At 36.0% G+C, this 72,089-nt stretch overlaps 3 protein-coding genes across 11 annotated transcripts; 1 reads left to right on the forward strand and 2 right to left on the reverse strand.

The window, feature by feature from the left end:
- Positions 1-10,300: 10,300 nt before the first annotated feature.
- LOC120067564 (small ribosomal subunit protein mL104 (rPPR9)-like) lies at positions 10,301-14,008 on the forward strand. Of its 9 annotated transcripts, none has more exons than XR_016524138.1 (5): positions 10,301-12,177; positions 12,832-12,921; positions 13,021-13,237; positions 13,333-13,536; positions 13,633-14,008. XR_016524138.1 is itself a non-coding variant. In XM_090306399.1 (2 exons), exon 1 carries the CDS (start codon positions 10,400-10,402, stop codon positions 12,143-12,145), a length of 1,746 nt encoding a protein of 581 aa, XP_090162525.1. In that variant the 5' UTR covers positions 10,301-10,399; the 3' UTR covers positions 12,146-12,177; positions 12,822-12,921. The 9 variants fall into 9 exon arrangements, 1 of the variants encoding a protein (XP_090162525.1); XR_016524137.1 differs by having other exon boundaries at positions 13,338-13,536; XR_016524132.1 differs by having other exon boundaries at positions 10,302-12,177; positions 12,803-12,921.
- A 1,247-nt stretch (positions 14,009-15,255) lies between these two features.
- LOC120088031 (putative phospholipid hydroperoxide glutathione peroxidase) lies at positions 15,256-17,897 on the reverse strand. The gene is made up of 6 exons (XM_039045055.2): positions 17,623-17,897; positions 16,929-17,005; positions 16,570-16,631; positions 16,363-16,481; positions 15,624-15,797; positions 15,256-15,542 (listed from the first exon to the last, which is right to left on the reverse strand). The coding sequence occupies exons 1-6, from the start codon at positions 17,770-17,772 to the stop codon at positions 15,510-15,512; spliced, it is 615 nt and encodes a 204-aa protein (XP_038900983.1). The 5' UTR covers positions 17,773-17,897; the 3' UTR covers positions 15,256-15,509.
- Positions 17,898-61,909: 44,012 nt separating this feature from the next.
- LOC150038714 (uncharacterized) lies at positions 61,910-62,824 on the reverse strand. Its single transcript, XM_090314226.1, has 2 exons — positions 62,363-62,824; positions 61,910-61,990 (listed from the first exon to the last, which is right to left on the reverse strand). The coding sequence occupies exons 1-2, from the start codon at positions 62,822-62,824 to the stop codon at positions 61,910-61,912; spliced, it is 543 nt and encodes a 180-aa protein (XP_090170352.1).
- Between the last annotated feature and the right edge of the window lie 9,265 nt (positions 62,825-72,089).

Consider the following 72,089-nt stretch of genomic DNA (forward strand, 5'->3'; position numbering starts at 1 on the left):
TATGAAAGTCTAATCTTGCTCTTTCGAGTCTAGATTCTAACCTAGCTCTCTCGATACATTAGGTTCTTTCTTTAGACTCTCTCTCGAGTAACTCTAAAGGGTATTTTGCACAGCATAAAACAAGACAATTGCAAGTAGTAAACTTCCTAGGTCATGTTAGCTTAGTTCTTCTCAACCCATTTGACTAGTTTAGTTACTCATGTGTATTAAGAGAGTGAGCAGATGTAGAAATAGAACTTCCATTGAATAGATATGAAGATGAAGTACAAAATAACAATGCAAGTATAATAAAGAGCTTGGTAGCAATTTCTTGCTGCCAAGCGTTTACACTGATTCTACTCGTCCTTAAAATATAATCTCGTACTCGCGAGAGTCGGCCCGCTTTCTGCTCTTACGCCCCAAGATTTTCTCTCGAGTTGCCCTGGGAGATCTCCGGCGCCACCACTCTTCTCTTGCTCCGCCTTAAAGTGGAAAGGAAATTATGAACAGAAGCAACTGGTTAACTCGTCAACCCCTTCTCTGAAGAATGCCCTTGGTATTTATAGAGCATCCATGGTGAAAGACGGCTTCTCACTCTTGGTTGTACAGATGGGACAACTTTAATTCCTGACTGATGCGCCGGATAATTGTTACCGATAAAGCTGAATGTTTTTTATGACCGTTATCGGCTGTCAACTTAATTTGGATTCGACTGTCATCAGTTTTCTGTCCCATCGCTCTTAATTATCCTTTCACCCAGATGTGCCCACCATGTTGCGCTGACCAAGTTGCGGCGATTCTTCTTGGGTGAATGTTTGCGAGCACGATCAATGCAAAGTCTTGCGGTAAAGTTGCACTCGAATAGTGGATTCCTATGATCGCAATCTCTGCATTGCGTTAACGCATATTTTGCACAAAAATATAAAGATCAACTGCTCTAATGCGTTGGACGCATACGACCGCAATATTATAGAATTTATGCTTAATGGACGCAATTTAACATATTTCATCAATGCAATCCAATATTGTTTAAGAACTTAGTACTATGATAATATGCATTTCTGCCCGTTTTCATCCACCTCCAATCCATCCCAGGAGACTTCATGTCCCAACACTATACCTTCCTTGACCATGAAATGACATTTTTCCTAGTTGAGCACCAAATTCGTCTCTTCACATCTTTTCAGAAACTTCTTCAAGTTGGCTAAGTAGACTTCATAAGTGTTCCCATAAACGGAGAAGTCATCCATAAATATTTCCACAGAATCTTCGAGATAATCTAAAAAGATCGTCATCATGCACCTTTGGAACGTGCTTGGCGTATTGCAGAGGCCAAACAACATGCGGCGAAAAGCAAACGTCCCATATGAGCAGGTGAATGTGGTCTTATCTTGATCTTCAGGAGCTATAATGATTTGATTGTATCCGGCATACCCATCCAAGAAGCAGTAAAAATCATTCCCTGCTAGTTTATCTAACATTTGATCAATAAAAGGCAGAGGGAAGTGATCTTTCTTTGTGGCCGCATTCAGTTTGCGGTAGTTCATGCATATGCGCCATCTAGTGATGGTTCTTTGCGGTATTAATTCATTGTTCTCATTTGGGACTCCCGTCATTCCGCCCTTCTTCGGCACACATTGCACGGGGCTGACCCACGTGCTATCTGCTATGGGGTAGATAATGCCCGCATCTAGCCATTTGATAATCTTCTTTTTTACGACCTCCTTCATCGCAGGGTTGAGTCTGCATTGATGTTCAATTGTTGCTTTATGGTCATCTTCAAGACGTGTGGTGCATGCAGTACGAGGGGCTAATTCCTCTGATGTCAACGAGCGTCCAGCCAATTGCTCGCACATGTTTCTTGAGAATACTCATCAACACATTCTCCTGCTCTTTATTGGGCGCAGAGGAAATTATCACTGGCAGCTTTTCATTCTGCCCTAGAAATGCGTACTTCAAATGGGTTGGTAGGGTCTTCAATTCAAGTGTTGGTGGTTCTACTAGGGAAGATTGCGTTGTTTTTCGTTCTTCTTTTGGCTCTACTTCTTTGAGATCATTTCTTCTTCTTTGTTTGTTTTTGCTACGATCGCATTACAGGCAGCAACGGGTGCGTTGGCATCCTCTTCTTCACACTCTTCATCAGACTTTTCTTCGTCAATCAAATTCAGGTCATCATCAGAATCTTACAGGTCTTCTTCATCCGGGATTTTCATGGCACAAATTATATTAAATTTGAACTTCTGTCCATTTATATTTAAAGTGATTTCTCCCTTGTACGCATCAATTTGAGCACGACCCGTTGATAGAAAAGGTTGCCCCAAAATGATGGGCACATTTTTGTCGGCCTCATAGTCTAAAATGATGAAGTCAACTGGCAAAATAAATTTATCAATCATGATCAACACATCCTTCACCTTACCTTCTGGATGAACAAGAGATCTGTCAGCCAATTGGAGAGTCACTGATGTGGGCACAAATTACCCCACATTTAACTGTCTAAAAATTGACAGCGACATCAAATTTATGCTGGCTCCCCAAGTCACACAGGGCTTGCCCAATATAGAGTCCTCCTATGGAGCAAGGAATAGTGAAGCTCCCAGGATCGCTCATCTTCGGTGGGATAATTGATTTGAAACTTTGCGTTAATGCTACCAAGGCAAATTTCCCAACAACCCTTTTCTTAGTTACCATGTCCTTCAGAAACTTGACATAGGCAGACATTTCCTCAATTGCTTCACTGAAAGGAATGTTAACATGTAATTTCTTTAACAGAGATAAGAAGTGTTGGTACTGTACCTCTTCATTTTTCTACTTCCTTAGTCTCTGTGGGAAGGGTGGTAACTGGACTTTCACGGTTCCCGTTTCATTTTCTCTTTCTTCTTTTTGCGTTACCGCAATCTCAGGTTCAGTTGCAATGGAAGTTGTTCTACTATGCTCCTTCTTTTCTCCCTCCACAGTCTTCTCACTGCACAATGTCACAACCTGACATTGCTCCTTACCTAATCCCCCCGAGTTGCGTGGAAGTTCGGTTGAACTTGGCAACGCCCCTTGCGGTTGACTTTTCAGCTCACTCGCAATCTGGCTCATTTGCAATTCGAGATTGCGGATGGACGTGGCCTAACTTTAAAGCACTGTCTCGTTTTTCTCTATATATTGCTTCCATAGGCTCTCCAAAGAAGAGGATTGCGGTGATTGTTGTGAGTTACTTCTTTGACTACTCGGTTGACCATTGTTGCGTTGAAAGAATCCTGGTGGCCCTTTTTTTGCCGCCACATGTTGAAAATTTTGTTGTTGATTCCTCCAAGAAAAATTGGGGTGGTTTCTCCACTCAAGGTTGTAAGTGTTTGAAAAGGGATTATTTTTCACAAAGTAGACAGATTGTAGGTTTTGTAGGCAATCTTCCATCGCATGCTCATCACTGCAAGTCGCACACCTTGCGGTGTTCTGACTGATTACGTTGATTTGCCTCCCTTGCGATGTTGGGCTGCTGATCGCCATTCCTTGGATCAAATTCATCATTGCGGTCATTTGGTTTTGTAATGAAGTAATAGCACTGTTGTTTGCATCAGAATCTTTAAGTCTCAATCTCTGGTCACTCTCTCTCCAGTCTTCATGGTTCTTGGAGATGCGATCCAGGATATTCTTCGCCTCATCATAAGTTTTGTCGAGCAGACCACCAGCGATTGCTGCATTGGCAGCAATCTACGAAGCGGGATTCAAACCATGATAGAAAATCTCCATTGAAGGCAGTCTGGTAACCCATTATGCGGACAATCTCGAACTAACCTTTTAAACCTCGTCCAAGCATCACTGAGCGATTCGTCCAAGTCTTGTTCAAAATTAGTAATAAGCTTCCTTCGTCTTGCATTCTCGGTAGGTGGAAAATACTTCTTCATAAATTTCTCCACTACCTGCTCGCAAGAAGTGATCTCTCCTGGTTCGAGCGAATATGTCGATTTCCTGGCCTGATCACAGAGAGAAAATGGAAACAACGTTAGTCGAACTTCTTCAGCAGAGATGTTCGGGAACACAAAAGTATTGCAGATTTCAATAAAACTTCGGAGGTGGGTGATAACGGGCAGAAATGCACGTTATCATAGTGCTAAATTCTTAAACAATGTTGGATTGCATTGATGAAATATTTTAAATTACGTCCATTAAGCAAAATTCGATAATATTACGGTCGCATGCTTCCAACACATTAGAGTAGTTGATCTTTACATTTTTGTGCAAAATATGCGTTAACAAAATGCAGAGATTGTGATCATAGGAATACTTTGATCGAGCGCAACTTCACTGCAAGACTTTGTGTTGATCATGTTCGCAAACATTTGTCCAAGAAGAATCACTGCAACTTGGTCAGCGCAACATGGTGGGCGCATCCGGGTGATAGGATAATTAAAAGCGATGGGATAGAAAGCTAATGACAGTCAGATCTAAATTAAGTTAACAACCGATAACGATCACAAAGTACATTCAGCTTTATCGATAACAATCATCTGACGCGTCAATCAGGAATTAAAGTTGTCCCATCTGTACAACCGAGGAGAGAAGCCGCCTTTCACCTTTGATGCCTATAAATACCAAGTGCAATCTTCAGAAAAAGGGTTGATCAGTTAACAAATTCATCAGTGCTTTGTTCATAGTTTTCTTTTCCATTTTACGGCGGAGCAAGAGAAGAGTGGTGATGCTGGAGATTGCCCAAGGCAGCTCAAGAGAGAACCTTAGGGTGTAAGAGTAGAGAGCAGGCCGACTCTCGCGAGAGCGAGATATCTTTAGAGCACGAGTAGAAATAGTGTAAACGCCTGGCAGCAAGAAATTGCTACCAGGCTCTTTACTATACTTACATTGTTATTTGTACTTCATCTCATATCTATTCAATGGAAGTTCTAGTTCTACATCTGCCCACTCTCTTAATACGCATGAGTACCCAAACTAGTTGAATGGGTTAAGAAGATCTAAGCTAACATGACCTAGGAAGTTCATTGCTTGCGATTGTCCTGTTTTATGACATACCCTTTAGAATTACTCGAGAGAGAATCTAAAGAAAGAACCTAATGTCTCGAGAGAGCTAGGTTAGAAACCCGAAAGATACCATTCAAGTAAATTTATTGGTTTCCCTCCTATATCCATATACTACAGACCATTTTGGTTATCACTTAAGACATGTTCCATTTGTATGTCTCCACATACATGTTTAAGTTATAGATGACAACTAGCGATATTAGTTTATTGGTTTGTAGTAAAGAAATTAAAACATCCAATGTTCCATAGACAAAATTAAAGAAAATATCATATATCGTTACATCACAAGCGTTTGTTCAAAACTGTGTTTACGAACTATAGGATCCAACTAGGGTTTAGGGCATCAACCGCAACATTCTGAAGCTGCCAAGAAGGCTGAATGGCTCAGAAAATTATTAACTAATCTGGAAGTTATTCCAGACATGTCAAAACGCATCACCCTTTATTGTGATAATAACTCTCTGTTGTGGTTAATTCCAAAGAGCTCGGGAGCCACAAGCGTGGAAAGAATATTGAGCGCAAGTATCACCTGATATGAGAGATTGTGCATTGCAGGAAGGTGATCGTCACGAAGATCACTTTGGAGCACAATGTTGCTCATCCATTTACAAAGGCCCTCACGACAAAGGTGTTTGAGGGTTACCTGGAGAGTCTCGGTCTAAGAGATAGGCCCTATCTAGTCTAGGGCAAGTGGGAGATTATACTGAGCGCTTATTGTATGCCTTAGTTTCTTGTTTTTGTGTACTGTTATCCTCGTTTGTACTTTTATGATGTACACCCCACTAACTTTAGGACAAGTGGGAGATTGTTGGGTTTGATGCCCTAAATCTCATTGTCTTGTAGTTTGTTATTGTATATGTACAAACAATTTATCTATCTAATAAAATAAGAGGTATTTTATTTGACATTTAGTTGCATTAACCCAAAAACAAATAAACTAAGATCAAAGGTTATCTGGTATAACTTCAACATGTATGTGGAGACATATAGGGGATCATGTTTAAGTGATAACCTAAACGGTCTGTAGTAGATAGATAAGAATGGGTACCTTATCCTAGTGACACTATGAATACGACCCGCTTTATAGTTGTTACATTTTTTGTAAACTGCTATAAATGATCTATTTCTAATCATTCATGTGGAGACATGTGAGCGAGGGTATTTTGTAGAAAGAGATTGTATAAAACCAGATCACAAAATGAATAGTCTCTCTGTATATAATATCATTGTTAGAAGAGACTTACATTTCACTAGGATGACCATAAGTGACTTGACCTGAATCCTATGTGAGTTGTGAACTCCTACCTACGAAGGTGGTCCTTTGATCTACATGGGTGAGAGTGGCTAGTTTCATTGACTCAATATGCCTACCATTTTGGGGACTCGTCTTATTGGGAGTTGTGGACACAACTACACAAGAAGGAATCCACTCATTCCTTAGTGTTAAGGTAAGTAGAGAGATTTCTCCCTTAAGGCTGATTTTGGGGTTTGAACAATGTGGCGCCATACTCTCTCTTAGCCTGAAAAGCTTTGGTCGTAGTTGGACTATACCTAATTGTTCGTTAGAGGGACCAGTGATACTTACAGAGTTAGATGTAACTATAGAGACAAAATGGTAATTTTGGCCCAGCTATACTTACGAGCAATTTGTGAAGGGCGAATTCGCTGTTGATTGGTTACATTCAATGGACATAGAAACATATCTATACTATGAAGAGTGCGACTATTAGTCTTTAGTGGAGTGACCGGTAGTTAATGAAAGTTGATTAATTTAATTAACGAGTTTAATGGATTAATCAAGTACCATTGGAGCTTCAATCTATAGGCCTATAAGGTCCCATCGTTAGCTTAACTGGGGTTAATGAGAATCTAATTAATTTTGCATTAATTTGAATTGTTCAAATTAATTGAAGGGAACTAATTGATATAATGTATGTGATACATTATAATATAAAATTTATTATATGAGATATAATTAATATAACGTACATGATGTTTGTTTTTTGGCCCTATGTCTCAAATTAATTAATTTTAATTAATTAATCAATTAATATTTTGATGATAAAAAATCTGCTTTTATTAACAATTTGAGTGTTTTGAAGTTTCTATTGCGTAGAGCTCGGAATAACGGTTCCAACACAATTTGAATCGTTCAAATCGAAGTTCAACGAAGAAGATATAGTTAAAACACGCTTCAGGGAAAAATTCCAAGCTGATGACGTGGCATAATTTTTCTCATCAAAGTGGATCAATTGAAATGTGCAACTTGGAGCAATGGAGAAGTGACACAGAGTTGGCTTTTGATTTTTGGATTGATTTTAAAGCAAATAAATGTAATATTATTTTATGCTTGTGTCCAACAACTAGTTTTGGACATATCGTAGACATTTGCTTTTTGATGGGTTTGAAAAGAAATAATTTTAAAAGATATATATTATTATATTATAGTTTGTTTGTGTTTAAGGACTAGTTGAATTTAAATATCTACCATTCAATTAACTTTTTGAACAATTTGCCCAAATTAAAATCCATTTTTTACCCCAATTCCCTCTCTTTTTATACTTCATCTTCTCCAAAATTATTTCAACTTTTTCACATTTTACAATTATCAAAATTAGCAAAAAATCCACCATTGTTACTCTCTACAAGCTTCCAATGTTCTTTCTTTTCATCTTATTCTTAAGAGAAATTTCTATTGTATTGTGAGAACTAAAGTGTATGAGCTCAAACTTGTATACCCACTCTTTTTAGAGAGTTTTCTTGTGTGATTTAAAGCTTAAAGAAAACATTATAATGGTTGGATCCTAGCCGATGGAAAGGATCAGATTTGCTCTTGAACCTGAAAAATGAGCAAGGTAGCGGTTTGACATAATGTCTTCTTCTCTAACTCTTTCCTAATTATTTTTACACTTAATTTTAATTGATTGCTCTTGTTGGTTGATATTGATTGAATAAATTATTACATAATTTTTTTTTTATCATTATGGTTATTTAGTATCAATTAGGATTTTGTTAATTTAATTTAAAAAATATCTAATTAGTTTAAATTGAGCATATTTAGGAAAATTTTAATTAAACCCTATTCACCCCCTTTAAGGTTGTCATACTAGTCCAACATATGATACATTATAATACAAAGTTTTATTTGAGAGAAATAAATATTTTAATATGATTCAAATATTAATTATATGAATAAGTTTCATATTTAAAACTATAGGTTAAAATTAATATCAATATGATTCATATTAATATTAGGTTAAGTGAGAGAATAATAAACTATAGATTATATTATGTGTGACTATAAACTATAGGTTATGTATTATATTAGATATAACATATGATTTAGTATATGATATGTATTTATTAAAATTAGTCATATATATATATATATATATATATAATTAAAAAGTCGGTTTTTAATTAAATCAGTTATTAGGAGGGAGTTATTTGATCGTTTAACGTAGATTGAGGCAGAGAGATTTAATGGGTCTTCTTCTTCCAGCAGTTTTTACACACAAAAAAATATCTCTCTCAAGAAGAAAGACTCTGTATTTTTCTGTCAAGAAATCCAAAACTCTCCTTTCTCTTAAGATTAATCCATATTGAAGCCCAAACTCTCAATCGATTCTCAACCTTGAGAGTATCGAAGACTTGCTTGTGGTGGTGTCCAATTTTTAGAGCATCTCTTGTTGTGTTCGTGAATTCTGGCATTTGATGGAGAAGGAAACTGTTCGAGTATTAGATCGGAGAGGATTCACGAAGAAATCGGTCTTCAAGGGTAAATCTGCTAATCCATTATTCATTTCCAATTTTCTATGAAGACATGCTTAATTAGAGTAAATGTTTATTAGTTTTCGTCCTTTGTTGATTATTGTTCTGTAAAATTTAAAATTGGGACATGATCTTTCCACTATGGTATTCACACTCTTTCAATATTTGAATCAGATAAATTTATTCTGAAAAAAGGCATGTACGAGGAAAAAGACTAAGTGATGACATGTTCAAACTAAATGTAATGGCAGAAAAGTCAAAGAATGATAATAATATCAACTCTTTTGCTTATATTGTTGAGTTGTGTGATGTTTCACATTCTAGATTGGGGCATATCAATTTTTTCTTTAAATAGAATGGTAAGCTTAGGAATATTGTCGAATATATATATGTATATGTATATATCTGTATATGTATGTATGTATGTATGTATATATATTGTGTATGTATGTATATGTATATGTATGCATATACATATATATATTACGTCCATATCTCTCTTTAGACTCCTAATCCCATTTGATTTCTCCGTCTCTCCCTCACGTGAGCGCCTCCACCTCGTGTCAATCTCTTCCCCCCGAGTCTACCGTCAAGCTCTTTCCCTTTGGTCTGCCATCATTCTCTCCTCCTCCGGTCTACCGTCGATCTCTCCCCCTTCCATCAATTTTAATTGTTTGCACCGTTTATCATTGAGTTCTCCGTTGATCTCTTTGTCGATCTCTCCCTCCACCATCAATCTCTAAGTTCTCCACTCCCCTCGGTCTGCCATTGTGGTATTTTTTTTTCCTAAATTTTCTATTTGCTCTAGTTTTTTTTTCAATTTATTATTCAATGAAATCAAGTCAATTGGTTGTTGTTACAGGCCAAAGGCCCAAAAATTACTAGAAGTTGAAAATACCACAACGAAAATTACCGTTCTTACTCTCATTGAAAAAAACTATTAAAAAAAACTGGTGACCCAACCCGACCCAACCCAAAAATATAGGGTTGGGTTGGGTTGGGTTGACCCTTCGAAATTGAACCTATAGGGTTCAGTTAAAACCAACCCGGATTTTGGTCCATAAACTGCCTCTAACCCAGTCCAACTCGACCTATGTACACCCTTGATTGTGTTGCTCGTTAAGAAAGGGAAAAAAAATTCTGCGTCCCAAACAACCCCATAATATCATTAATAAGAAATGTTAAACTCATCGAAGGGTTGTTTGGTTGGGTCCAATATCACGTGGATTAGCTGTTGCTCCCAACTATTATAAGTTACTATAATACCAATGATAATAGTTGGTGTTTATCACTATAATAACCAACCATTAACTATAATATTATTGTTTTAAATCCCTCATTGTTATAGTATTTAATATTTGTCACCTACTATTTTTTGCACATTCTCTCAAACTAGCCACTACAAACTATTATAATCACAATATAATAACCAATTCCCTTCAAATGGTCTAAATATTTAAATACATTTTGTGAATCTTATATTTTTGAAAAATTTTCTATAAAGACATAAAAAGATCCATAAATGTGGAAATTTGAAGCTTTGGTCTTTGGCTACAGTACAGCACAGTGAGAATTTTCGAGGTTGAATGAACCTATTGGTTCAGCTTCTTCACCAAAATCGTCGATGTTGAGTAAGAACACGATTAGGAATGCTTCGGCGTCGCTCAAATTTTTTCCTCTTCATTTTTATGGCTTCTCTTCACACTTTTTCAGCACTTCAACGAACACAAAGCACATTGCCATAGCTCCAAGAGCTCTTGCAAGGAGACCCACTTCGCGAACTGCCCCAATCCCTCGGGCTTCGGACACCCTCGGCTCTTCCGATGTCGTCAATTCAGTATGTTCTTTACTTTCAAACAAAAATCACCAAACACCTAATCTCGATCTTGATCATTTATTGAAAAGGTTCAAAGACACCTTAAGTTCGGATCTCGTACTTCAAATTCTGATGAATTATAGGCTGTTGGGTCGGGCTAAAACGCTAGAATTCTTCTCTTGGTCTGGATTGCAAATGGGGTATCGGTTTGATGAGACTGTGGTTGAGTACATGGCTGATTTCTTAGGTAGGAGGAAATTGTTTGATGATATGAAGTGTCTTTTGGTGACTGTGTCGTCTCATAAGGGTCGGCTTTCTTGTCGAACCTTTTCAATTTGTATCAGATTTTTGGGTAGGCAGGGGAGGGTTAGAGAAGCACTTTGCTTGTTCGAAGAAATGGAACCAAAATTTGGGTGTAAACCTGATAATCTGGTCTTTAACAACATGCTTTATGCACTTTGTAAGAAGGAACCAACTGGGGAATTGATTGATACTGCTCTATCCATTTTCAGAAGAATTGAATTGCCCGATAAATATTCATACAGTAATGTTATTATTGGGCTGTGTAAATTTGGTAGGTTTGGTACAGCTATTGAAGTGTTTGATGAAATGAATAGGGCAGGCTTGGTACCTACACGATCTGCTGTGAACATTCTCATTGGGGATTTGTGTTCGTTGAGTGCCAAAGAAGGGGCTGTAGAACAAGTTAGGGTCAGAAGTACTCGTAGACCTTTTACCGTTCTAGTTCCAAATGTGAATCCAAAGAGCGGAGCCATTGAACCTGCAGTTGGAATATTTTGGGCAGCTAATAAGCTGGCTTTAGTTCCCAGTGCTTTTGTAATAGTTCAGCTCATCTCAGAGCTTTGTCGATTAGGTCAAATGCAAGAAGCAATTAAAGTATTGAAGGTTGTTGAGGGTGATAAGCTAAGATGTGTTGAAGAGTGTTATTCTGTTGTGATGCGAGCATTGTGTGAACATCGTCACGTAGAAGAAGCTAGTGATCTGTTTGGGAGGATACTTTCTCAGGGCATGAAGCCAAAGTTGGCTATTTACAATTCTATTATTTGCATGCTATGCAAAATAGGAAATTTGAATGATGCTGAAAGGGTCTTCAAGATTATGAACAGGAAAAGATGTGCACCTGATCATGTTACTTATTCGTCGTTAATCCATGCCTACGGTGAAACTAGGAATTGGTCGGCAGCCTACAGTTTATTGAAGGAAATGCTGAGTTTAGGCATGTCTCCTCATTTTCATTTGTATAGTTTAGTGGATAAACTTATGAGGGAACATGGCCAAATTGATCTGTGCTTGAAGCTGGAAATGAAATGGGAAGCCCAAATTTTGCAGAAGCTTTGTAAACAAGGACAACTGGACGCTGCGTATGAAAAGATGAAGTCAATGCTTGAAAAGGGTTTTTATCCTCCTATCTATGTTAGAGATTCATTTGAGAGTGCATTTCAAAAGAAGGGTAAGTTCAAGATTGCACGGGAGTTGCTGCAGAAGATAGACGGAGTTCACCAACATGAGTCAGGAACCAGAAATTCATCATAAGGAAATTCTCTCCTTCCATTCTCGAAGAAATTGTGAGTAGTAGATTTCTCATGCTTGATATATATTTGATTGGCTGCAATAGTGACTCTGGCATTAATGCATGCTTCCTTGTGTTTAGAAGCTTCTTGATTGACCGACAACTCCTACATGCTGTATGCACGTTTAGTTTACTTCCACCGACTCTAATTCTTTCTCAAAACAGACTGTTCCTGGATTGAGCAATCCAAAATGTGTTTATGAAAATAAAAGGCCAAAAATATTTGATGATATTGCCTAGCCTACTAAGAAAAAGTGTCTGAGGTCAGAGATAAGGCTGTGTTTGCTAAAGTAACCCATAGGGTTTTTTTCATCTCCTTTAATCAGTCAGTATGTGGAATCAATCTATATGATTGTATCTTAACTGGGCTACTAATTCTTTTATCTAATAAATGCTAAATGATCAATTGAAATTCGAAACTTCAATATATTCTCATAAACTTTCTTTTTGTAGATTGTGCAGTTTCATTTTAATGTGGCAAAATTGCATAGGGTTTGATCTGTCCTGATATCTTAAAAGAAACGTACAAAAGTTTATTGTTGATCCTGATATCCTAAAAGAAACGTACAAAAGTTTATTGTTGGTGCTAACATATTTTGAGCTTTGTCAAATCTCTGAAGCTTGAGCTTCTCTTGAAGGGCCCTTCCAGTGAAAGTTTGCCCAGCCAACCAAGATCTGCATTCAATTCTAAAATGTTGTACTTGAAGCACTTGTACTAGCTTTGAGGAGGCTCGTGTTGGTTAGAATCACCTGCTTACAGAACTTCATTTTTCCTTATAAAATCGTATGTTGTTATCTTTTTCAGTTGAATCAAAATAACCTTTAGTTCTTTCTTCAGAATACACCCCAAGAAAGTAGCAATGGCGACAAAGAGAGCAAGAAGGCAAAGAATTCCAAGTAGTTCTATATTTTCATGAAAATGAAGGACAAATAAGAAAGGAAGAGGTAAGGGTAGTGGCTGAGTTTAGGTCTCTTGGAAAGGAAAAACTTATACAAAAGTTGACCTTCAACCATCAGATCAACAAGAATTACATCAAAGCTTGGTCCTCAGTCAGGTATGTGATCAGTTTTAATCTTTATTTAAAAACTCTCTTTGACTTGAATGTTGTAACTATTCCCCAGCATCCTGATAGCAAAAATGTTGTCATAGGAAAGATTGCAGAATCTGGAAGCTTGATAGTAGTGGATGTTTTACTGTGAACTTTTTCTTCTCTTGTCTTACACCACTGCCTGCACCGACACGGTGCTTTACCCCTAGATGTGCAGTCAATGTGATTCAGGTCCTCCTAGCTTTTCCTTTGTAAATATCTTTTGGAGTCTTTAAGATCTCGAAGAAGTGCAAAGTCTCCAATTGGTATGTATCTCTTGCTGGCCTCGTAACTAACAATAGAATTCAAAGTAGAAATCCTTATGATCTCAATTGGAATAGTTACTGTTTTTGTTGGGGCAGTTTGGGAAATGGCCGACGCACCTCTTCAGCGTTATGCATATGCAGTGGCCTTGTGGTTCAAGATTTTAGAGATTTTCATCCCTCAGTGGGCTTGTCCTAAATATTTTTTTGACGATATGGCAATCAAAGTTCACTGGTCCAATATTTAAAAAGTGAAAGGTTTTATGATCACATACTATTTGGATTGGAAAGCACAAAAAAGAACTTTTCAAGACAAAGAGGAGCGAGGGAAAAACGACCTTACTTGAACAAATATGTTTGATAGGTTGTACAATTGTGTCCTTGAGTTCTAAGAAGATTAGATGAAAAAAAAATTCAGATGTTGTTGACATCTTCATGGTATATTAATTCTATCCATCCTGTTTCTCTTGTTTTTGAGCAAGTTTACGAATATTTTAGCTCATTTTATGAGACTATTCATATGATATTGAAAGATTTCCGTGATATTTTAAGAATGACTTTAGAAAGTAGTTTTATTTTTTAAGTCAACTACTCAGATGACTGCATTTAGAAAACATGAAAGTATCAATGAACTATTTTAATCTATTAAAACTTAAATGTTTTAAAATTTTATGACCATGAAATTAAATATCAAGATGATAATTATGCAAACTACTTTGAATTTTATAGTAAACTTTAATTGTCACATGGTTGTCAAAAAAAATCTCAATTCTACCATTTATATTCAAATTTGTTCTAAAAACAACTTTAATTGTCACATGGTTGTCAAAAAAAGTCTCAATTCTACCATCTATATTTAAATTTGTTCAAAAAACACCCTTTTGTCAAATTTTCTGTTAAAAGAAAATTATAAATATGATGGAATAAATTGGGTAAATAGAGGTACACATAGGCACAAATAGTTTTAATTATGCGTTTGAACTTCGGTCATTTTAACCCTTAAAATATTAAAATCGTTCAAAACAACTTGTTCATTGGCTTTCCTCTAATGCGGCTGATTTATTTATAGCTAACTAAAATATAATTACTACAAATTAATTAATATTAAAAAATAACATCTAATTTCCATGGATCAAGATCACCATTTATCCTGAAAGCATTTTGATGAGATGTTTCAATAATTAAACTCAAGTATCACAAAGAGTTGGAAACCATATAACCCACAAGAGAATTTTTCGTAGTTTGACTGTATTAACACAAAATCTGCTCCATCCCATTATGCAGAAATATAGTTGATGCTCAATTCCTTTTTTTATCTACCATAAAGTTCAAACTACAACACAGTGAGATAGTTGAGTCACCAAATTGTACCAACGTCCCTTTTCTTTTTAACTAGTAACCCTACATTACTAAGAAATTGAAAACATTCAGCACAGTTTCATCAGATACACTATTCATAAGTTATTGCAATCAGAAGGCCGAGACAACATCGTGGTGTAAGTTATTGCAATCATAGGTCTTTTTTAGTTCAAAAAATGTGGGGATGGAAGCAAACCCCTAACGTCTCTAAACTCAAGCTGGCATAAGATTTTACAAAGGATGGAGGATTCAAACCCCTAGCCTATTAGTCTAGTCTACCTGTTGAGAGTTGGGAAGACGTGATTGAGTTTCATTAACACTTGAGAAAAGAGATATCTTATGTGTATCAAAAACACTAGTTGGTGCTGCGGGGGAAAAAGAGTTTACTGTAATCACACAATTCACTTTTACATATGACCAAATGGACAACATGTTTCAATGAAAGCCTTTTAAATCAAATCCAAATTTCACCACATAACTATATATAAATGAAAGAAAGGTCTAGAAAGAACACGCGATCACGTTCGAACAAACATTTATAAGTGCATTCACATAACTAATGAATCATACAAGTAAGCACTGCTGGAGTTCATTGTGTATGGTTCCTGACCTTGTTTTCAAGCAGATTGCAATAGATTCTCGATATCTTTCTGCAGAACGAGGGGAAAAAATATAACATAAGCCTCTTCATGTAGTCTTATATGAAGTTGATCCAAGGAAAACGTACTAACCTCAATCTTGAAAGGCGAGGTGGTTGGAGCATATCTATCAACCACCGTCCCTTCTTTGTTCACCAAGAACTTTGTGAAGTTCCATTTGATGCCATCGCCAAATAGTCCACGTCCACCCTTTTGGGACTTCAGGAATTTATAAATCGGTGCTGCATCTTTCCCGTTAACATCAACCTACAAACCACATTAAGAGCAAGTTTGGAAGAATTTTCGAGAAAAGTTTTTTTTTGTTAAGTGGAACAAAAATAATGAAAAATCTTCAAAGGTACTTTGAAATTTAAATTTTCTAAAAGCGCTTGTCTCGGATTCTGAAGTTAAACTAAATCCATCCTAAATGTTCTCATAATTGGGCTAACAAATGTCTAGTAACCGATGTTATGTGATGAAATTACTTGTCCTATTACGCAAATATAATCAAAATCATATGCTTAGTGTGTATAATCTCATAGCAGACCAGCCGAGATATAGGTAGAGACTAACAAGAAACGCCGCTCTTTTGCAAAACAAAAGCTATTGCCACCGCTGGTTAAATAACTTGTACGTTGTTTATTTATTTAACAACCATGAAGATTTGGACTGCTTAAATTAATTTCACGAGACAAATGCCTAATTCTACAATATTTGATATCAAAATAACTCCAGGATATTTAATATTCAAATAGATGGTCAATATGGTTTAAACCCAAAATACCTCAAAAGACATCTTGGTTTGTTTAAGACTGCATCACATTATGATTACCTTATCAAAGATGGGGAATTCAGCTTTGAACCTTGTGCATACAGTTTCCTGAATCTGCTCATTGTTTCCTGGCTCTTGTGCTGCAAACTGATTGCAAGGAAATGCCAATATCTCAAAACCTGCCCAAATATATATTGTTTAAACTAACCCCAGTCTCGAACTATAGAACTTCACGAGTTTTTATATTTCCATGGTATAATATCTGACCTTGATTCTTGTATTTTTCATACAATACATTCAACTCGTTGTAGTTTGACTTGGTTAAACCACTGCAAAACAACAAAGATCTTGAGGAAAAAGAACAATACAGCACACACAGCCAGGTTTTCTTGACATTTTCCCTTTCACTCTTCGACCCATTTGCATTTTTTATTTTCTTTAACTTTCCTATTATAATGGTGATTCTCTTTAATTCACTTTAACCATGATCTCGTCTTCGTCTATGTGGGTGTGTACCATTATAAACGAAGTGAATTGGAAGAGACTTGAAGTAGTCAATCTTTCAACACATAGAGATCGCAACCGTCAAGACAACATTCAAAAAGTACGAAGAGAATACAAATTACCACTCAGAAGCAACATTCACTATCAGAAGAACTTTCCCCCTGTATTGACTAAGGCTCACATCATTCCCACGAATATCCTGCAAACAAAGCCATTCTACAAATTAGATATTCCCAAAGCCATCAATGCCCAACTAATCAAAGATTTGCCAAAGTAAAAACGAAGTAAACAGAAAACCACTTCAATAAAGAAGCCAAATAAAACGAAATGAAGAACGAGCGGTTATACAAAACGGATCCCAAATATTTCGACAGTCAGACATTTCAGATATTTAGATCTGATATAACTGATATATCCAAAACAAATGCCGAAATGATCAAAACATTGCCGAACTAAAAACTAATTGAACAGGAAATCCCTTCAATAAAGAAGCCAAAGCCCACGAAGTGAAGAACTAACTAAGGATCTCAAATATTTTGAAGTCAATGTCCAACTAATCCAAGATTTTCCCGAAGTAAAAAAACGAATTAAAATGAAAACTGACAATTCAGATACTTCGATCTTATGGAGATATTTCCAAAATCAAGCCGAATTAATCAAAGATGTGCAGTAAGTAAAAACGAAACAAACAAACAAATCGTTTCAACAAATCAAAACCTAAGTCAGCAAAATGAAAAACAACAACAACAACAACACAGAGGAGTATGCAACTCAAACTAGAAACAGAGTAAACTGAGAAGGCATAGAGTTGAATACCTTGACAGTGAAATCATAAATGGAATTGGAGGATTCTTCAGCCATATTGAGAAGGAAATAGGGAGAAATTTGGCCTGTGCGGTAGTAATAAAATGCTGATAAACAGAGAAACGAGAGAGAGATCCAATTTACAAATTTAAAAATATGCATTTCGATGAGATTTCAACGTTCAAATTTCAACGCAGCCCTACGTTCTTCGATCAGCGTTTCGTCAAAGCAATATAAATATATTTCCATGTTTAGATAAGCAATATTTTAAATCGTCCGTCAGCATTTATTTCGGATTTATATGTTTATTAAAAAAAAATACAAAAACTAATAAATATTGATAAACTTCTATCAACATGTAATAGAAATATTTATCATTGATAGAAACGAATAGAAACTAATAGAAATCTAGAGTGGTTAAATTTTGCTTGTGTAAATAATTTTCTTTATTTTTCTATTTTTAAAAATCTTAGAATATATATATATATATGTGGCTTGGTAGATAAGTTAGTTTGACTTTGATAAACATATAGAATAACATGAAAAGTGTTTGTCATTGACGAATCAGCAAGTGCCACATCGTATTGAGTATCTGAAAATTTGGACAAGGATCTTTTTTACCATGTGATCTCTCTTATATTAAATTCGAAGTCGTATTAAAATAAAAATATTTTCAATTTTTAAAATTTTAATTTTATAGATATATGGATTAGTATGATGTTTGTTTTAAGTAAACAAAATTTTGACGGATATTTTCATAAGGTAAACAAAAAAGAAATCCGCCTTGAATTAAAACTCTTTCTCCTCACACAAATGCCACCATATTATTAGTTGTCATTGGTTTTTGTCTACCATTGTAAGTAATCGCAATTTATTTGTTGATTTTCTATTTCTTTCATCTAATTTGATGTCGATTTGTTTACTAATCTTTTTTCTGACTGATTAAGCTGACATTGGCTGTGGTCTTAAACGTACAAAGAAGGATGAAAAATCAAAACTAAAGAAAAGGAAAACTACATTAAAAAAGACAACAGATAAATTAAAACAAATTGATACGTTGATTTTTCCTTGTTTGAGTCGTAGATTTAAAAGAAATGAACAGGTTTTTGGGTTGAATTGTCTGTGATTTATTAAGTTGTTTTACATTCTCAAGTTTCAATCTCTCACCATCCACTCTCTTAATCGCTTCTCAATAACACTTAGGACCTGTTTGAGAGGTTAAAATGTAATCAGAATTACGATGAAATGTCAAAACCGATGTTGAAATGAGATTGTGAAGCATGAAAATGTTGGAAAAAAGGATTGGATTGAATACTATGGGAAGGGAATGTAAAAGGGATTAAAAACCGGACCCAAAGCTCTCTCCAAACGTTGACTTGGGATTACAACCTTTACAAATCCATTACATTACAAGCTCTTGAACAATCCCTTAGAACCGTTGGCTTTTGTATCTCATATATCATTCTGTTTTTTCCATTTCTAAGAAATGTGTATGAAGGAATTGGCTTTCAAGCTATGCTTATATTCTTAATTTGAGAGAAATCTGAAAGATGGAGGAACAAACAAATTTGTAACTTATTCAAGAGAGAAAAAGTTTGAAACTGATCTATTATTTCTCCTTTCAATGGATATTAATATTAAGGCCACGTTTACATCAGAGAAATGGGTATAAATCAATCTCAATTCGGTTTATGGGCTCCAATATGATTATTTTAGCTTTTGTTTACATATCCATACGTAATCGTAATTAAAAGTGGGGTCCACTGTACCATCTATAATGAAATCTTATAATCTAATTGATTGAGAAAGTCCTCAATCCAATTGCATTTGAATATACGGTGGAATCCACATATTTAGTACGAATATTGTGTCTCAATTTCCATCATTTACCCTTTGAAATAAGGAGATGCTGGTTTAGAAATGGAATTATTGATATCAATTTCAACCATTTTAACAATATCCTTTCTTCGTCTTACCGATCTATCGATTACTACGATGAAGTCGATAGCAATTAAGATATCGATACTTTTATCGATTTTATTTTGTTTGATCAGTCTGAATGTTGAATTTTTCCTGAAAGTGATGTTCAGGTCAATATACGGTCCAAATACTATTTTTCTGAAAGCATCAAGCTGCGCGTGAGTCAACTTTTGCTTAATAACAACATTTGCATTCTTCATATGGGATAGGCTGGTATACTGTATTGGAAACCATTCTTCCCGGAGAATCTTGTAACGAAGTTATGCCATTACTTATCTAAATTTTTTATTTCCATGGAAATTCAATTAGCAAACAACACATTTCACTAACTTTACTACATTTACCGATACTGATTATATTAAATTTTTACTGATACTGATCAACCATTATCCATTTATTGATATATCCTTCTTCATACCGACTTACTACTATATGACCTAATCACATGATTGTCAACGAAGCACACAACCATACCAATAGACGATAAGGAAGTCGATTTTTACGTAGATAAGTATAAATCGAAGATATCAAAAATCAAATAGAGTTGATATGACTACCGATGAATGAATGTAATACTAAATAAAACAGCGTGACCAGATTAATGACAACTTTGTACTACTTGAAAAGTAATGACACCAAACATGCAAGTTTCAGTTTTGAACAACATTGGAAATTTGGGTGTATATATTCCTTGAAGCCCTAGTTGTATGTGTTATGAACAGTTAATTGAAGATGATGGCTGGTTTATACGAAGTAAAAATCGAAGTCAAAGGCAGCATATGTTACACTTACATGAGGACACAAATGATTGATAAAAATCTGAAAATGAAAATCGGAAGATGAATCGTAAGGAAGCAAAGAATAGTGGATTACAATGGTCGACAGATTGTTTGAAATAGGGGTGAATGACCGTGTTCGATGTTGTCAATTAGAAATTGCGTGATAAGGGTAGTTTTGTCATTTTTGTTCCATCTTTAAATTAATGATTTGAAATAAATAGGTTGAATCACAATAATATTGCTTTAAAAAAAGGGTTGACCAGATAAATAATAAATTTAGAGGTTTCATTTGGATAAATAGCAAAAAACTTTCAAAGTTGTGAAAATGGCAAAATTGAATTAAATAATAAAAAATAATAATGATAAATTGTCAAAACTGCCCTCATAAATAAATACTTAATGTTCATAAGTTAAGCAAAAAACTCCAATACACTATAACTAAACAATTACCATGATAACCAATGTAGCCTACCAAAAGTCCAATCATCACCTATATGATTACTACAATTCTCTAAGCATTCATAGAAAATAAAAAATAATTAAAACAAAAACCACCAACAACTCAAATAAAAAAAAAATTAGGGATTTGAAAAACTTCTCCTCTTCCTTCAATTTTTCTCTAAAAAAGAAATTAGAGATTTAAGAATTTCTTCACGCAATCACAACACCTCTTCCTTCGATTTTATGAGGCAATCACAATACACACGGTCACATAGAATAAAAAACGTTTGAAGGAAATAAAAATCATATATTGGAGTTATATGGCTACCAATTACAAGTTCATGAACGACAACAAAATTAGGAAAAGAAAAAGAAGTTGTAGCCCGTAAGGTTATATATTTTTATTTTTTTTTTATTTTATTCATTTTTTCTTTTTATTGATTTGAATTATATTAAAATTGAATTCTAAAACAAAATCTAAACATTTCAAACTCAACTAAAATTTATTGGGTTGTTAAAAAAATGAAATATATATATATATAAAATTCCAAGTAGGATTGACTCTTATACTTTTCTCTCCTAAATTTAAAATTTACAAATTTCAATATCAACTTAAATACAAAATTTTCAAATCTCGTATTAAATAAATTTAAATGGATTATCTTCTTAATTACATTAGTTTTGACACTAAAATACAAAATTAAAAAGAAAAAACTCCAATAATTTTAGATAATTAATTTAAATTCATAAGATCTTGGAATATTACAGTTTATATACCAATGATATATTATTATATTATTATATTATATTTTTTAAAAAATAAATTATATAAATAGTAATAATATAAAAGAAAAATGTATGAAATAGAAAAAATAGTTAAACCGTGAGAATACAAATCCCTAGATATATTAAAAATTTTGAAAAAAGAATTAGATAATTTGAAAAAAGAAGGTAACAAAAAATTGAATTTGATAACAAAATGTATAAATAAATTAAAAAGGAATAAGGTAAAACTAATTTTGATAAGAAAATATATAAATAAATTGACAATGAATGAGATAAAATCAAATCTGATGACAAAAGATAGATTTGGATGGATCAATAATCATGGAGAAAAATCAGGAAGATACAAAATTTTGTTATAATAACGGATCACAAAAAAAAATTATAGTTAAAATCTCATTAGTTTACATTACAACTACGTTATATGTGTAAAAAAATGGTCATTCAAGGATATGAGAAATATACTGCTAATTTATTAAGAATATCTGTATAAAATTATGAAAATCATTAAAATAATAGAAAAAATAGTATATAAAACAATTTAATCCTTCAAAAATATGAAAAATATACCACTAATTTATTAAGAATATATGTACAAAAGTATGAAAAAAAATTCAAAGATTTGAATAAAATTGAATATATAAAAAGTAATGAAAAACCATTCAAAGATTTAAATAAATTTGAATTTTGATTAGATAAAATAAAATTTGATAATATATGGATATTTAAAATATTAATTTAGTACAAAATCTAAATTAATAATAAAATATGGAGATTATGATAACTACATGACCAAAATGGGGTAGTTGTTCTTGAGGAAAATCAACAATTACACTTATATATAACTCAACCTTGTGTTTTATTTTACAATTTGTAGTTTCATCAATAACAATAACTATGAACTAGACAAGGATAAATCAGAGATTTAGAAATTTATGGAAATGTGCATGTCACGTGACTTACCATAAATCTTATTCTTGGGTGGTTTTACCATTTTCAGAATGAAACCTTAAATTTTGCCATACACTCCAATTTTCCTTTAAAAAAGTAGATGAGTAAATACCAACAATCACAATCACACTAGTTTACAATTGAGGCCCATTTCGATTGATGGTCCAATTGGAATCAACCCAAATTACACCATTTTTCATTTTCCATGTAAATGTGACCTAATTGAAAATCATGCGATTAATTGAATCATTTTAAATTTAATAAAGTTACGCATACTGTATTTTACTGTAACCTCAAATATAAGGGGGTGTTTGACAACCAAAGAGAGTTGGGTTGAGTTGGTATTTTTTACCAACTCAATATTTGATAACCAACTTAAATGTTGGTGGGGTTTAGTTGGTTATTTTACCAACTCACCACAACTTTCTCCAATTATCTCTCCCTCCAATGTTTTTAATGGCTCCAGCCATCGGTCTTTGTTGGCAATTATCGCTACCACACTCTGGCGACATACTCCGATGACCACCTTCAGGTGGCCAACTTTGACAATCAATTCCGAGCTCCGACAACCACCTCCGATGACACTTTGGCAACCAATTTTGACAACCACCTTGGTAAAAAAAAAAACTCTACTTCCATATTCGCACGACCAATTTCGACGAAAAACTCCGAGCTCCATCAACCACCTCTGACGACAACTCTAGCGACTAACTCCAACAACTACCTTCACACAAGCAACTTCGGTGACATACTTTGCCTACCACCTTCGTGTGCCCAACTTCGACGACCACTAATAAAAATAAAACAGTAGTTTTAATTACCCACCATTTTATCACTCTCACTCTAACTCGTTTTCCCACGCGTTTACATTACTTTCCCAACTCCCTCAATTACTTTATCATTTCTCTCTCCTACTCTCTTCACATTTACTCTCCTTTTTCATCTTCTCTCTTCTTTCACCCTCTGGTTTGTTTTTCTCATTCTCTCTCTTTTTTCTCTATTTGGCTCGTATGAGTTTTATTTTCCATTTTCTTTCTCAATCCTCCTTTCTCTTTTTTATTCTTTCTATTACTGTTCTTTTAGATCTAATTGTTCTTCTTCTGTTTCATTTTTTTGTCAGATCTTAAATATATTACATACAACGTCATATTATTGTTTCACTAAACAAAAGTTCAACTATATGTTTTAAACAACCTATCCCTTGATGTTTGCAAATATTACGTAATTCTAATGAAATAGTGGAATTTAAAATTATGACTCAAGTTTTTTTTTTTTTAAAGACAGTTTCTACATTGATGCAACATAATAATAGAAAAAATAGACATCAATATTTCTAAAATTATTTCACTGGTTATAGAAAAAGGTAAATTCATATTCAACAAATTGGTAAAAAAAAGACTATCTAATAGTTGGTTTATGATTTAAATTGTAAGATTTTGTTTTTTTTTTTAAGATTAATATTTAAGTGCCATCCTTTCTATCTAAAACAATGTCAATAGTTTTATTTGATGGCACTAATCCTTTTTTTTTTTTTTATGGTAATTAATGATTAAATTGGGTTTTTGAATGGAAGAATCACTTCTATTTGAGTATTTAAAAAATTGACTTCAAAATTTTTTATTCTGTATATGAATAATTTGTAGAGAATTTATTATATTTTGAAAATGGAAAGAATTGGAAGTTTTTTTTTTTTTTAATCTGAGAAAAGTTAGAAAAATATGTGTATAATTGAAAATTAAAATCAATAATAGCAAAAAAATAAAAAAAGACAAAATCAATTTCATTTACAAAAACAACACCAGATACCTCAACTCAACTCAACTCTACATCCAAACACGGATAATAATTACCAATTCAACTCTGCACACCAAAACATACAATGTATCTCTCCAGATAATAATTATCAACTCAACTCAACTCAACTCTCTGTTTTTATCGTGCATCAAATACCATCTAAACCTTCTTTTATAAGATTTAAAGATTCTTGATTTTATGGAAACAACACTTTGAATGGTTGCTTTCTCTTTCTCATCTCCCCTAACATTTTTCTTTTCATTTCGAAGAAATACGTATGAAGGAATTGGCTTTCAAGCGATAGTTATAATTTTAATTTGAGAGGACTTTGAAAGATGTAGGAACAAATAAATTTGTAAATTCCTCCGGAGAGAAAAAGTTTACAACTCTTCCATTATGTTCCATTATTTCTCCTTTCAATGTTCCATTATGTTTCATTATTTCTCCTTTCAATGGATATTAATTGAAGATAATGTCATTAATTGATTATTTTTTAATTTAATAAAATTATGCATACTCTATTTTATCAAAACCTCATATATAAGCTTTCTTTTATAAGATTCCAACACTCTTGAATTTTTAAATTTTTTATTAAATTACATATAATAAAACTTATGGGGTATTTAATTCATCAATATGAGTTGAATTAGATGGGTAAAAATTACCAAATCAATGTTTGACCCAACAATTTTAAATGTTGGTAGAGTTGAGTTGATTATTTTTACCAACTTACCTCAACTCTCCCCCTCCATCCATTTTTGCCAATGGTTCCACCTATCCCCATCGTTGGCGACTACCGTTGCCATAGTGTGCCATATTTCGATGACCAACTTCAACAACCACTTTTGCATGCAACTTCGGGCTCCAACAACTACCTCTGATGAAAAACTCCAACGAAGACCACCTCTAATAATCGACTTCACGCAACAACTACCTTTGGCGGCCAACTCCGACAATCACCTCCAACAACCAACTTTGTCATTTAGACCTACTTGTCAAATATATCCAAAGAAGACTGATTGTTTCTTAACAATTCCACCATAGCCTAAGAAGAGGCATTGTTTAATTCTACATGGTAGGATTGACTAATTTAACTATATTATTTTATATATATATACATGAGATATAATCCCTAATAGCAACCCTATTTACTTTCCATGACCGCTAAAGTATCTTGCTAAAGTAGGTTGTAGGGTTGTTGATTATATAAATAATAATATTTTCTCTACATTAAGATAAATATTTTATATGTTGAAAATTTTAAAATATATTTTTATTTAATTAAGTTCACATCTCAAATGAGCGTTAAGAATTTGGGAAAGTATGTGTATAATCGAATGGTGGAACAAAAAGTTAAGAAAAAAAATAACAAAAAAATCCATAAAAATGCGTGTTTTTCTAGGTTATGAAAAACTGCAGTAGATATATATCCATAATGCAACCCAACTCACCTCAACACTCCAAATATAGACAATTATTATCAACTCAACTCAACTCAACTTTGTATCTCAAACACAAATAATTATTATCAACTCAACTCAACCTAACTTTACACACCAGATAAAGGGAAAATTTCATATTCCAACATTCTAAATGCTCTTTTATTAACTATATAACTATATAATTTAATAATTGTCAATAATTAATTATGAGTTAGTATTTAACAAATAGATAAACAATTATGGGTGCTAAATTTTAGCATTTGTTGATGCCAAAATTCGAACAAGAAAAACACACCTAACCTTCAGGTGATACCAATAGTGAATTTGTTTGAAAAGGAGAAAAATGTGGTCTGCAAAAGAGAAAACATGCACTAGTGTAGTGTTTGCCACACGCACTCCAATGCTTAAGTCATAGAGTGAAAGAGTGTGGAAGTTAGAGAGTACGATTAAAGTTACCTATTATGGAGCTATAATGTATTTATAAAACTTGTTTACTTAGGTTGTTCCATTAGGGGTCTTAGAGTTGCTTTAGGATAGTCATATAAATTATTGGACTGAGGGGTGAGCTCTGTTTCGTGTTTGACTAGGATTTACCTTGACCTTGACCGAGGTCAAGCATCTTTCCCTAAGCCCTTTTTGGTCATAGGGTATTAGCTTTTGGCTGGGGTATACATGGGACATGCTCTATTAGCTATTTTGCTAGGCTTGATGTCACATCCCATTCCAAACTTTCCTTTTTCACCCGAAAGGAGGCGTGAGGACAACAAACACTTCCCTTTTGGAATGCTTACTGCCCGCCTTAATTAAACTTTACTCGTGATAGAAGTACAATTAACTTACCCATAGATAATTGTATTAATTACAACTTCTAATGTCTTTACAACTTATGTTTACAACCTCTTAGCTTAACATATAAATCTTTTTATCAAATTCTCTCAAAAATAACAAGACTTAAAATTAACCCTATTGATGTGGCAGACCTTGATCTTGAATGTGATGGGGTTGATGCCCTAAATCTCATGGGTCCTATAGTTGTAATTGTATTGTACAAACAGTTTACTTATTTAATAAAATACGAGGTATTTTATTTGACATTTAGTAGCATTAACCCACAAAACCAATAAACATTCAAGGTTATCTTAGCCTAAACATGTATGTGGAAACATACAAGTAGATCGTGTTTAAGTGATAACCCGAACGGTCTATAGTAGATGGATAAGGTTGAGTAACTTATCCTTGTGACACTACGAATACGACCCGCTTTGTAGATATTACAATTGTTGTAAAGTTCTACAAATGATCTGATCCTAATCATTCATGTAGAGACATGTGAGTGAGGGTGTTCTATACAAAAAGATTTGTATAAGACCCGACCATGAAATAAATAGTCTCATTATATAACACTTTTAATAGTAGAGACTTATATTTCATCAGGATGACCATAGGTGACATGACCTGAATCCTGAGTTAGTTGTGAACTACTACCTAGGAAGGCAATCCTTTAATCTGCATATGTGAGAGTGGTCAGTTTTCCGACTCAATATGCCTACCATTTTAGGGATTTGTCTGATTGGAGAGCTGGGAACACAACTACACAAGACAAAATTCACTCCTTCCCTAATGTCGGATAGATAAATAAATTGCTCTTTTAAAGGCTGGTTTTTTTTAGGCTTAAACAATGTGGCACCACACTCTCTCTTGGCTCGAGAGGGGTTTGTTCATAGTTAGACCATGACTTATTGTTTATTAGAGGGATCAGTGGTACTTAAGGAGTTAGATATAACTACATGGGCAAAACGGTAATTTTGGTCCAACTGTACTTATGAGCAATTTGTGAAGGGTCATCGCACCGTTGATTGGTTATATCCAATGGACACATAAATATATGTATAGTGCGAAGAGTACATCTGTCGATCTTTAGTAGAATGACCAATAGTTAATAAAAGTTGAGTAATTTAATTAGAATAGTTTAATTACCTTCACAGAGCCCCACACATTCCTATGATTCTCAACCTCTAAAGAGAATCAGAGGTCTCACTTTTGGTGGTGTTCCAATTTGGAATTGAATTTCTGCTCGTGTTTGTGATCCAAAGGAGAGAATAAGAGTGTTCATGACCGGATCGAGAAGGAAATACGTGAAGAATTATTGGGCTTCAAAGGTAACTGTGACTAACCTTAACTTTTTTTTCTTCACTGCATATTGAAAAAAGCATGTTGTAAATTCTTTCTGCTTCCGCATCGAACCTCACACTCCTTCAGAGTGGCTCTCTGGAACATCCCTCTTCCAGATACCTGCAGGGGGGACAAAACATTTGGAAAACATCAGTAAAACATGATAAACAATGATTTGGCATAATCATAATTTTCTCATACAAGTTTTAGAGAAAACTCATCCCATACAAATCCAAGTTTTGAGGAAACAATACCTGTACCCAATACAACTTGTCTAATGTGCACATGTTGACAACAACCAGTTAGACGTGTTCGAGATATGCTAAAATTTCTCGGGAACAATTCCAATTTCTCGTGGTTGAAATCCCATTCCATCAACCACAATTAAAATATGAGTTTCCAACAAAGCCAAACAACAAAAACAATATAAAACATGTTTTTTAAGCAAATATAGATAAACTAAGTTATTCCACAGAAAACCAGTGATTTCTAATTAAATCCCAAGAAACTGCATTTAAAGATCATGCCAGATTTCTAAACCATACATATATGTATATAAATTCAACCAAAGAATTTTGGAAATAAGGCACTCATAATTCCTGATGAGGATTTCCTTTCCTCCAACTTTCCCGGTCTTTTCCTAGTTCCTGGCTTCTTCAAACTCTAATCCCTTCCAAGAAAAATCCCAAATTATCTTAAATTTCACCTAATAACATTGAGGGCTAAATACAATCTTAAATTACCTCATTAGTCCAAAATCTCCCTTACCAACCCTAACTTGTCACAAATAAGTTTTCAACGATCGGTGGGCGGTGTTTGGAGGTTAGACATGTAGTTGGGTGAGTAAGCTGGCGTACGTGTGCGGTAGATAATGCACAAGGTGGGCAAGACACTCAGGCGCGACAACCGTTGTGCTGAGGGTATGGGCAGGCGTTGGGTGTTATGGGCGTCAAGTGATGCCACATAGACGCGTATGGATGGGCACCTCTTGCATGTGAGGTGTCAGACAAAGCGTGCGACATGGGTGCCTCTCTGCAGGTGTCGCCAAATAGAAATGTGTGAGGCAGAGTGCTACATACGGGCGCTAGGTGTCGAGATGGGCGCGCGAGGTGTGTAGCACTAGGCACTAAAGGCTGGCACTGCTTGGCTAGGCAACCAGCCCGACCTTTCCCCTCTTCCTTCCAAGTTTTCCAAATCTCTTCAACTTGGATCTCTCCGACAGCCTAAAGATAATTTCTAAACTCAATTTACTTTAATTTAGCATAAGTTTAACTTCAGTTTGCATGGGTGGAAGGGGAGAACTAAGCTCCCAAAGTTCCCTATTTATAGAGGTCTCCAAGCCACCATGTTGTGCCACATTTTACTTTTTGCATGTGTAAGTGTCTTTACCATGCAAATCTAAGCACATACTTCCTTTTGAGGTGTCTTCCTTAGACTTTGCATGGTCTCTCTTAGCCTCTTATGTTATCTTCTCCTACTAAGACTTAGTAAATACTTCTTCTAAGCTAGCCATTTACCCCTTTTTGCTGTTTTACTTAACCTTGCACCCCAAGGAACCTTAATTCTTACGCCTATCCTTCATGTTGGATGCATGGTTTCAACCAAGCACCCAACTTTCTATTCTTTTCCTTTATTTGGTGCTTTATTCTCCTTCTTATTCTCTTCCAAAGGTGTCCAAGTATGTCTATCTTCTTTTCCCCTTAAATATGCGCCCAAGGTGGGTTTTCTATGCGTCCAAGAGTTCTCTCTAGTATTGTTTGGCACATAAATTCATGGTTTGCCCTCTAAGTCTGCTCAACTTCAAAGTATGCGTCTAAAATGAGTCTTATATGTCCAAAGGGTCTTCTTTATCTAGTATGCATTAAGAGTATCCTTTCTTGGTCCAAGTATGCATTCAAATCTTCCAACAACTTCAACTATGCTCCCAACCTTAGAGTGACTTATCCAAGCCTCCAACCAAGGTTAAGTCCGTACTTCCTACATTTTTAATGCCTAGTTCATTTTCCAGTTTCTTCATGGACTATGCGTCCAAAACCATGCTTTAATATGCATTCAACCCATGAGAGATTAGTTTGAATTTTTCTAACCATGCTTTAAGAATTATATGCATGTTATAGACTTTAATTTCTTTGATATAAAAGTTATATAACATAGAAATTAAAATCTATAATAAAGAGTTGCATGCAAACATAGGGTTTTAATTAATGTTTTTAAAAAGTTTAAAAATTAGAAATTAAAATTTTATGTTAAAAATGTTTCTAATAAGGTCAGAAATAGGATAATCTTTTACTTGTTTAAATAGGATTAAAATATGGTAATAAAATATTAAATTTATAAAGCATTGACTATAAAGGACTTTTGACTAGGAACGTTTTGTCTTGAATTGAGGTATTTAAGTTAACCTTAAAGGAATGTCCTTACCTGGGAAACGATCTAGAAGGTGAATCAGTCAACATTTTATAAGCATGCAAAGTTTACTAAAATGTTTAATAAATGATAATCATACGTTGTTTAAAGTATCCAATATAAGTGTTATATTTGGCCAATTAACATCACTTAGATAAATGACTTAGCCTAAGTTTACTTAAGTAATGAACTCTAATTTATAAAATACTTAGTGGGAGGAAAAAATATATATATATGATATATCTTCTCTCAAGTCTCCGTTAAAGTTCATACTTTGAGATCCATACTTGGGCTTGTGGTGCCCTGGGTGCATCCCCCCTTCGGAAGGTGTTTGTATTAGTCAATATCAAGGTGAAATGAGAGAGTATTTACAGTAAGTGGGAGAAGGATATATGTCAACATTCTTACAATCTCCTTCATCAGTTTACAAAGTGAGATTTCATACTAAATCTCATGGTGCCCTGGGATCTAAATGAAGAGTTACATTTACAAGAATTCATTAAATAAGTTAATGTTTTATTGACAAAAAATAATGGTAACTAAACATTATTGGAATAAGAGTTATTATTATGTATTGTTTGGTTGATAATGTCTCAATTCAGTAAAGAAATAATTGACTACCCTTGAGTAGTTTTTAGTTTTAAATTACTAAAGTATCATTGTAATATAATATGAGTTTAAAGGTTTTCATTGTTATGCTTACTAAAATTAGATTGGTTTTTTGAAGAATTATGCAGTTTTCTAATTTAGATTAAAAATTTTTTGTTTCAGCAAAAACAATGGCTAGTGCTATTAATATCCTGCTTTTTACTACAAACTTATTGGTGATAATTATACAACATGGAAAGACACTATTAACTCTGTATTAGTAATTGATGTCCTAAAATTCATCGTAATTAAGGAATTTCTTCAACTACCTGCACCTAATGTCGCACGAAACATTCGAGATGCATATGAAAGATAAGGCCAACAAAAAGGCTTGTGCATATATCTTGGTTAGCTTGTTTGAAGTTCTAGCCAAGAAGCATGAGAACATAGTCTCTATTAGAGAGATCAAGGAATCGTTGCATGATATGTTTGAATAGTCATCCACGCAGATCAAGCACGATGCTCTCAAGTTCATCTTTAATGCTCGGATGCAAAAGGGGGCCTTTGTTAGAGAACATGTTCTCAACATAATGGTCCACTTCAATGTGACCAAGATGAATAGGTTGGTTATTAACGAAGCTAGCCAGATCAACTTTCTTCTAGAGACTTTTCCGAAGATTTTCCTCCAATTACATAGTAACATCGTTATGAATAAGCTAGACTACAACCTAACTACCCTTCTTAATAAGTTTTAAACCTACGAGTCCTTGATTAAAGTCAAAGGACAACATGGGGAGGCAAATGTTGCCAGCATTTCTAGAAACTTTCATAGATGTTCAACCTCTGGGACTAAATCTAGACTTTCCTCCTTTGGATATAAGAAGTGGAAGAAAAAGAAAGGTGGAAAGGGGAATAAAGTTGCCCCTCTTGGTGCTACCCAAAAGGGCAAGAAAGCCAAGGCTGCAAAGGGAATATGTTTCCATTGCAACCAAGACGAGCACTGGAAGAGGAATTACATGAAATACTTCACTAAGAAGAAGAAAACCAAATAAGGTAAATATGATTTGCTTGTTTTAGAAACTTGTTTAGTAGAGAATGGAAATTCCACTTGGATAATTAATTCAGGAGCCACTAATCATGTTTATTCTTCTTTATAGGAAATTAGTTCCTGGGGGCAGTTGGACGCTGGTGAGATGACCATAAAGATCAGAACATGAGAGATCGTCTTTTTTTTTTAAAAAAAAAAATTGTTATTAGACAATGTTTATTTAGTTCCTAATATAAAAAGGAACCTAATCTCAATTGCATGTCTACTTGAAAAAATGTCTCAATCTTTTAATGTAAATAAATCGTTTATTTTCAAGAATGGAGTTGAAATATGTACAGCATCTTTAGAAAATAACTTATATGTGGTAAGACCATTAGCCTCGAAAATGCTCCTTAATACTTAGTTATTCAAAACAACAACGACTAAAATTAAAAGACAAAGAGTTTCTCCTAAAGAAAATGCCTACCTTTGGCACCTAAGACTAGGTCACATAAATCTCGACAAGATTGAGAAATTGGTAAAGAATGGACTTTTAAATGGGTTCGAATAAAATTCATTACCAATATATGAGTCATGCTTTGAATGCTAGATGACTAAAAGGCCTTTTACTGGAAAAGGTTATAGAGCCAAAGAACCCTTAGAACTTGTACATTCAGAGCTCTATAGTCCGTGAATGTTAAAACAAGGGGAGGTTTTTTAATATTTCATCTCTTTATAGATAATTATTCGAGATTTGGATATCTTTACCTAATGCAATATAAGTCTGAAGCTCTTGAAAAGTTCGAAGAGTATAAGACTGAAGTTGAAAATTTATTAGGAAAAACAATAAAAACACTTTGATCTGATCGAGGTGGAGAGTATATGGATTTAAGATTCCAGGACTATATGATAGAACATGAAATCACATCCCAACTCTCTACACCTGGTACACCTCAATATAATGTTGTATTTGAAAGGAAAAATATAACCTTGTTGGACATAGTTTGGTCTATGATGAGCTATGCTCAATTACCTGATTCTCTTTTAAGTTATGGAGTAAAGACTGTAGTTTACATCTTGAACAACGTTCCATCAAAAAGTGTTTCTGAAACACCTTTTGAGTTGTGGAAAGGTCGTAGAGGTAGTTTACGACATTTCAGAATTTAGGTAGTCTAGCACATGTGCTGACAACATACCCAAACAAACTACAACCTCATTCAAAAGCATGCCTATTTGTAGGCTATCTCAAGGAGACTAGGGGTGGCCTCTTTTATGATCCTAAGGATAACAAGGTGTTTGTATAAAAAAAAAATGCTACATTTTTAGAATAAGATCATATAAGAGATCATAAACCATGTAGTAAATGATTTTAACTAAAATTTCCAATGAAAACGACAGTCTGTCAACAATAATTGTTGACAATACTAGTACATCAACAACACTTGATGGTGCTAGCACATCTAGCCAAAATTCTTCTCAAGAGTTAAGAGAGCCTCGTTATAGTGCGAGGGTTATATCCCGTCCTACGCGATATATGGGATTAACAATGAAGGAAATCACAAAAAGAGATCTCCATGAGCAGCAGAAGTGAATCGTTTTAAATCCCATTCCGAATGAACACAACAATCACAGTCTAACCGGAAACAAATAGATTATGCATATACATAAATTACAGCATGCTACAATAGGATTCAAGGGATAGAGTATGCGTAGCTTTGAAGAACCATTCTTCAAGAATCCCTAGATTAGTGTCCAAAGCATCCAAAAATGCACTCGAATGCAACGACTGGAATAGCCAACAGCACGAACACGAACACAGCCTCCATGAATGTTTGAATGCTTCTCAAACCCAATCGAGTCCAACTCGATTCATAAATGGATATAGAACACCATCACATATGATCTTGGCTTGAGGAAGAAAGAAGGTATATAATCGAGTAGACGATCGAGTAAGTGGGAGATAAAAACACTGTCTATCGCATAGACGATGTACTCAATCGTTTAGAAAACACAAGTCTATCACATAGGCTTTGCTACCCAATCGTGTAACAAAGATCAACGGTCAACGATCGTATAATTAACTCTTAAATGATCGTTTAGACTCTCAACGGCTATCGCTTAGTAAAAACTCTTTTTACTTGATAACCTTCTCCGTGAGAATTATCCGAATGGAATCAACTTTTAATTTTGGAAAACAATTTTTCTTTTATCTCACAGTTATCATAAAACTTCCAATAACCTCCCACTCAAACGGTTATTAGAGAAAAAAATAATTATCATATAATTAATATATTATAAATAAGTATGATAACCAACTTATCATATTATATTAATAACCTATAGTTTTAATATTTCATCATATGAAACATCTAAACCATAGTTCTTTTTCTATGTTATGGTACTTAATATAAATCACATTTATATTAATTCCTCCAAATAACGTATCTAATACATCCCACCAATTATATCACATATAATTGAATTTCCTCTTGTTAATTTGAACACTTCAAACTAACCCAAAATCTCAACTTGAACCCATTGAGCTACCAAGGGGACCTTATGGACCTGTAGCTTGAAGCTTCAACGGTACGTGAATAACTGACTAAACTCTTTAGTCACGAGATCCACCACCTGTTAACCGTCGGGCACTTCACTAAAGACCGACAACTGCACTCTTCACACTATAGATATATTTCTGTGTCCATATTAACCACTCAACAGTGCAATAACCCTTCACATCCCCTATAGTTATATCTAACTCCTTAAGTATCACCGATTCCTCTAATGAACAATAAGTCATAGTCCTACTATGACTGAGTCCTCTCTTTCAAAGAGAGGGTGTGTTCACTATGTTCAAGACCCATAATTAACCCTTAAGGAAGCAATTTATCTACTTACCCCTGTTTCAGGGAAGGAGCAGATTCCATCTTGTGTAATTGAGTTCCCAGCTCCCCAATCAGATGAATCTCCAAAAAGGTAGGCTTATTGAGTTGGCAATCTGGCCACTCTCACCCATACTAATGAAAGAACTGCCCTCATAGGCAAGCGCTCCCAAAACACTCAGGATTAAGGTCATGTCACATATGGTCATTTTAGTGAAATGTAAGTCTCAATTATCAACGGCGTTATATAAAGAGACTAATCATCTCGTGGTCCGATCTTATACAAACTCTTTGTATAGGACACCCCCGCTCGCATGTCTCCACATGAATGGTCAGGATCAGACTATTTGTAGCACTTTACAACACTTATAAATATCTACAAGGTGGGCCGTATCCGTAGTATCACCAAGATAAGGTATCCCTCCTTTAATCCTTATACTACATACCATTTAGGTTATTACTTAAGGCATGATCCACTTGTATGTCTCACAAACATGATTAAGTTACATGAAATAACCACGGATCTTAGTTTATTGGATATGAGTAAATGCAAATAAAATAACATTTATTTTATTAATAACAATATGTACAAACTGTTTACAAACTACGAGACTTCAGGAGAATTAGGACACCAATCCTAACAATCTCCCACTTGTCCTAATGCCTTGGGAGACTAATGTACAAAACAAAAAACAGTACAATATACAATAAACTAGGGCATACTCTATACCCTAGTATCATCTCCCACTAGCCCTAGAAAGGTGTCGCATGTCCCGTCGACCCAGAATCTCGAGATGACCCTTGAACACTTTAGCCATGAGAGCCTTTGTAAACGGATCAGCAACGTTGCATTCCGATGCAATCTTCGTGACTATCACATCACCACGATGCACAATCTCCCTGATCAAATGATACTTCTGTTCAATATGCTTGCCTCTATGATGACTCTGAGGTTCCTTCAAATTTTCAATAGCCCCACTGTTATCATAATAAAGAGTGATCGGCAAAGACATATTTGGAACAACTTTCCAACCTGTAAGGAACTTCCTAAGCCAAACAACCTCTTTAGCAGCTTCACAAGTGGCTACGTATTCGGCTTCCATAGTGGAGTCCACGATGCATCCCTGCTTGATGTTTTGCCAAACTACAGCCCCTCCATTCAGAGTGAAAACTGACCCTGATGTCGATTTCCAAGAATCTTTATCAGTCTGAAAGTCAGAGTCTGTGTATCCTGTAAGGATCAAATCCTTAACTTCATACACGAATATATAGTCCCTCATTCTCCAAAGATACTTAAGGATCGTTTTGACCACCGTCCAGTGATCTAATCCTGGATTGGATTGATATCGACTGACAATCCCTATTGCATAGCAAATGTCAGGTCTAGTACATAACATTGCATACATAAGGCTTCCAACAGCTGAAGCATAGGGAAACCATCTCATTTCCTCAACCTCTTGAGGTGTCTTAGGACACTGCTCCTTAGACAAAACAATTTCATGCCTGAAGGGTAATAAACTCCTCTTAGGATTATGCATCGAGTACCTGATCAACATGTTGTCAATGTACGATGCCTGAAACAAGGCTAACCTCTTGTTCTTACGATCCCGAATGATCTGGATCCTAGAACATACTGTGTCTCTCCCAAATCTTTCATTTGGAATTGGGCAGCTAGTCATTTCTTAATGTCAGTCAAAAAGCCTACATCATTCCTAATGAGTAGGATATCATCCACATACAGCACCAGGAAAGTTACTGAGTTGTTGTTGATTTTCTTGTAAACACAAGGCTCATCAACCTTTTGATCAAAGCCAAACGATTTGATCGCTCTATCAAATCTAATGTTCCATGATCTAGATGCTTGTTTCAGCCATAAATGGACCTATTAAGCTTGTAAACTCTTTCCTCTTGATCTGGAACAATGAACACCTCTGGTTGAGTCATGTAGATGGTCTTCTCAAGATTACCATTCAGAAAGGCAGTTTTGACGTCGATTTTCCATATCTCCTAATCATAAAATGTAGCTATGGACAGGAGTATCCTGATAGACTTCAACATGACAACAGGTGAGAAAGTTTCCTCATAGTCCACTCCCTCGACCTGGGTATAACCCTTTGCCACGAGTCCAGCCTTAAAGGTCTGCACCTTTCCATCTACACCTCATTTTCTTTTGTAGATCCACTTGCACCTTATAGGTTTTATCCCATCAGGCTAATCCACAAGTTCCTAGACAGAATTGAAGTACATAGACTCCATTTCCTGATTCATGGCTTTAATCCACTTATCTTTATCAACATCCTCCATTGCTTTCTTATAAGACAATGGATCCTCAACTCCATCATCAGACATGATATTTTGGGCTTCAGTCAAACCCATATAGCATTTTGGTGGGTTCGCAACACTTCCAATACGTCAAGGCAGTCTCAACTCTTGAGATGGTTGACTAGATGAACCGACATCAACAACTCTTGTCAATTTATCAGTTTGTTTAACAACTCTTGTTGAACTCTCAATAGTCTCACCAGAAATCTCATGTAAAACAAGCTTGCTTCCTGGTTTATGATCCCTGATGTGGTCTTTTCCAAGAAGATATCATTTTTCGACATATACACCTTATTCTCACTCAGATCATAGAAGTATCCACCCCTCGTTTCCTTGGGATAGCCTACAAAGAGGCAAACTTTCAAACGTAATTCCAACATTTTAGGGTTAGCCACAAGCACGTGGGCTGGACATCCCCAAATCCTGAAGTGACATAAACTACCTTTACGGCCTCTTCACAACTCAAAAGGTATTTCAGAAACACTCTTTGAGGGAACGTTGTTCAAAATGTAACATGCATTATCAACTGCAAATTCCCAGGTGGTATACAATCGGTTTACGTACTAATGGGGATCTTTATATTGGAGCTCTTTTTCTATTATTTCTTTTTGCCATATCTTTAATAGCGGGTTGGTTACAACTACAACCGAAATGGAAACCGAGCGTTTCGTGGTTTAAAAATGTCGAATCTCGTCTCATGTCAGGACTATTCGGAGTAAGTTCCTTGGCTTGGACAGGACATTTAGTCCATGTCGCTATTCCTGCATCCAGGGGAGAATATGCTCGATGGAATAATTTCTTAGATCTAATCTTTCTGACAACTGCTCAGCTTCCTAGGTGTCGTGTGAAGCTGCTACTCGGAAAGACCAATCAATGGTTGACTCTGAAATGACACGTTGAAAGTCTTGTAAAGGAAGAAAAAACGCTGCTATTCTCTAAAAAGAACCTTCCTTCTATTCCTTACGTCAAGACTCTTCCTAGTTCATGCTACTTTAGAATACATCTACACCAAAGTCGGGGAATTTCCCATCTCAGTAGGAGCTTTCCAAAGAAATAGCTTAGTAGCCACATTACCCGCGCTTGGGATGATTTTAGGCGCGACATATTCCCTTTGGCTATATAATCGTGTGGTTTCTGGAAATTTAAAACCCGATTTCCTCCATAAATTCTCCGATCCAAATGGCAGAGAAGTTTCCATATTTATACCTTTTCTTGTTGGAGGGGCGACCGCCCGTTGAACTACCAAAGAAAAAGGGGTAAACCAATGTGATCATGACATTGTAGGTGCTTGCGATGGGACGGATGCGACTTCCCTCAGTTGATTTGGGTGGTATAGCCCGTTGCAGAAGTCCCCCATTGCAGTCATTTACCAATTCTCTGTAAGCGAAATCGAAATAGTAGTTACCTTTGCTGTGGATCCTTTACCAGAAGAGGTAATCCGTGTCTAGTCGAGGGTAACATCATCTTTCTAGTACGAGTTACTATCTGTAAACCCTCCTCCTCTGCCTCCGAGTCTCAAACTCAACTTAGTCTCAATACGCAATGGCGTGATTCTTGGGAAAAGCATTTGTAGCTATCTGTAGCAGCATCGAACTCAATTGATGATTTCTAACCTTCGTCCCCGTCAACCTCTATTTCATCAACCGAGCATTGATTATCGGGCGCTCAACAAGGTAACCTACCCATCAAGAACAAGTATCCACTTTGATTGCGGACTTCTTCGCCCTAATCAATAAACGAGAGAGACTTCGAGAAGTTGGATCTACGGTCGGGCAACTACCAAGTGCGTATCACGGAAGGAGACGAGCCAAAGACGACCTGTGTGACAAGCAAGCAACCTCACTAATCTAATCTAATAAAGGGGCGATTTGGTTATGCCTTTTGGACTCACCAATGTGTCTCAGCGAATGAAATAACATATTTAGATGCAGCAGATGGGGATGCGCCTTATTCTTATCCTCTTTCTTTGGCTGCTTCAGTGAATGCACCAACGTATAAGTAAGAAGAGAGATAAGGGTTGCTAGGGGACAGGCTCACCCTTCCGTAGGGTTCCATGCTTGACGGTCGGGTAGCAGAAGTAAGGTCAATAAGAACCACAACAAGCCTCTCAGCGAGACGAGACGGGGAGTTTGAAGACACTAATCTAATACCGGGTGAAGAAGAAGAAAGGTCAACTATTCTTCTCCCATTAGACTTGTAAATCCTTTGCTCTTTTTCCTTCTCTCTTCCAGTTCTCCCCCTAGACTAGATTTGACAGGGGCGGAGAATACCACTCTCTCAATAACAAGAAGAAAGTTGCAATTCCATTTCCAATGGTTTGAGCTTGGAAGCAACCTACTATCTATCGATAGGCGAGAACATACAGCTATTTATTGGCAGCTTCGCCTATCTATTCTATTATGGCCGGCTTGGAGACAGAAGAGGAAGACCATCATCCCTATCCGGGTACGATCATAGCTTTATTCATTCGTTGAACCTTGGGGATAACAGCATTGAGGTCAATCACCACACCACCTCTATCATACATACGACATTCCATTCCGCGAGAGTGCATGGTCAACACACACCTAAAGCGCCAACGTTCCGCTTGCAGCCTCGCGCTACTAACGGGGTCTCGGTTGATTTCCCTTCCTTTAGCTACTCAGATGTTTCAGTTCGCTAAGTTTGAAAAGTCCAAAGAGCGCAGACTAGCCACGGAGCTTGGATACGGTTTCCCGATCGGAGATCCAATCTCAGTATTTGATACTATAGGTTCAAGTTTAGTCAAAAGAATTTCTTTATTTATCCTTCTAAGTGACTTGGTCATATCTAACTTATAAACCCTTGAGATAGGCCCTTCTATCGAACGAATATGTGCATAATAATCAGTTGGTCTTAATTTGAAGCCAAAGGAAGACGAATTAAGAAGATTCAAATTGATAATTCTAGTATTTAACATTCCGCCAAGCGCAATAAGAACAAGTTTATCTTCCTGAATTGGAGTGAAAATACCGTAGAAAATTGAATCATTTATCCGCATATGCAAAATATGATGAAAACCTTTTAGAGGATCTTTTTGATTATTTACAACAATAAGTTGAAGTGGGGAAAGAGTATATTTTCCTGTCCTTATTTGATTTTGAATCTCCCTCATTCTTGAGACTGTAAGCATCTTCGTGCTGAGCCGTCAAAGCAAAAAAGTGGATGCTAAACTAAAGGTGCATCAATGGATACCTTCTGCCTCAAACACTTCCCCAGCGGCTTTACTGGTCGCTGGTCTGCCATTCTCAGTGTGACGAACTAGAAATGTCAGAACATCGGCTTACCAATCACCTACCATGTCTCCTCTGTTTTTGGATTTCACTTTCCCTTGCTTCGACACCGTGTTTTGGCTTGACTTCTTTTGAGAAAGATTTTCAAATATGAATGTTTTGTTGTAAGATGTTCGTTTTTCTTTTCTTTACTGATTCCTCTCAATGAAATTTTCCATGTTGCACTAAGTTACTTATGGATGTATGCATGTGGTCCGGGAACACTTTGGGGTGAACTCCCATCCAAACAAGTAGGGTCAATAGTTTAGCATTTAGGTCGTAACATTTAGCAACAAAAAAATCTTTAACCCAACAAGTGCTCTCCGAACCAAGCTAGATAGTTTCCTATCACTAGGCTCACCAACCAACCTGGACTTTGATTTTGATTATTCCTACCGGATATCAAAACCATAAGGATTGTTTCCAGCCATGAGTTCCCACATCACATAAGCACTCTTGGGGCTATTCCATCAAATCTTTGAGAAGGTCGTATTTGATGGTCGGCGTGGCGATAGGCTTTGCTTCTACGACTGCCTCCCCAGCCGTTGTAAACACTGAGCGAGAACGGTAAGGGGCACACAAATAATGTCGTTGCGCGGGGATGCGATTCGCCAAGCTGGGGCAAACAAAGCCATCCGGCCCCCCACCGGATTAACCAAAAGAGCTGTGGTGATGTCAGAATTTGCACCTATTTGTATCTATTTAGTGATCAGTCCGCTAGTTTCTTTGATTCCACTCGGTGTTCCTTTTCCATTTGCTTCCAATAGTTCAACCTATCCAGAAAAATTGTCGGCCTATGAATGTGGTTTCGATCCTTCTGGTGATGCCAGAAGTCGTTTCGATATACGATTTTATCTTGTTTCCATTTTATTTATTATCCTTGATCCGGAAGTAACCTTTTCCTTTCCTTGGGCAGTACCTCTCAACAAGATTGATCTGTTTGGATCTTGGTCCATGATGGCCTTTTTATTGATTTTGACGATTGGATTTCTCTATGAATGGAAAAGGGGTGCTGATTCCATTCCTGAAAACAATTCTATCACACACGGCGAATCGAGTTCAAAGAACTCTCCCCACAGCTTATTCGTGCAAAGATCCAGCATTCCTTCACTTATCATATAGAATAACGACCGACAAGTCCAGAGTGTGCACCAACGAGAGATTGAAGTACGCTTGCAAGATTCTCAGAATCGCAGCATTCTTCTCTACTATGTGATTATGTGAGAAGTCAGTCTCAAGACTGTCCCGGCACAGAAGGCATTGAATACGGCTGTTCAGGCTAGCAACTGATTCTTCGGTAAGATAGATTCAGTCAGTTCTGGCCGGCATTCAATCAAGAAAGAAAAGAAATGGGCTGAGCTAAGTCAAGCTTTTTTTCCAAGTGTTGTAAAGACGGGCTACAACGAAAGTCAACAAAACAAGAAAAATGAAAACTTCCGTCACTGCGCACCACTTTGCTTTGGGCTCTGGTGTTCGCTCCGTTTACGCGAATCGGTTGTATCTGCCCGCTAGGAACGCTGGCATCAGGATTGTTGACAACAGTCCCGCTAAAGGCCGCAGTCTCTTCCACATTCGGCAAGGTAAGTTAAGTAGTTCATGAGGAATCATCATTAGCATTAGCAGTCGGTGAAGCATTTTCTAATGTTGTTCTTGATCATGGCACAGATGTATTTGGTTGGGCGTAGCTGCTCAAGAAGGAAAAAGTGCTAAAGCTTTAGCTGCTTGTAGAAACGAGTTTGGAAGATGAGCATCACTCATCATAGACCGAACCATGTCCAACAAGGTTCTGTTTCTCCTTTCTGATACACCATTCTGTTGAGGTGTACCTGGGGTCGAGAGTTAGGACGTGATTCCATGTTCTATCATATAGTTCCGGAATTCTAAGTCCATATACTCTTCACCACGATCAGATCGTAGTGTTTTTATCTTCTTACCTAACAAGTTTTCAACTTCAACCTTATACTTCTTAAACTTGTCAAGAGCGTCAGACTTACGTTGCATTAGGTATAGATACCCATATTTTGAATAATCATCTATAAAAGAGATGAAATATTCGTACCCACCTCGAGCTCGAACACTCAACGGGCCACAGAGGTCTGAATGTATAAGCTCCAAGGTTTCCTTGGCTCTATAACCTTTTCCGGTAAAAGGTCGTTTGGTCATCTTGCCTTCAAGGCATGATTCACATACCGATAAGGAGTTTTCTTCTGAACTCTTTAGAAGTCCACATTTAACCAACGTCTCAATCCTATTGATGTGACCTAACCTTAGATGCCAAAGATTGGCGTTTTCCTTAGGAGAAACCTTTGGTCTTTTTGCAGTTGTCGCTGTTTTGAACATTTTAGTTTTAAGCAAGACTTTTATGACTAACAACCTTAATACATATAAGTTATTTTCCATTGAACCAAAACCAATCTCCATACCATTCTTGAAAATAAACATTTTACTCTCAGAAAAAGAGACGGTATAACCTTGTTCAATCAGACAAGAAACCGAGACTAAGTCCCTCTTGATATGAGGAACTACAAAAACATTATCTAGTAACAGATAATATTTCTTGTCCAAAAATAACCTCAGCCTGCCTACAGCAACAGCTGAAATAACCTCACCAATACCGACTCGAAGAGTCAACTCTCCTTCTTCCAACATTTTTAAGGAACTAAATCCTTGATAGGAAGAACTAACATGATTAGTAGCACCTGAATCAAGTATTTAGGTAGAATCATCATTCTCTACCAAACACGTCTCCAAGACAAATAAATCACATTTACTATCTTTACATTTCTTCCTCTTCTGGAGAGTTGTGTGATCAGTATCAGAACCTAAATAAGCTCCAAGTTCCATTTCAGAGAAAATTTCTCGTCGATGAACTTCGTTAGAGTCAACAACACTTACTTTATCTTTTAGCCCCTTGAAATTCAAGAAAGACTGGAGGTTATCTTGGGAACTGATACTACTCGTTTCTTTGTCATCCATTCCTTTTTGCTCAAAAAGTGAGAACTGACGTTCAAATAATTCTTGCAACAAGTCCATGATCTTACGTGCAATGACCATGTTCTCAACCCTTTTGGCCAATGCATCAGGTATGCTAGCCAAAATGTGAAGTCAGGCCATCGAATTAGCCTTCATCCATACCTCATATTGTGAAACCCTAAACCTAATCTAGGTAACTTGAGTTAAAGCTTGAGTGGTTAAGTAACTTAGAAGGAAAGTTAAAAGAGAAGAACGCCTTAAGAATTTTAAAATTAAATCTTAAGGACTGAACTTGAAGCTTGGGTTAAGTAAAATGGTAAGTAATAAAATTTGATTGAGTATTGGAGTATGCGGCCAACCATTGAGACTAACCAAAGTTATGAGGGACGCATGAGAAATGGCTAGGCGGACATAGGGGTATGTTGTACGCTTGATGTACTTGGCCAAGTTTGTAGAGGTTATAAGGGGTTAGGTGTTGAAGCCAAGGACAACCATGCGTTAAGCTTGTGAGGACGCATACGTGGGGAAGGCAATAAGTGCGTGAGCAAGCAACAAGGAAGACCATCGAGGGATGGGACAGACACAAGCAAGAATGCACGCAGTCATGGGCACCGTGTGTTGAAGTGTTGTGCGTATGCAGACGATCTTGTAGCTACATGTGGCGCTAAACGATGCGCTAGACGATAACATTACATGAAAGGCGATGGTGCTACACGTCAGCATAAGCGCTAGACAATAGCACTGGACGATAACACTAAACGATGAGCTCAGGCACTAGACAATCAACGGACGCACTAGACGATGGGCGTTGTGCTAGGCGATAGACAAAGGCACTACATGATAGACATGAGCACTAGACGATGGGCGTGATGCGTTAGATGATAGGCGTCAGTGCTACACGTTGAGTGACAATGAGAGATACTTGATGAACGATAGCGAGATCGTTAGCAGCGAGAGATCACTAAATGATGGGGCTTAAGCATTATATGATTGGGCTATGCGTTAGATGATGAGTGACAGTGAGAGGGCTAGATGATGAACGGTAGTGAGAAATTACTAGGCGATGAGCGTAAGAGTTACACGATGAGCTAGGGGATGAGCGCAAGAGTTACACGATGAGCTAGAGGATGAGCGCAAGAGCTACACGATGAGCTAGACAATGAGCCGAGCCATGGTGGACGCATAGTGAAGTGTTCATGCATTGATGGGGTTGGCGATACATAAGACTTGCAAGGTCAGATTGCGTTGGTCTTAAGTAAGAGACTAAGGGTGTTGGCAAGCAATAAGGGCATATGGGCGTTAGCCATGAAGTATGTATTAGCAAGAGGCTAGACAATGTTAAGATAAAACATGAGGTGTTGAGTTGAGACCTAGCTTGACCCAAGGGTTGGTATGCATTGGTGTTATGCTATGTGCCAAGGATATTCGAGGGCATGTAGGCGCATAAAACAAAGCTAAAGCAAGTAGTATGCGTTGGAAGATTATGATGGTCATAAGCCTAGTTGAGTGCATGTGCTAAGGGTAAGCCATACAAGAGAAGAAAGGTATGTGGCCAAGAAAGGACGCGATGCCTTGAGGGTTAGTATGGCATAAGTGATGCGTTGATAAGAAAGCTATAGGCTGATAAATGGTTAAAGTCGTGCGGCCAAGCAAGCACGCGACCAAGTTAAAAGGTGTATGCATTGATGAAGTAGAACTTGGAGGACAAGTCGAAAGTACCAGCTCGTCTAGACATGTGGTGAACTAAGAAAGTCGGAGATCTCATGCAATTGAGGTGGATGGCCGAGGAGGCATGCAAGGAGGGACTTGTACGTTTGCTAAGGGAAAGGAAGACACTAAGGAGTTATGTTGGCAACAGGAAGAGAGAACGACTGGTCATGTAGCAAAGCAAGAGGTGTTGAGCTGGGGGAGACTTTGGATGCCTATAAATAGGAGGCTTGGAACGAAGAACTCTCACAACTCACTTGAGCCATTTAAGTGAAATTAGAGCAAAAATACTCAGAGAGGAATGTAGTGAGGGTTACCAGGCTGCCACTATGTTTGGGGAGCTGAAGAAGAGGGAACTTGTGTTAGAGGTAAAGTGTTCCAGTTGAACACATAGTTTGTCGCCCAGCAGCCTTGTCACACGTTCCCACTAACCCAGCACACGTGCTCTGCTAGACGCATCACCGGGTTGACGTACACCAGCACAAGCGCACGCCGCATCGCCCACGTGATTAGCCAGACGCACGCCCAGGCATTCACTACTGCCTGTGCAAGAACGACTGCCCAGCGTGTCTTTCAGCCCACCTGCACACACAAACGCGTCCACATGTTACCCAGCGCCTCCCAACTTGTCAAAATAACCTCTAAAAAGCTATTTTAGAATAGCTCAGCCTATTTTTAGGTTATTTTAAGTGGGTAAACTGGATATTATGATTTTTTTAAGGTTATCTGTGAATAAATTAAGATTATTGAAGAAATAATAGAATAACTTGAAATTCTTGGAAAAAGGAAGAATCCAGGGAACGGGGCAAGGAGCTGCCTAAAAGAATTCTTAGAGAACAGGACAGGAGGAACTGTGATTGGTTATTTTATTGCTCGTCTGATTGATTTATATATATATATATATATATACATATACATATATATGTATGTATGTATGTATGTATGTATGTATGTATGATATATATATAAGTCATATTGAAATGTTGGCATGATCGGAAAATGTGATGTCTGGATTTGATTATTGTTGTATTGTTGTCATAATGCATGTGTATTTGTATTGGGAACTGGATTTGTACCCAGGATATTGTTAGCATGCTTTGTGGACGTTTGGCTGGGATTGTCAGCATACCCAACATGTCTAATAGGAAATGTCGACATGTGCACATTCGACGGGTTATAGGGTGCTGAGATTGATTCCACATCGGTCATTGCGGGTTATTTGCAGAGAATACCCGAGATTGGGATTACATGATAATGCCAGGAATATCCAGCTGACAGGCTGGGGAGGTTACATTTTACATTATGTGATTCATGTTTGTTTCTAGAATTATATTTCCCAAAAATGAATGTCTTAAGTCAAAGTTTGATGCCTTATAAAGGCACCACTCACTGGGCTTATAGCTCATGTTTTCCATATATTGTTTACTTTCCCTTCCCCAAGTTGTGGAAGCGGATAGTTTAGGAAGCCACCAGAGGTCTGAATAAATTTTATGTCATAGGGTGGGACTCAGATCATGTTAATTGGAAGTCATTAGAATAGTTAGGTTAAAGTATGCAAAACAGTATATTTAATTATTTACAATCATTGATGAGTTATGATAACCTAGCTTTTAAACTGATAAGGACGGGCAGTTGATATCACAAAAAGGTGGTGTTGGTTGTCTTCACATCCTCTTCCAGTTTGGGTGATAAGGCTCGGGAGGGGGTGTGGCACATATGCATTACGAACATTTCACGGTGCATCAAGGGTTGGGACTTGAGGACACTCCTCAACCATGACAAACTCGAGGTCGTTTACCACGAAATATGTTTTAAGAGACTTTTTCCATTGTATGTAATTGGTCAAATTAAAAGAGGTAACTAACGAAAAATCATACATGTTGCTAAAAAACAAGCACATTGATCTACATTAGATTTTAGCAAATACTCTTTAAAACAAAATCCAATATGATTTAGTAAAATATAAATGAACTCTGTGTGGCATCTAGTTTTGCAATGTCGCTTCAATAGTTTAGGACAAAAGCCACCGAAGGATAGTGAATTTATCCCTCCAGTGAATTGAGACACTCTCAACCAGTCATTGATACCAGAACAACTCTTGTTCCTATAACGACTAGCCATCATTGATTTGGTCAAGAAATCATTAACTTTCTTAACAATTTCCCGTAAGTGTGACCCTTCATTTTAGATCCTAGAGTTCCACCCCAAGCAGCCAATTCGAAGGAAAAAAAATCCGATTGGAGCAAAAACTAAAGCTACCCTATCCATTTCTGGAGTTCATCTTGATATTAACCAATCGAACAAAACCATCCAAAGGGGGACGCTCCCAGGGCACCACGAGGTCTAGAAGATCTCACGGTGCAAACTAATGAAGGAGACCGCAGGACATGTTGACACGCATCTTTCACCCACTTACTATAAACACTCTCTCCGTCCACCTTGATATTGACTCATGTAAACACCATCCAAAGGGGGATGCTCCCAACGCACCACGAGGCCAAGCACGAATCTCACGGCGTGAACATTCCGGGAGAAACATGAGTGGAATTAACATATCATATATATATATTCCTCCCACTGAGTATTTTATAACCTAGGGTTTAGTTTACTTAGAAAAAACACGGCTAAGGATTGTAACTAAGTGACTTTTTAGGTTTGCCCAAAAGTAACTCTTACTTTGGAAAATTAAACAACTTTTAATCATCATACATTAAACTCTTTAACAAAGTCTTTGATCACTTGTTGTATGCTTACAACAAATCTATCTAATTCACCTTTCCAGGTAGGTTCCCAGGTAGGGGTGTTCCGTTTACGTCAACTTAAATACCCCAGCCTAGCCAAAATCAGCCTTACACAAAAGGTTCCTTATAGATAGATTCAATACAAATTTAATCTTTTATGGAAATCAATTTAATCCCACTAAACCGATTCAAAAGATTAAACTGTATGTAATCTCATTAGAACTAGGAACTTAGGTCTATCTCAATCCAATTTTAAAACCTTTTTAAAACATGAGTTCACCTAAGTTCGCATGCAACTCTTTCTTATTAATTTTAGTTCTAATTTCCAATATAACGCTTATAGACGAAAACAACCAAAACCATCCACAATTCGAAGTAACACATACAAGGCATTCATAACTTTTATAAATTAGCCTAAGTGTCATGCTCCAATCATTTTTCATTCATTACTACTAGTATATAACACTTATATAACAAAGCAATGAACCAAGCATACATGCTCTCATACACCCTTATACTATAACTTTTATAATATAAAGATGATGCATGAATATGCTTAATGCATGCATAAATATAACTCTTATATTTCATGATGCATGAGCATACTTTCTTGTAATTTCATCATGCCAATTACTATATTATAACACTTATAATATATGATGCATGAATAAAATGCATAACTTAAGGTGGGTTTTAAATCTATGTGTCATACATTATGGCATATAAACAAACATACATCTCATGTGCATTGAGAAAAATTTGATGAATCGGGATAATTAGCCTCAAATCCTTAAAAAAACAAAGCTAACTATTACAAAAGGCAATAAGTCACCAGTTCAAACAGGCGAACCGAGTCTTGAACCATCTGAGCGAAGATCACGTCTCCTTGATCGTGTAACAACTCCTTGTGATCGCTTAACAACGTTGTATGAGCATAAATGATCGTTTAGCAATGATCGTGTACCTTTGACTATGCGATGAAGCATGAAGGCCACGCGATCGTGCAACGCGCATCGTGCAATGAAAGCCTTAAATGATTAATTAAAGGACAATGATGTGATGAAGCATAATTGTCTAAACGATCGCGAAGCAAGCGTGAGGTATCATATACCAGGTGATCGTGTAGTCAGTGACTATGCGATGAAGCATGCTGAACTACACGATCGTTTAGTACGCACGACTTTTATTAAACGACGAGCATCAAATACTCTATGCGATCGTTTACCCCAAGCGTCCACGCGATCGAGCAACCAACACTACAAATAGAGTAAACTCTTTACACTATTGTTTAGTATTAGCTATGCGATCGTTTAGTAAATACTACACAATCAGGTAGAACTTTTCTACACAACTGTTTAGCCAAACCTCAACGATCATTTAGCTTGGGCTACATGATGTGACCAACCTTTGGTCTTCTTTCTCGATGAGAACTGCATCTTCATGCTTCAAAACTTCATCACGAACGACTCAAACAGCTTCAAATACTTTGAATAATAACTCGATTGCTTGTTAATTATGCCCAAAAATGCAAAAGCCCTTACAAATTAACACTTTGTAAACTTAAAGAAAGCTTTAAACAGAGGCAACCATCTCGTAAACATCCATCAACACATCTACAACCACGTTTAACTCTTAAACACATTGTAGAAAACTTAAAACCCACCACGACTAGAAAAGAAGTTCAATACAACAATGGAGGAATATCAGAATAACCTATCTCTGATACCAAATGAAGGAAATCACAAACATCGATCTCCATGAGCAGCAGAAGTGGATCGTTCCAAATCCCATTCCGAATGAACACAACAATCACAATTGATGACGGGAAATTAGAAGTCAATTTTACTTGATAACCAAAATCCCGTGGACGCAGTATGCGATGCATGTTCCTAAGATATGCGTTGATAGTCATACGTCGATGGTTATGCGTTGGACTGATAATGCGTTAATGAATGTATGCAATGACCATGCGTTCTATCACAAGTTTTCTTGCACTAAAACCAAGTATAATTCCAACACAAATTTCTCGGATAATCCGATGTCGAACACAGGGACTTGTAGCTATATGTATGCGGTAATGTGCATGCGACGGTTTAAATAAAAGAATGGAAGGGAGGTTGCTAAGTTAACCCTACTCCTACTCCTATCTAACAGACAACGCAATGAGAATATGCATGAGAGGTAGAGACACGACAACACTTGACATGAAATAAATGTATGGAAAAATAGATAAAATGCGGAGATGATATCATTGCAACCCTTAAGAGTGACCGCAAGGGCAACCTTAGTCAACGCAAGCCATGTAATCATGCTACACACACGTGAACCTAACTCTAGAATGTATGCGATGTATCTGCAATATTGCTGAGAAGCCTATGCCTACCTAAACCTCCATAACCAGCTCACTAGCTCTCGCCGCATGAGTGTGGCTGGCGCATAACCTCTTATCCTACTTCCTGGACGCATGCAAATCCAGTCCATAGGGTGCATACGCTGTGTGAAGCAAACAGAGCTTATTCCTAAGTTCCCCATTCTTGCCTATGCATTCCAATCCGCTCTCCCGAGTCTTATATTTGTGTTTTAGACTACTCTCCTAAGTATGCCTAAATGATGAATGATGTGCTCATAGGACAAGGTAACCGCATGAACTTTGCTGACCTAAGATTGTTACTATCCTTAGTGAACAATGCATACATTGCTTAATGCGACCAACCTCTTACCCTCTCGGGCAGTTGTTTGTTGCTGACTTTACTCATAGACAAGCAATGCGTTAGCTTATAAACAGGCATTGCCACAGCTTCACACTAAGCAAATAAGATTACTCACACGCTCGTGCAACGCACACCTCTCGGTAGGTTGTTACATGCTTTATATCCCTAATCCACAGGACTAAGTATGCGATACCCAAGCAATCCCACTAAGTGTTATAATGAAAGTAAAGATGCTAAGCAAATAAGATGGAGATGGAGTCGAAGGGAACAAAGAAGTGCATTGAAAACAAATTGTATTAATTCCTTAAGCACAAAATGTCATACAATACAATATAAGAAAAGGAAGGGAAATGGAATGAGTGGCTGGAAGCAAAGACTTGCTTCCAGCGGATGTGCATCAAGGCTGCCGATGGTGCCATGGATGGGCGGAGGAGCTGACTCTCTCGAAATCTAGCTTTGGTCGAAGGCTCCGGTTGTCACTCGGAATGGATGAAGAAGGTGAAGAACTCTTAGCCATCTTCTCACGCAGTCTGTCTGTATCACGGGGAAAATCCCTGGATCACAAGGATCATCCCTAAATAACTTGAATTTCTGCTCATCGGCTTCTATTTATAGAGCTTGGGTTGCCGATAGCATTAATTGGACTGCTCTGAGTCTGACATTCGGTGCGTTAGTCCTTTCTGAACCTCTGCCACTAACGGTGTGGTAGGTGAAATGTCAACATCATCTTTTGGTTTTTCTCGAGGTAGATGCATTGATGCGTTCAAGGTATATGCATTGATGCGTTCATTCCACCAACCTTGCGTTGATCTCATTAGCATGCATTGTCATGTAGCCGCAATCATTCAATGACCGCATTCACTCAATACCGCAATTCTACATGATGACCGCAATCGCTTGATGAGCGCAACTCCCATGCGATGGACGCATACGGCCGATTACCACAACATCCATGCGTTGATCGATGCGTTTGCCTTTGTGATGGAGTGTTTCTTCGCATGCGGTGGTCCGGTTTCCAAGTTTGCATCCATTTCCTGTTTTGGCTACAAAAATAGAACATTGAACGCATAATAACGCAAAATAACAGGATAGCTGAGATTCAACATGCTGATCGATGGAAGCTCACTTTCTCGTGAATTCCTATCATGATTGTCGCATATTCTGCCTAACAACCTTCATAATTCTAAGTAAAATGCCTAAGATGACATGCATTTCTGCATGTCATCAACAGTCTAACCAGAAACAATAGATTATGCATATACAGATATTACAGCATGCTACAATAGGATTCAAGGGATAGAGTATGTATACCTTTGAAGAACCATTCTTTTTAGAATCCCTCGATCAGTTCCAAAGCGTCCAACAATGCACTCGAATGCAACGACTGGAACAACCAACAACACAAACACGAACACAGCCTCCACGAACGTCTGAATGCTCCTCAAACCCAATTGAGTCTACTAACGGATGTAGAACACCACCACAAGTGTAACCTTGGTATTCTTGGTGTGAGAATCTAGGAGTTGTGGGTTGTATATGATCTTAGCTTGAGGAAGAAAGGAAGTATACGATCAAGTAAGTGGGAGATAAGAACATTGTCTATCGCATAGACGATGTACTCGATCGTTTAGAAAACACAAGCCTATCGCATAGACTTTGCTACTCGATCATGTAGCAATAATCAATGGTCAACAATCATATAGTTAACTCTTAAACGATCGTTTAGACTCTCAATGGCTATCACTTAGTAAAAACTCTTTTTACTTGATAGCCTTCTCCGTGAGAATTATCCGAATGGAATCAACTTTTAATTTTGGAAAACAATTTTCCTATTATTTCACGGTTATCATAAAACTTCCAATAACCTCCCACTCAAACGATTATTAGAGAAAAAGAAATAATTATCATATAATTAATATATTATAAATAAATATGATAACCAACTTATTATATTATATTTATAACCTATAGTTTTAATATTTCATCATATGAAACATATAAACCATAGTTCTTTTCTATTTTATGGTACTTAGTATAAATCACATTTATATTAATTCCTCCAAATAATGTATCTAATACATCACACCAATTATATCACATATAATTGAATTTCCTCTTGTTAATTTGAATACTACAAACTAACCCAAAACCTTATTCTCAACTTGAACCCATTGAGCTACCAAGGGGACCTTATGGACCTGTAGCTTGAAGCTCCAACGGTACATGAATAACTGACTAAAGTCTTTAGTCACGAGATCCACCATCCGTTAACTGTCAGGCACTTCACTAAAAATCGACAGTTGCATTCTTCACACTACAGATATATTTTTGTGTCTATATTAACCAATCAACAGTGGGATAACCCTTCACAAATTGCTTGTAAGTACAGCTTGGCCAATTTACCCTTTTTTCCCTTGTAGTTACATCTAACTTCTTAAGTACCATTGATTCCTCTAATGAACAATAAGTCATAGTCCTACTATGACTGATCCTCTCTTTCAAATAGAGGGTGTGGTCACTATGTTCAAGACCCGGAATCAGCCCTTATGGGAGCAATTTATCTACTTACCCCTGCTTCAGGAAAGGAGTGGATTCCATCTTGTGTAAGTGAGTTCCCAGCTTCCCAATCAGACTAATCCCAAAAAGGTAGGCTTGTTGAGTTAGCAGTTTGGCCACTCTCACCCATACTAATCAAAAGACTGCCCTCATAGGCAGGAGTTCCCAAAACACTTAGGATTAAGGTCATGACACCTATGGTCATTTTAGTTAAATGTAAATCTCAATTATCAATGGCATTATATAAAGAGATTAATCATCTCGTGGTCCAGTCTTATACAAACTCTTTGTATAGGACATTCTCGCTCCCATGTCTCCACATGAATGGTCAGGATCAGACCATTTGTAGCACTTTACAACACTTGTAAATATCTACAAAGCGGGTTGTATCTGTAGTATCACCAGAATAACGTATCCCTCCTTTATCCTTATACTACAGACCATTTAGGTTATTACTTAAGGCATGATCCACTTGTGTGTCTGACATACATGCTTAAGTTACATGAAATAACCACGAATCTTAGTTTATTGGATATGAGTAAATACAACTAAGATAACATTTATTTTATTAATAACAATGTGTACAAATTGTTTACAAACTACGAGACTCCAGGAGAATTAGGACACCAATCCCAATAGACAGAAGCCCAAGTCATCATATCTGATGATGGTGTTGAGGATCCATTGTCATTTGAGCAGGCAATAGAAGATGTTGACAAAGATGAATAGGTCAAAGTCATGAATCTTGAAATGGAATCTATGTATTCCAATTCAGTCTGGGATCTTGTAGATTGACCTGAAGGGGTAAAACCTATAGGTTGTAAATGGATCTATAGGAGGAAAGAGGTGTAGATCGAAAGGTTCAAACCTTCAAAGCTAGGTGATAGCTGGTAGAAATGTAAGCTATTGTAGCCTTTTACTTAGAATTATGAGGGCTAACAAGCAGAATATGCATTGATAATACTAAAAATTTATGTGAAAAATGAGCTTGCGACGATCAGCACTAAAAATCCTTGCTAACCCTATATCATGCGTTATACGGTGTCAAAATGTCTATTTTTGTAGCTACCACAGAAATCAATCGCATGCACTAAAGCCAGACCATCGCAAAGTTGATCACATGCCAAACCATCGCAAGGTTGATCGCATGAATGTTGCGGCTACAAAGTAATAACCATGATAGAAGGGTGATCGCAAGATGGGTGGAATGTGTTGGTACTTCGGAAAAACAAGCATGAATGCATACCTTGGGAGTATCAAAAGGATAAGATGATGTTGACATTTCACCTACCATGTCGAAAGTGGCAGTGATTCAAAGCGAGACCACCAATGTTGTTGGCGCTTGAGCTCAATAAATAAAGCTTTAGAGCCCAAATTCAAGGCATCTAAGCTTCTGCCTTAAGGCAGATCCTTGTGATCATAGATGAGAGCGTGAGTAAGACAATCCTTGAGAGTTCTTCATTCCTTCAACCCATTTCGAGTGATGATTGGAGCTTTGCCAGAGATAGAGCTCGAGAGAAACTACTCCACCACTCATCCATAGCACCACCGGCAGCCTTGACATACATCTGATGGAAGCAAGAGATTGCCTACATCTAGCCCTCTACCTCTCTTCTTATCTCTGTATTGTATTACATTTTGGCTTAAGACATTAATATATTTTGTAATCAATGCATCTCTTTATTTCCTTCGACACCATCTTCATTATCTTCTTCTTTATCATCCCTTACTTTCATTACAACGAACTAAGTAAAGATTACAAGCATTATCGCATACTCAATCATGAGACATAGAGATATGAAGTATGTAGCAAACCACCGAGAGGTGTGTGTTGCGCAAGTATAGTGAGTTAATCCACTTTGCTTAGTGTGAGGCTGTAGCAACGCTTGTCTATGAGTTGTCGCAACGTTTGTCTATGAGCTGATAGCCGCGACTAACTGCCCGAGAGGGTAAATAGTAGAACTCATTAAGCAAAGTAAGCAGTGTTCCTAGAGATAGGAATATTCTTATGCTCAACGCAACCATGCGTTATAGAGATATAAGCATGTGGCTGACCACCGAGAGGTGTGTGACGCATTAGTGTGGCGAGTTGAGATTACCCTTGCGACCAAGCTTAATGATGCGGTGAATTTATCCCCTCCACCATTTTATTTATTTTTACATGCATCTTATTACGCGTTAACAATTGCCTCGTCTCTACCAATTCTCATAATCATACTTTCATTACTCAATCTATTTAGTTAGGAGTAGAAGCAGCGCATAGTCTTTTAACTCCTTTTTTTCTTTTATTCATTGCCTCAAACGCATTGCTTCGCAATATTTAGTTACAAGTCCATGAGTTCGACCTTGGATCATCCCGAGAAACTTGCGTTCTCGTTATACTTGGCGAGAAAGTAAGAAAACTTGTGGCAGGAACGCATGGTCATCGTATATATTCTTAAATGCATATTGCATATTTCTTAGTCCAATGCATGACCATCGACGCATGGAGATCAATGCATATCATAAGATGCACGCATATTTACTCTCCTTTTTCCACACATCAAATTTTTGACGTCGTTGCTGGGGACTTGGCAGCTAATAGTTTGTTAAGTTTTGTGATTTCGCAGGCACCCTTTTAGTCTTGGGCGTATTGTAGCTTGTGCGACCAAGTTGCAAAAAATATTTGAGTGAAGGCGATGCGCCAAAAATCAATATTGACCCCGAGATAGAAAGGTTATTTGTCACATGAGCTGGAAGCAGTCTTAGGAGCGTGTTAACCAACATGTGACCAACAATTACTGAAAGCTCCAATGGTTAGGACGAGTCTCTTGACCTAAGCAGTTGAGATTAATCTCCTGCATGGAAGATGCCTTGTAGTGGTTTCACTCCAATTTCTCCAAGGACGTCTTCTATCCTATCTTTATTTTTCTTTCCTAGTTTAGTTTATTTATTTAATTATTACCATTTTGGATTTGTGGCTGCTTTCTTGGATGCGGTGTGCGCTCGCTCCTTGTGGGTGTGATAATAATTCCCCTTGAAGCATGGTTTCAATGGAAGAGTCCTTCCCATTATTCAACGCATGGTTATGTACATATGAATTCTAAAAGTATGGTCGCAATTGTTATTCTACTCATAGGTCTTTTCTTGTAATCTTGTATGTGTTATCCTTCTGAAATTCTCTTTTATCTGTTTGCCTACCTTTGCATTGAAAGATTAGCACCCATGGCAATTCTATCATTCACTCCATTCACTAACTAAACGTCGCAAGGCTTACCTTACTTTAATAGCTCCTTCAAGGTTTGACAGTCTAGGTTTTATTATGTGTAAACCTTTGTTCAAACATCTATTACCACATTCCTGAACGAGTTTGTTTTTAGCTTTTCGACAAGAACACTGCCACTTTCTAAATTTGGGGGTGGGAGTGGTCCAGGCAAATGTGTCCATCACATTGCGATGATTAAAAAAAATCATAAAAAAACTCCACTGTCAGCGCAAAGGGGAAACCCAAGCTGATAAGAGTTAAAGTTATGAAAGGCACTTACCTGTAGTTGGATACTTCGCATGACACCCGTGCAGGTAAGCCAAAATGAAAGTAAGTGGCCAAGATCAACAGATAAGAACAACTCCTCTGTCTGCCACAAGCCCAAACTAAGGCAAGAGTTGAGTTGAATATGGCACGCAACCAAAGTCGGATGTCCGCATGACACCCGTGGGGGCAAGCCAAAACGAAGAGTGTAACCAGGTTCAACGCCTCAATCTAATAATGTATCGCAAAACTTTGAATTGTTTTAAATGAATGCATTGTAAAAAGTTAAATGCAAAGTTGCTAGAAATGGGTAAAAAGGTTTTTGAGCAGAGGCTTACCAGATTTAAACTTAGAAAATAACTCTTTGAAGAAGTAGCCAAAGTAGAGGAGAGCGTTGCTACTAAGGTTGGAGGTACGAGTGAATTATACTTTGAAAAGTTGGTCATCGCAAAGGAAAAGCCAGAGGGTGAATTTTGAATTTCCTAAGTATAAGACATGTTTGAGGACAAGCATGATTCTAAGTTTGAGGGTGTGATAACTGGTAGAAATGCAAGCTATTGTAGCCTTTTACTTAGAATTACGAGGGCTAACAAGCAGAATATGCATTGATAATACTAAGAATTTATGTGAAAAATGAGCTTATGACGATCAACACTAAAAATCGTTGTTAACCCTATATCATGCGTTATACGGTGTCAAAATGTCTATTTTTGTAGCTATCGCAGGAATCAATCGCATGCGCTAAAGCCAGACCATCGCAAAGTTGATCGCATACCAGACCATCGCAAGGTTGATCGCATGCGTTCATCGCATGGATGTTGTGGCTACAGAGTAATAACCATGATAGTAGGGTGATCGCAAGGTGGGTGGAGTGCGTTGGTACTTCGGAAAAACAAGCATGAACCCATACCTTGAGAGTATCAAAAGGATAAGATGATGTTGACATTTCACCTACCTCACTGAAAGTGGTAGTGATTTAGAGCGGGACCACCAATGTTGTCAACACTTGAGCTCAATAAATAAAACTTTAGAGCCCAAATTTAAGGCATCCAAGCTTCTGCCTTAAGGTAGATCCTTGTGATCACAGATGAGAGCGTGAGCAAGACAGTCCTTGAGAGTTCTTCATTCCCTCAACCCATTCCGAGTGACGATCGGAGCTTTGCCGGAGATAGAGCTCGAGAGAGACTACTCCATCACCCATCTATGACACCACCGGTAGCCTTGACATACATCTGATGGAAGCAAGAGATTGCCTACATCTAGCCCTCCACCTCTCTTCTTATCTCTATATTGTATTATATTTTGGCTTAAGACATTAATACATTTTGTAATCAATGCATCTCTTTATTTCCTTCGACACCATCTTTATTATCTTCTTCTTTATCATCCCTTACTTTCATTGCAACGAACTAAGTAAATATTACAAGCATTATCGCATACTCAATCATGCGACATAGAGTTATGAAGCATGTAGCAAACCACCGAAAGGTGTGCATTACACGAGTATAGTGAGTTAATCCTCTTTGCTTAATGTGAGGCTGTAGCAATGCTTGTCTATGAGCTGTCGCAATGCTTGTCTATGAGCTGATTAGCCGTGACTAACTGCCCGAGAGGGTAAGTAATGGAACTCACTAAACAAAGTAAGCAGTGTTCCTAAAGATAGGAATATTCTTATGCTCAACGCAACCATGCGTTATAGAAATATAAGCATGTGGCTGACCACCGAGAGGTGTGCGACGCATTTGTGTGGCGAGCTGGGATTACCCTTGCGACCAAGCTCAATGATGCGGTGAATTTATCCCCTCCATTCTATTTATTTTTCCATGCATCTTATTACGTGTTAACAGTTGCCGCATCTCTACCAATTCTCATAGTCATACTTCCATTGGTCAATCTGTTTAGTTAGGAGTAGGAGTAGCGCATAGTCTTTTAACTTCTTTTTTTCTTTTATTCATCACCTCAAATGCATTGCTTCGCAACATTTAGTTACAAGTCCCTAAGTTCGACCTCGGATCATCCCGAGAAACTTGCGTTCTCGTTATACTTAGTGAGAAAGCAAGAAAACTTGTGGCAGGAATGCATGGTCATCGCATATATTCTTAAACGCTTATTGCATATTTCTTAGTCCAACGCATGACCATCGACGCATAGAGATCAACGCATATCATAAGATGCACACATATTTACTCTTCCTTTTCCATGCATCACTAGGCTTGTGACAAAGGGTTATACCCAAGTGGAAGAGGTTGATTATGAAGAAACATTTTCTCTTGCTACCATGTTCAAGTCTATTCGCATTCTTTTATCCATTGCCACATATTATGACTATGAAAACTGGAATCTTGATGAGACCATCAACATGAATCAATTAGGGGGATTCATAAAACGAGGTTGGGAGCAAAAAGTTTGCAAGTTGAAACACTCCATTTATAAATTGAAATGAGCATCTAGATCTTAGAAAATAAGGTTTGTCAATGCAGTTAAATCTTATGGATTTAAACAAAATATAGATGAACCTTGTGTTTACAAGAAAACCATCAAAAGTATTGTTTCTTTTCTTGTGTTGTATGTAAATGATATTCTTCTCATTGGGAATGATGTCAGATTTCTACTGATATTAAAAATTGGCTATCTGCACATTCTAAATGAAAGATTTAGGAGAAGTGCAGTATGTTCTTGGAATTCAAATTATTAGAAATCGCAAGAACAGAATATTAACCTTGTCCCAAGTATCGTATATTAACAAAATTCTTGTCAAATATTCGATGCAAAATTCCAATAAATATAATTTATCTTTTAGACATGAAGTTATCTTGTCTAAGGAACGGTGTCCTAAGACACCTCAAGAGGTTGAATAGATGAGATGTATACCTTATGCATCAGCTATGGGCAGCCTTCTGAATTCAATGTTGTATACAAGGCCTGACATATGCTATGCAGTTGAGATTGTCAATAGGTATTAATCTAATCTAGGATTTGATCATTGGATGACAGTAAAGACAATCCTCAAGTATCTTAGGAGAACAAGGAACTAGATGCTTGTGTATGGTGCTAAGAATTTGATCCTTATAAGATACACAGACTCTAATTTTCAGACTGATAAAGATTTTAGGAAATCCACATCAAGATCAATGTTCACTCTTAATGGAGTACCTATAGTTTGGTGCAACATCAAACAAGGTTGTGTTACTAGCTCTACCATAGACGCAGAGTATGTAGATGCTAAGGAGGTTGTATGACTAAGGAAGTTCTTAATTGATTTGGAAGTTGTTCCAAATATCTCTTTGTCTATCACCCTTTTATTGAGATAACAGTAGTGTTATGACAAATTCAAAGAACCCCGAAGACATAACCGAGAAAAGCACATAGAATCTAATACAAAAAGATTATGCAACGAGAGGACATGATCGTCACACAGATTGCTTTGAAGCACAACATTGTTGATCCATTTATAAAGGCTAGAGGGTCTACGGGATATGTATCATATTGACTAGGGCAAGTGGGAGATATGACGTATATTGTACGTCATAGTTTATTGTATTTTCATTTTCATGTATTGTGCATTCCACTAGCTTTAGGACAAGTGGGAGATTGTTGGAATTTTTGTTTTAAATCTCGTAGTCTGTAAATTTTTTTAAACAAATTATTAATAAATAAAGTACTATTATTTTTCAAATAACTGTTATTTATTAATTGCATAACTTAAAATCCAATAAACTAAGATCCAAGGTTATTAATGTAACTTGAAGAGTATATGATTGACATACAAGTAGATTACGTTTAAGTAATAACCTAAAAGGCCTATAGTATATGGATAAAGTTGGGTGTCTTATCTTGGTAGCACTATGGATACAACCCACTTTGTACATGTTACAAATGTTCTAAGTATTAAAAATGATTTGATCCAAATCGTTCATGTCAAGACATGTAAGTAGATGTATCCTATACAATGAGTTTGTATAAGACCGAAACACGAAATATATAATCTCTCTTTAGAACATTGTTAAATGAAGAGATTAATCCTTGGTGAGTTATGAACTCATGTTCATAAGGATCGTTCTTTGATTTGTATAGGTGAGAGTGGCCTTAGTTGCTGACTTAATATGTCTACCATTTTAGGGATAATACCGAGTGAGAAGCTAAGAACATAACTTCACAAGATGGAATTCACTCCTTCCCGACTTTATGATAGGTAGATAGTTCCCTTAAGTGGTGACTCTAGGACTTGAACAATGAGGCCTCACCCTCTTATTGGCCCGAGAGGAATTTAGTTTAAGGTTGGATCATAAACAGATTGTTCATTAGTGGATCAGTGGTACTTAAGGAGCAATGGGTAATTATAGGGATAAAACAATAATTTGACCTAACTGTAACTACGAGCAACTTGTAAAGGGTTGACTTATGTGAAATGGTTAATTCAATGGACACATAAATATTCTACAGTTAATGAAAGTTGATTAATATAATTAAAGAGTTTAATTAATTAATCTCGAATAATTTGAGCTTATAACCTTAGGTCCATAAGGTTCCTTTGCTAGCTCACAACGGACTAAACAAGAAAATTAAGTGTTCAAAGAATTTGAAATGTTCAAATTGATTAAGAGAATCAATTGTAAATGATATATTATAATATAAAGTTAATTTTGAATTAGATTCAAAATTAGAACTTATAATATGAGAGTATTATATTTGAATAAGATTCATATATCAAATTAATATGAATTGGATTCATAATAAAACTATAGGTTAAGAGAGAATATGTATATTAGAATATGATTTAGATATACATTAAATTAAATATATGATATTTAATAAATTAATTAATTAAAGGAAAATTCTTATAAATAAAAAAATCCCAAAAATATTTTCACTTTATACCAAAAAGTTCCAAAAGTGCATTGTACTTTTTGAATTTTTTGCTATAAAGTGTAAATATTTGTAAATATTTTTTTATATTTAAAAATGCCCCTTAATTAAAATGGTTTTCATTAATAAATTAAACTAGTTATTTTTAATTAATAAATATATCATGATAGAGTAAACTAATATGTAGTGGAACAAATCAGAATCAATAAGCAATCTAATTACACTTAATTTGAGCTTAAAACCATGCATTGAAACAAAATTTCAGAGAAATGGTTTCAAGAACTACAACCTTTGATGATTCTCTTCAATTTCAACTTTCTTTCACGAATTAGATCTTCAAATCAACATAGGTCTACTACAGAGACCTTTTCTACTATTTTCTAACTTGAATTGAGAGGTGGAATCTCTGAATTTGAGTTGAATTTGAATGAAAGTGAAGATTGTTTGGAGGGTTTGGATTTCTGCAGAGTTTCAGTACTTAATATGATTGCATGTGCTGATAATTGAAGTCAATACTTCAATTTATAGTTAAACCCCATGCATTAAGGATTAATACAGCTGATGTCTTGAAATTGAAGTGGCATAAGGTGTTATTTGAGTGGGAAAATCCAATTTTTGGATTTTCCCACTTTCAAATATATTTAATCCAATTTAATTTGATTAATTAATTTTAATTAAAACTTAATTTTCAAAAATTAATTTTAATTTTAGTTTTATAATTTTTAATTTCAATAAATTCAAATTTTAATTAATCAAATTACCAATTTTGAACAATTTTGAAATTTGAATAAAATTGGATAATTAATTAAATTTAATACCAAGATCATGCTAACTTGACTAGTTTCATCTATAATAGCGTCGTGAGCTTCTGCAATGTTAAAGTGGACCATCATGTCTAGGACATACTCCCTAACATTGGTCCCATCTTTCATGCGTGAGTTATAAACATATTTTATAGCCTCGTGTAATACTGAAGATGACGGTTGCTCAAACATCTCTTGCAACGAAGCCATGATTTCACGAGCAGTAGGCATGGGTTCATGTTTCTTGTTGAGCATATCAGATATGCTCGCCAAGATGTAGGTTCTTGCCTTCTCATTAGCCCGTACCCATCTATCATAAGCTTCCCAAATATTTCGGTTAGTATTTGAACTGGGAAGAAGAGGACATTCCTCTGTTAAAACAAACCTTAGATCATCAACCACTAATATTGTGTTTATGTTCGATTTCCAATTAGAGTAACCCTCTCCATTGAATTTATCAAAAGCAAGAAGTTGTATAATCGAATTTGACATTGCTAAAAACTAAACAAATTCTATTAAACTTATGCATTTAAATCTGATTTTAGAAAAAGTAATAAAGTACTCATATATCTTTATTTATTTGCAACGATACTTTAGTGAGTTGGAATAGATGCTACTGAGGAGCAATCAAAAACTCCTTCACTGAAGCAAGACAATTTTGACCAAATACTATATCCAGAATAACTCGTATTCCTATAGTTGTTCAATTACCATTTTCGGTCAAGAACTTTACTAACATTTAGTAATTCTTGTAAGTGTGACCCGCCATTTTCAGATCTTATAGAACGGTGTGAACATGCCCTAATTTGGAAGACAATGTTCAAGACGGAACTATAAAACCCTATTCATTTATGAAGCTTGGGTTGTTTCGAATCCTATGTTACAACCATCTGAAAGGATCGTCGTAGTTAACGACTAGCTAGTGCCGCCTAAAAATGACAACAAGTGCAACATAGGAATCTCATGGTTCAAACTAATGGAGGAGACCGTAGAATATCTTGACACATTTTCTTCACCCACTTACTATGACACATTTCCTTCACACACTTACTATGAATTACTTCCCCCATTCACCTTGTTATTAACTCATGTAAACACTTTACAAATGGGGCAGTCGCGGTAAAAGCGACACGAAGCCAGCATGGATCTCACGATGTGAACTCTTGGGGACGTGAGAGCTAAAAATGATATATCGTATATGTAACAACCCACATTTGTACAAATACACTACAGGAAATTAAATGTCAAATGTTAAGCAGGACGAAATTTTATTTAAAGGGCTAGTAAATGTAAACAAATAAAATATATAATTAAGAATGAAAAATATATAAACTTAATAGGAAAATCGGGTGGAAATTTAGAATTGGAAAAAGTAAAAAATTTATTAATTATTCAAAAATAATGAATAAGGGGGCAGAATCAGGGAGGATTAATTAGAAGTTGGACGCCAGCTAATTCAGGAGACAAAGGCAGTAGATAACTTTTTGTTTGGGCACTGCTCATTGGAAGAATTGGACGTGAGTTAATTGCCCATATACTCTTAAAATTTGAAAGAGTTAAAAAGCAGTGAAAAACTAGCGAGATTGGAGAGAGCGAGAGCGGAGAGATCGAGATTGGAGAGAGCGAGATTCTCAGCGAGACAGTGGGAGAGAGCGAGAGTGAGAGCGAGACCAGCGAGAGCGAGAGTCACGAGAGCCAAACCAGCGAGAAAGCTGGAGAGAGCGGATTCTGAGAACAGAAAGAGCGAGATTTGGACAAAAGCATGGATTATGCGTTGAATTTGGCCACGATCTTATAGATTATACATGGAGAACCCTAAAATTGAATACAAACAAAGGTTGAAGACGTAAGGGCAAACGTTAGCCAAAATTAGGTGTCTTATTAAGAGAAATTCTTAAACCTAAGTAATTTTAAAGAAACCATTTGTATAATGAGTTGTCACACAAAGAAGAGCTGGAAACGGCTATAAATAGGAGGTTTTGGGCTAGAAGTTAAACTCATTCTCAAACAAAACTCAGTAATAAAAATCGTTTGAAAAGGGTGAAGTAATTCTGTTAGATGAAAGAGGAAACGCGAGGGAAGTGCTGCCCAAATTTTCTTCTGATTTAAGAGGGAAAACTCTACTAATTACATAAGGAATAATAAGAAATAACTAGGATCGCAATCAAGGTAAGTAGTTTATCTCACCCTCTCTTTAAGTGTTTTATGGTAGTGTACCTTTAATATGTTGCATAATTGTGTTATTGTTATGTTGCATTACATGTTTAAAATACGTTTATCGACAAGGGGCCCCATGCATTATGTTTGTTCATAAGATTAAATTTTAATTAGATAAAGGTTATGCTTCTAGGGCTAGCAGGGCATGTATGGTTGCACCCCTTTAGACCTACTTCTATGTTAAGTTTATGCTATAGACTAACAGGGTATGTATGGTTGCACCCCTCTAGACCCACTTCTATGTCAAGTTTATGCTAGGGACTAACATGGTATGTATGGTTGCACCCCTCTAGTCCAAACTTACGTTTATGATTGATGTTGGATGCAATTCTGGCCCTACTGACTGCATAACCCACTAATCATCAGATGGGTTAGTTTCCGCCTAAGTCCTCATCTTCCTATCAGGGCGGAGAAATTTACATTAGAAGCATAACCGACCACCACATGTTATTATATGTTTTCGGTCCCAATCATATGTTTTCAGAACATGTTGCATGTGATTGTGCATTTGGTCACTACCCTACGTGAGAACTACTTACTGGGTATATTACATACTCATCCTATTTTTACAGACTTTTTAGGTAAAGACACAGCGTAGGTGGCAGAACTGGGCGTCGCTCAAATGGCAAACCATCAAACTCACTATTATAGGCATATGCATTTTTGTATCACTACGCTAGTGTTTTATGGATCCTGGTGTTTTGTAAAATAAACTTTTTATATAGTTTTCTACCTAATTAATAAAATCTTAGATATGTTCTTTTAAGATTTTTACCAAAACTCATCTCATAATAAAAAAGTCTAAGCATGCATGTCGTAGCGGTCGGACCATAATATGTAAGAATCCGGTCGTTACAGTATATATTGTTAATCTCCCACTGTAGTGTTCTAAATGTTTGGATATTCTTATACTTAGGTATATTCTGGCTAATTTTAAAACAACCTAAGTTTATATGTTTTATCCAAGTATAACGTTTATATTTGGATTTAAACCTACGATGTCTAGGTGTTAAACCAATTTTAAACCTCATGCCACTTACGCAAGTTCATAAAACTGGTTAACAATGCTCAACATTTTGGTCATAGTCCTTAGGTAGTAGGTGTTACGTAAACCGTCAACTTAAATACCTTCAGCCTTAGACAGGATTATGAATCGATTGAGTTTGTAATCGAATTTTATAAGATAATGACCTATTTTAATTATTAAAATAAGTTGTTAACCTGAGTGAGCATGTTGTTTATCTTTGTTATGGATATTAATATCTAATCCAAATTTTATAACAACTTATAAAACAATAGACATTCTTTCAAACTATAATATACATCAAAGACATTCAAAATTAACATAACACTTGTATTAATTTTAAGAAATCCCAAACATGCATATTATATATTATAACTAACTTATAACATATTATGCATGCAACATGCTTTCCTATGGTGGGATTTTTGTTGGATTGTATTAGCAAGCAACGGAAGCGACAAGGATCAATAAGCACTCTAATTCATTAATTTTGGTAGAAACTAAAGCATGCTATTGCAGAAATAAGTGGGTTTCAAGTCATACCTTTGTAGAACTTCTTCACAACTCGATTTCCAGTTGCAAATTTCTCCAAATCTCGTTGTAGACCACCTCAAGATCTTCCCCACTATTCTCTTGGTGTTCTAGATTGAGTTTTGGAACTCAAAATAAGCTTGAATGAAGGGAACTTGGAGAAGAACTCGCAGCAAAAACCCACTTGAAGAACACCTTCTTCAACCCGAATTTTCAGCAAAAATTCTATTGATTTCATGCCTCAAATTTACTCCAATCTTCTCAATATATTGTAGACTATCATGCAAAGAAGATGGCTGCATGAGATGCAGCTCATGCTTGGAGTAATTAAAGCCAAAATTGAATGGGTTTAGTGTGAGCAACTTGAAGATGATAATGGAAAAAACCAAATTCCATTTTGTGTTAATTTAATCTTTTCCAAATTTTCAATTGATTTCATAAATCAATTTGTTTTCTAAAATTGAAAATATTATTAATTTTATAAAATTAATTTTTCTAATAAAATTAATAAATAATTATTTAAACAATTTAAATAATTCTAATTAATTTAATATCAAATATTAAATTAATTTTACACAAATCCACCTTCATATATTTAAATCATATTTAAATACTAATTCTCCAATTTCATTTAATTCTTAAAATTAACGTGTAATTATATCTCTTATAATTACTAATTCTTTTAATTCTAATTTGAACGTTTCAAATTAACTTATCACACTACTCTAAAGCTAATCCATTTACGAGCTAGTAGGGGGACCTCGCGAACTTACAGATCATGGGCTCCAACGATCCGAGATTAATTGGCTAAACTCATTACACCGAATTAACCCTCATTCGTTAACTAATGGGTCAATCCACTAAAACCCATAGTTGACTGATTTCGTTATAAAGTAAGAGTGAATGATTTTGTGGTCCGATCTTGTACAAAACCCATTTGCATAGGACGCTCCCACTCCTCATGTCATAACATGTACAAATTAGGATCATTTTGTTTATAGTACTATACAACTCTTTGTAACAATTACAGAGTAGGTCGCATCTAATAGTGTTACCCGAATAAAGCACCCAATCTTATTCATATACTATAGATCATTTTGACTATTTACTCGAACCTGATCCACTTTTATGTTTCTACGTAAAGTTCAAGACTCATATAATAGTCAAGAGACTTTTTAGGTTTATTTGATTTCTAATAAGCAAAACATCTATTCAATCATAACTTATTGAATTTTCAGAATAAGTTCTATTGTTTACAAACCATGAGTTTTAGGACATAAAACCCAGCAAACTCCCACTTGGACTAAAATTCTAGTGGTAACTCATAAATCCAATATATAAGACCGAGTTTCTAAGTTTTATAGAGAAATACAATAAACTAGGGCATCCCATACCCACGGTTTACCATTCGGTATCCAAACCTTCAAAAGAGTCTGAACCGGTACAAAGGTGGTTGAACTAGACCGGAATGGTTGAAAACCGGTCAAACCGGACCTCCCGTGTGAAATGGCTCCAATGCGCACGTTGCTGGTCTGGGATGAGAACATTGCAATGCTCATCTCAGCGTTGTGACTCTACGGGCTTAAATAAGAGCAGCATTGCAATGCTCTGAGGCAGTGTTGACGCTGCCTGGACAGAAGTTGTTCTTCAGTTTTCTGCTATGAAGCTTGCCTTCTTCAATCTTCAATTATAGCCTAATTTGGACACTATTGACTCTAATAAAATTACAGGCTCTATAGCACACATATAAGCTCATTAATCAAGAGCCAATTAAAAATTGAACTTCATAATTAATGAGAAATCAAATGCCAAAGTCAAAATTCAACCATATCAGTCACCGAAACATGCAACCTTAGAAATTCACCTGCCAAACTCAAATTAACGATAATTGAATGCTTAAATCATGCTCCAATACCAATTGATAGAGTAAACTAACATTCAAAGGAAGAAATCAAAATCAGTAAGCACTCTAATTACACTTTGAGTTTAAAATCATGCATTGAAACAAAATTTCAGAGAAAGGGTTTCAAGAACTACAACCTTTGATGATTCTCTTCAATTTCAGCTTCCATCCAGGAATTAGATCTTCAAATCAACAGAGGACTACCACAAAGACCTTCTCTACTATTCTATAATTTCAATTTAGAGGTGGAATCTCTTAATTTGAGTTGAATTTGAATGAAAGTTAAGAGGGTTTGGAGGGTTTGGATTTCTGCAGAGTTTTAGTACTTAATCTGATTACATAGGCTGATAATTGAAGTCAATACTTCAATTTATAGTTAAAAACCATGCATTAAGGATTAATACAGCTGATGCCACTTAATGAAGTGGCATGCAGTTTTATTTGAGTGGGATTCCCACTTTCATATTTATTTAATCTAATTTAATTTGATTAATTAATTTTAATTAAAATTTGATTTTCAAAAATCAATTTTAATTTCAGTTTTATAATTTTGAATTTCAAAATTTAATTAATCAAATTATCAATTTTGAATAATTTCAAATTTTGAATAAAATTTGATAATTAATTAAACTAATTTAATTAATTAAATTTAATACCAAATATTAAATATTATATTTCACCTCATCAAATATTTAAATCATTATTTAAATACTTTTTAACTCTCCAATTTTATTAAATTTCGACAAAAATTAAACGTTTCAATTGTATCAAATACAATTAATGGAAACCTTAATTGAATTTCAACACTTCAAATTAAAAACCCTAATTTCGAATTTCAACATTTCAAATTCACTTAATTCGCTAATCCAAGATAATTTTACGAGCTAGTAGAGGAACCTTATGGACCCACAGATCATGAGCTCCAACGATTTGAGATTAATTGACTAAACTCTTTACACCGAATTAATCAATATTCGTTAACTACTAAGACACACCATTATAGCTCGATAGTTGCACTCTCCTCACTATAGATATATTTATGTCCATTTTAATGATAATCAGTAAGTCGATCCTACACAGGTCGTTCGTATTTATAGCTAGGTCAAAATTACCGTTTTACCTCTATAAATACATCTTGCTCCGTTAAGCTCCCACTGATCCTCCATTGAACAATCAGTTTATAGTCCAACTTATAAACCATGACTCTCTCAATCATGAGAGGGAAAGGCCTCATTGTTCAAGACTAGAAATCAGTGCTTAAGAGAACAACCTATATGCTAACCCTAAGTCAAGTAAAAGTGAATTCCATCTTGCAGAACTACGTCCTCAACTATCTATTTGGTCTTATCTCCAAAATGGAAGGCTTATTTAGCAGTGTTGTTGGACTACTCTCACCTATGTAGATCAAAGGATAATCCCGAATAAACAGGAGTTTATAGTTAGTTTAGGATTAAGATCGAGTTACCCTAGGTCATTGAATTTGAAATAGTCAGTTTTAACAATAAACGGTCGTTATAAAGAAAAGTGACTATTTCAAGGTCTAGTCTTATGCAAACTCATTGCATAAGATGCCCCCAATCACATATCTCTACATGAATGATTTTGGGATCACATCATTTGTATCATTATACAAAAAGGGTCGCATTCAATAGTGTCACCAGGATGAGATACCCAATCCCATCCATATACTTATATACTATTTTGGCTATATGCTAAAACTTGATCTACTTTTATGTCGGCACATAAAGTTAAGTATTTATATTATAGTCATTGATTCGTTTATTGGATTTTTATAACAGAATACAATATCAATAATGAATAAAATACTCAATAATACTTTTATTGATAAATAGAATATGTTAACAATATTTACGAACTGCGAGTTTTAGGGCATTCCCAACATTTATTTATTAACTATTATTAATTAAAAGAAAAGAAAATAACTCCTTTGTGATGAGTGGGGGGAGTGGTAACTAAAGGGATCGAATACCGCAGCGGAAACGTCTTGTGAACGCCTTACATCTCGCAATTCGATTTTTACATAAACAAATTCAATATACTAAAACAGAATATAAACATGTAATATAAGATGCTTTAGTTAAAAAGATTAGAACCATTTTTACCTTTGCAGATTCCCAAGCTTCATGAACAATCCTCTTTAAGTTCCAACAAACGACTCATCCAACGATCTTCATCACGAACAATTTCTTGAATAATCTCGAACACTACCACGAGAGTAACCTTGTTATTCTCTAGGATTCCAATAGAGGGATAGGTGGTATCCAACTACTGGAATAGAGAGAGGAGAAAAAGATTTTGGAGAGTAGAGAGGATTCTCTTTGTGGCTTAGAGAAAATTTTGAACAATAACACTTGTGTGTTGTGTATTGTCAGTCTCTGTGTCCGTGTTTCCCAAGGGGGCCATAAGGAGGTCTTTATATAGAGAAGTGCCAAACTCTTTTCTTATTTCTCTTTTCTACAATTAATTAATTAAATAATACATAATTAATTAATTAGGCCAATTAATTAAATAACCCTTATTTAATATAATTAGGCCAATTAATTAAATAACCCTTATTTAATATAATTTGCACATTAATTAAATAACTATTAGATCTAATTTATTGTATATATATTTAATTATCATAAACATCATATGTACATGTGCAATACCTTTCTATTAATTAATTCTTTGTAAATTGAATTAATTAATTGAATCTTATTCGAATATTACTTTCCAATTTAATTTGAATTATATATCATATTCATAACCAATTATATATTAATCATATTAATATATGGTTTCCTCAAATTAATTTAAACAATTTAAATCATCCATCTTAAATATCCTCTCTAGTGAACTAACAAGGGGACCTGGTGGATCTGTAGATCAGAAGCTCCAACGATATGAGATTAATTGGCTAAACTCATTAACCAAGTTAATTAATATTTGTTAACTGTGAGTACACTCCACTAAAGACCCACAGTTGCACTCTTTTCACTACATATATATTTTTGTGTCCACGGATATAGACCAATAACAGAAAATTAGTCCTTCACGAGTGTTCGTAAGTCCAACTGGATCAAATTACCATTTTACCCTTGAGTTACCTCTGACTTCTTAAGTACCAGTGCTTCTCTAATAAATAACTTGTTTATGGTCCAACTAATAAACAGAAACCCTCTCAGGCCAATAAGAGGGTAAAGCCATTTCTTCAAGCCTCGAAGACACCACTTAAAGGAATACTCATCTACTTACCTTTAAGATGGAAAGGAATGAATTCTATCTCATATTATTATGTTCTCAACTCCCTACTCGGTCTTGTCCTCTAAATGGTAGGCATATTGGGTCGGCGAACTGGCCACCATCGCCCATATAAATCAAAGGACAATCCCTCGTGAACAGGAGTTTATAATATACCCAGGATTAAGATTAAGTTGCCTAGGTCATCCTATTAAAATAGGAACCTAACTAGTTAACGGTGTTACATCTAGTGGTTACTATTTTATGGTCCAGTCTTATGCAATGACTCATTGCATAAGATACCCCCACTCACATGTCAATTATGCAAATGTGTTGGATCATTACATTTGTAACAAATACAAAGTGGGTCTTATCCATAATGTTACCAGAATAAGGTACCTAACCTTATCCCTATACCATAGACCCTTTAGGCTATATCTTGAACATTGATCCAATTCAAGACTCATAAGTCAGCCTTGGATGTTAGTTTATTGGATTTAGGGTTACATTTATTGAATTAACATTCATAACTCTTTATTGGTGACGATTAATTAATAACACTTACTATTTACGAGTTTTAGGGTGTAAAACCCAACAGTAAATCCCTCACGTTGTTTTTCTTAAATGAAGAAATCTCTCCATTTTTAAGAAGGTAAATAAATTTATTTTGAGAGTTGTTTTAGAAGAATTCTGACTCACCTTTTCTCTTTAAAAAAAACTCTCTACAAAAAAACAAAACAGAGAAAAGTTCTCTGTGTTTTCCCCTACCCTTTCACAAAGGATCTCACGATCCCCTTTGTTCCAAGAGAATAGTGGAGAATACCATATTAGCGGTGTCT

Source organism: Benincasa hispida, chromosome 1 (genome assembly GCF_027475165.1).
Source record: "Benincasa hispida cultivar pf3 chromosome 1, pf3_genome.v1.1, whole genome shotgun sequence".
Lineage (NCBI taxonomy): Eukaryota > Viridiplantae > Streptophyta > Magnoliopsida > Cucurbitales > Cucurbitaceae > Benincasa > Benincasa hispida.

Bases quoted from the DNA above. Each gene is read 5' to 3' on its own strand.
- LOC120067564 (XM_090306399.1), top strand. From the start codon at position 10,400: ATGTTGAGTAAGAACACGATTAGGAATGCTTCGGCGTCGCTCAAATTT.
- LOC120088031 (XM_039045055.2), bottom strand. From the start codon at position 17,772: ATGCATATTTTTAAATTTGTAAATTGGATCTCTCTCTCGTTTCTCTGT. The intron at 16,632-16,928 runs GTAATTTGTATT...GTTGTTTTGCAG, and splicing joins GTGAATGTTGCTTCTGAGTG to TGGTTTAACCAAGTCAAACT. The intron at 15,798-16,362 runs GTAATCATAATG...TGTGGTTTGTAG, and splicing joins AATTCCCCATCTTTGATAAG to GTTGATGTTAACGGGAAAGA.
- LOC150038714 (XM_090314226.1), bottom strand. From the start codon at position 62,824: ATGTCAAATTCGATTATACAACTTCTTGCTTTTGATAAATTCAATGGA. The intron at 61,991-62,362 runs GTTAGCATGATC...GAAACTCTGCAG, and splicing joins TTATAGATGAAACTAGTCAA to AAATCCAAACCCTCCAAACA.